This window comes from Silene latifolia, chromosome X, assembly GCF_048544455.1.
Source record: "Silene latifolia isolate original U9 population chromosome X, ASM4854445v1, whole genome shotgun sequence".
NCBI classification, from domain to species: Eukaryota; Viridiplantae; Streptophyta; class Magnoliopsida; order Caryophyllales; family Caryophyllaceae; genus Silene; species Silene latifolia.
This window is the reverse complement of record NC_133537.1, coordinates 2,136,515-2,208,603: the sequence shown is the minus strand read 5'-3', so window position 1 is coordinate 2,208,603 and position 72,089 is coordinate 2,136,515. Positions and strand designations below refer to the sequence as shown.

At 35.4% G+C, this 72,089-nt stretch overlaps 5 protein-coding genes and 1 pseudogene across 6 annotated transcripts; 3 read left to right on the top strand and 3 right to left on the bottom strand.

The window, feature by feature from the left end:
• Positions 1 to 553: 553 nt before the first annotated feature.
• LOC141622618 (glycerophosphodiester phosphodiesterase GDPD1, chloroplastic-like) lies at positions 554 to 2,823 on the bottom strand (annotated as a pseudogene).
• Positions 2,824 to 6,951: 4,128 nt separating this feature from the next.
• Positions 6,952 to 9,449, bottom strand: LOC141622195 (uncharacterized). Its single transcript, XM_074438249.1, has 2 exons — positions 9,312 to 9,449; positions 6,952 to 8,173 (listed from the first exon to the last, which is right to left on the bottom strand). Exon 2 carries the CDS (start codon positions 8,138 to 8,140, stop codon positions 7,106 to 7,108), a length of 1,035 nt encoding a protein of 344 aa, XP_074294350.1. The 5' UTR covers positions 8,141 to 8,173; positions 9,312 to 9,449; the 3' UTR covers positions 6,952 to 7,105.
• Positions 9,450 to 12,764: 3,315 nt separating this feature from the next.
• LOC141622194 (NAC domain-containing protein 83-like) lies at positions 12,765 to 16,092 on the top strand. The gene is made up of 3 exons (XM_074438248.1): positions 12,765 to 13,231; positions 14,538 to 14,800; positions 15,518 to 16,092. Exons 1-3 carry the CDS (start codon positions 13,084 to 13,086, stop codon positions 15,743 to 15,745), a joined length of 639 nt encoding a protein of 212 aa, XP_074294349.1. The 5' UTR covers positions 12,765 to 13,083; the 3' UTR covers positions 15,746 to 16,092.
• Positions 16,093 to 27,932: 11,840 nt separating this feature from the next.
• LOC141622192 (uncharacterized protein At2g33490-like) lies at positions 27,933 to 35,593 on the top strand. Of its 2 annotated transcripts, none has more exons than XM_074438247.1 (11): positions 27,933 to 28,225; positions 28,950 to 29,022; positions 30,820 to 30,920; positions 31,826 to 31,887; positions 31,988 to 32,056; positions 32,223 to 32,251; positions 32,328 to 32,535; positions 32,640 to 32,870; positions 33,411 to 33,464; positions 33,700 to 34,647; positions 35,367 to 35,593. In XM_074438247.1, the coding sequence occupies exons 4-10, from the start codon at positions 31,840 to 31,842 to the stop codon at positions 34,627 to 34,629; spliced, it is 1,569 nt and encodes a 522-aa protein (XP_074294348.1). In that variant the 5' UTR covers positions 27,933 to 28,225; positions 28,950 to 29,022; positions 30,820 to 30,920; positions 31,826 to 31,839; the 3' UTR covers positions 34,630 to 34,647; positions 35,367 to 35,593. The 2 variants fall into 2 exon arrangements, with proteins under 2 accessions (XP_074294348.1, XP_074294347.1); XM_074438246.1 differs by having other exon boundaries at positions 27,937 to 28,225; positions 30,820 to 30,894.
• A 1,270-nt stretch (positions 35,594 to 36,863) lies between these two features.
• Positions 36,864 to 42,073, top strand: LOC141622191 (serine/threonine-protein kinase KIPK2-like). The gene is made up of 4 exons (XM_074438245.1): positions 36,864 to 37,110; positions 37,255 to 37,310; positions 38,349 to 40,713; positions 41,072 to 42,073. Exons 3-4 carry the CDS (start codon positions 38,504 to 38,506, stop codon positions 41,889 to 41,891), a joined length of 3,030 nt encoding a protein of 1,009 aa, XP_074294346.1. The 5' UTR covers positions 36,864 to 37,110; positions 37,255 to 37,310; positions 38,349 to 38,503; the 3' UTR covers positions 41,892 to 42,073.
• Positions 42,074 to 50,966: 8,893 nt separating this feature from the next.
• LOC141622190 (uncharacterized) lies at positions 50,967 to 53,523 on the bottom strand. Its single transcript, XM_074438244.1, has 3 exons — positions 52,830 to 53,523; positions 52,378 to 52,735; positions 50,967 to 51,558 (listed from the first exon to the last, which is right to left on the bottom strand). Exons 1-3 carry the CDS (start codon positions 53,397 to 53,399, stop codon positions 51,449 to 51,451), a joined length of 1,038 nt encoding a protein of 345 aa, XP_074294345.1. The 5' UTR covers positions 53,400 to 53,523; the 3' UTR covers positions 50,967 to 51,448.
• Between the last annotated feature and the right edge of the window lie 18,566 nt (positions 53,524 to 72,089).

Below are 72,089 nucleotides of genomic sequence, written 5' to 3'. Positions count from 1 at the left end.
ATGACCGTACTCGAAAATTGCCCGACCTGAAATACCAACCCAAAGTGACCCAAATCGGTGATGACCCGGCAACTTGACAACCGAAAATGCCCAATCTAAAATATATGGCAAACCCGAAATAACCCGAGTTTGTGGTGATTAGGCCACTAACTTTGTGGTTATGGTGCTAATTAACCAGTATAAATAGAGAAGTGTAGTCATTTGAGAAAAACACATCTTCATATATCTTTACTACCTTCTCTATGATAATTTTGAGCATACCATATGAGTTCCAACTCCTAATAGTTGAGTACACAACTTTTAGGAGTGTTGTGACCTTGGGGGACGACGCCTATATCGATTTGTACCATAGTCGGGGCGATTTCGTTTCTCATTCAGTGGCCTTCATACCACGACACAACAACATATATTCTTTCAATATATCTTCGCCCCTATAGTGACCTATATTTCCAACACTATGTGTACAAAGTTAATTAGGAAACAAAATGATACCCTTAACTTACAATTCCTACAATAATTCTATTGTTAAGAGTTACAAATTCCTACAATATGATCATTCTATTGTTGGATCAACTCCGAGTTCCGTCTGAGAGAACTCCGGCTTTGATGCTATGTGCATTTCCATGTCCGGCCTTCTGGATTGAATTGTCGTCGTTGGCTTTCAATTGCTTGATTTTGCTATCCACAAATGTTGTAATGTCTTTAACAAAATCTACTATCACCGCGTCAATGCCCATCAAATGTTGCAAATATACCGACTCTAGCACATTACTGAAACATCAAAATCGCGCTTCAGTCAGTATATCATGTCACTCCATAACAAGAAATAATTAATCACATGAAAAAGGACGCGTACTTAAGGGTGCCATAAGTGAAGAGCGAAAGCTTGGCTTCTTCTTTAACCTTGCTCACAACTCCGGGATTTCTGAAGATACCCTTAACTTCTGAGACAATGCCTTGTAAACCACCCTCTAAGCAAAGCTTAATGGCTTCCTCCACTGAGTTTCGTCTAATATCATTGTGCGTCTCTGTTCCCCCATTTGTCAAGAAGAAAACCGGGTATGTACCTTGAAGTTTCCGCACTAGTAAGGCCGCCTCTGGGTGGAATGTCGAGAATATGACAGGTCTTTCCTTTGCATTATCGAACACAACCTGCAATATGTACAGCAACAATCAGGACCCGTGGTTAAGGGATGGGCTAGTAGGAGTGCTCGCCCCAGTGGGACGTTGGAAATTGTTACTCCATACAATTACCTGTAATATTGATTGAAGAGTATTGATGAGGTTATCTTGTTGATAGACAATGAAATCGTCAAACTTCAATTCAATGTTGAAACCCAAATTAGGATCAACCTTCTGAAATGTTTCTTGCAAGGTGCAAAGAATGTCGTCAGACTCGACATCCCATTTGTATATTTTGCCATCCTTAGTTTTCCTCAATAATGGTTTTCCCGCGACCTTTCCCGGCTCATTTTGAGGGCCATAACTTAGAAAATCCGAGAGACTTAACTCTGTAACTCTTTTCTCGTGTATAGTACCCTATAATGAATGCAATTAGCATTAGTGTTTGTATGGAAACACGCACAGTACCTTAAGCGCTAATAATTTGTCATATATAATATATAGGAGTATTAAGCTAGTATTGTAAGTTAAAGAAGTTAAGTTTATGTTAATGAACTTACGTTCTCCTCGGTTAAGATGTTCTCGTCATGAAAAATGATCGGGCAACCATCTTTAGTCACCTATAGGCCAGGATCATAATTGACATGTTATGTTATTATGAGTAAGTCTCCAAGACGGTTTGAATTTAAGACGAGAAAATGTCATTTTTATAATAAAAAGTGACAATTTATGATGAAAAATCACATTTTATCTGTCTTAATTTCAAACGAAAAAGGTCAGTCTGAATTCAAACGTTTAGATTTCTACAATTAAAATCATGAAAATGAAATCAAATCCGCGTTTCCAAACACTACCTGAACGTCAAATTCGATGAAATCAACATTAAAAGAAGCAGCAGTGTTGAATGAGAGGATGGTATTCTCCTTGACGGCCTTCATCTTAGGATCAGAAGATTGTAAACTATTCATGCCATTTCCTCTATGTCCTATCACCATAAACTTTGTATCCTTGTACCACCTCTTATTTCCGACCTCCACACCTTCAATCTCAAAACTAACATACTAAATTAGCGATACGTACCCATTTACGTAACATTAATCTACTAACGATTTTGCCAAGAACGAAGCTAGATTCAAATTTAACCTAGGGCTGAAATATCAATCTTACCCCATATTTCTAATCATAGTTATTTTTTAAAGTTATATTGCATTTTTCCTCAAAAAAACTCGCTCGGGTAATGGCCAGGTCGGCTTGTGTTTAGTTCCATGATTCCATCTCTAGATTGTTTGCCAAGGCTAAGGAAAGCCACATATAACGATAATAATATTACCTTAGTACCTTAAATGGGTTACACGACCCACCCACGTAGAGTTAGAATGCATGTTAGATCAACAAATAAATACTAACATTGAAATAAAACAATTATATAATCTGAATTTAATTTGGTGTCAGCTAACATGAATACAACCTTGACGGAAAAATGGTGTACCTTAAATGGCTGAGAAGAAGCTTGATTTCTGGTGGTTCTTTTTCCTTTACATGATCATCTTGCATTGTTTCTTCGTTCCAAACCATTAAAATCCGCTTCTTAATCGAAAAAACCTTATAATCGCTTTCAGTTTTCGGTTTCTCCGAATTAAACCCTTCTGCCAACACTTCTTCTTCATCCACCGGATCCAAATTTAGATCAAACACCGCCATTTATTAAATTTATTTATGCTAATAATAAGATGATTATTGTAGTAAATAATAGAGATTAAATTAAAGCTGTATAATAGTTGAGATTGTATTTGGAATTATGAAGGACGAGGGTGATTACTTATATATACTGGTATGAGGTAATTAAATTCGTAATTAAACTGGAATTGGAAATTTGGAAATTGTAAAACTTGGGGATCAAGGATATTTGAATTACAGAGTAATAGTAATAGTAGAAGTAGAATTATTTGGAAAGCCGGTGATGTTTTCTTTCCTAAATTCGTCTCCGGCGACATGTTGTTGCATTTTTCATCTATTTTTCTCCCGCCAACAAGCATTACCGTTATGAATATTTCCCACTCGTTTTCCTCCACATAAACTAAAATTAATAGGGTTGGTCTAGTGTAGACCGCGGCCCAACTAACATGACCCGGGTAATCGGATTCGATAAGGTTGGCCTGAGACTCGAAAGTGACTTGAAAATGTCTGAACTGAATATGACTTGAAACCCAAATTGACATGACACGATCTAGACTGGACCCGAACCTTGATTGACCCAATATTGACCTAACCCGGCCTAAAATCACCCGTCTCCCGCGTAATTGACCCAAACCAATTTGATTTTACAAGCATTATTATTATTTTTTTCCGATAACTTTTTAATGTGTATACGAGGGTAGAAAGGCGGGCTTCATTTGATACTATTTTCCCGATAATTTTTTACCCCATTTAAGTGGAGTTATATATCATTTATGTTGTCTATAGATATCAAACGAGTTGGGCGGGTCAGAACATACAAGTCGGGTACGGTGGGTTCAAATACGGATTATGGGTCGAGTTATTAGGGGCAAAGTGTGGGTCAACAATTAGTATCATATTCAATGTTTAATTTTTAAATTATTAATTCAAATATGTCATATAATAAATATTAATATTTTTACAAAAATTATTTTAGTTTATCTTTGACTCAACGGGTCGACGTGTTTGTGTCGGGTTTCACTTAAATTAACAGGTCATTTCAGGTTCCTTCCATATCGAACGGGTTACTGCTCGAGATTTTCGAGTTTTAACCCTTGAAAAAATGGATGAGGTCAGGTCGGGTCGAAATTTGACAGGCTTATATCTTAGTCATGTCTTAAACTCATAACTTATCATTTAGTTAAAATAATATGGATACGAATTGTACAAATAACCAACTCTAATTTGTTGTATTCTTCCAAAGTCGATTGTCAATATGTTAAAAGTAATGTACATCTTAATTCTTAAGCCATGAATGAATTAATTACGAGAGTGATTGAGTATTTGGGTGTGGGAAACTTGGAATAGAACGGGGCCAAAGTGGAAGATCTAAGAATTTGGTATTCGCCCAAGTAAAGTTACCCTTAGGCCTACATTTACTAATAACTTCCAATGACCCTACTTCCAAGTCCCATAACACAATTAAACCGTGATGATTGACGCATAAATACGCTATGTTGGGATTATTAGGATCAAGGGTGAGCACTCTTCCATACTGCATGCATTGTTCTCCTAATGTACTCGATCTCGTGTGTACAGGGAGAACAACTTTTCTTTCCAAATTCCACCTTTGGCTTTGGTCTCCTCCTATAAGCCTCCAGATGTATAGTGTTGAGCTTCGGTTTCTCAATTGACACGCCCATAGGAATCCATTAGAGCAACAGAACCCGTCCAAAAGTGTATCTTCCTCGGTTGCCTCAATCGGAGGATCTACATCTCCACATACTCTATCACTAAAAGGATCATACACAACAATATTCCTACCTACTTGAAATTGAAGTCTGTTATTATAGGTTATGACGGGTCGAATACTATAGGTACCACCCTCTGTGTACACCTTGCTTCGTGAAATCCAACTCTTAGTCCATTCACCGGTCTCCGATGAAAAGACATCCACATCAAACACAGGGTCCCAATCTTCCGAAGATCCAAATGCACGAACAACCCTAAACCTGCATTAATACAATAGCCACAACAAAGCATTGTTCGTAAGTTAAACTGCAAATAAAGTTGAAAAACAATAACCAAGTGGTGCTAGTTCAGTGGTAGCCGGGTTAAACCTTGGAGCTTGCAGAAATGCAGGAGTTGAGAGGTCCCGGGTTCGACTACCAGCTAGGGCGATTATCACCTGGCCACTGCAGCCCCCGAAGAGGATGGCTTACATGGGTTATAATTAAATGCCATTTTCTGAACTCGGTGATGCTCAGCTTTTCTGGACCCTTCCAACCAACTTGTAAGCCAATAAGACCTTTTGCGAATTCAGGAGTTGATAATAATTGAGTTCCAATGTTTGCATACAGACTTACAACGGATGGCCATTTTGCAAGAAAGCCGACTCAGAATCTCTATCAATAGTTCGTCAACTAGAACCTCGTTAACACTCATATCGACCATTAGTCCTTGAAAAAAAAATGGGAACTTTCTTTATGAAAATGTAATAAAATCCAATAGACATGAACGCAACATCATACAAGTTTTAACAAACCTTGAGGAAGGAAAGATGCAAGCCGATCACAAGGATAGATTAATCGAGGGTAGACGTTGATTTTCTTATACAAGGAGGAGTTTGGGTGATTCAATGTTTTCTTATCTATTTATATACTGTACTATATATACTCCCTCTTACTCTACAAAACTTTCCGTAATAATAATAACGGTAATATTGGCGGGAAACGAATTTAGGAAACAAAGCTTCACCGGCTTTCCAAATAACTATGACTTTGGAATTCAAATATTATCCTTGTTCACCAAGTTTTATAATATCCAAATTTCCAATTCCAGTTTAATTAGGAATTTAATTACCTCATACCATTATATATAAGTAATCACCCTCGTCCTCCATATTTCCGAATACAATCTCAGCTATTATATAGCTTTAACTTAATCTCTTATTAGTAGCATAAACAAAATTTCAATAAATGGTGATGTTCGATCTAAATTTGCCTCCGGTAGATGAAGAAGAAGTTGCTTTGGAAGAAAGGCTTAATTCGGAGAAGCCGAAAACTGAAATTGATTATAAGATTTTTCCAATCAAGAAACGGATTTTGAAGTTTTGGAAACAAGAAACAATGCAAGATGATCTCGTAAAGGAAAAAGAAGAACAAGAAGCCAAGCTTCTTCTCGGCCTTCCACCCAAGAAGCGCTTCTGCGGAATAAAGAGAGACCGTGATGTCGCTTGTGATGATGCTCTTAACGGTAAGCGTCAGAAAGTTGAAAGTGCTGTTTGTTTCAAACCCAAAACGCCACCACTAACAGAGTTCTCTGTTCAGAAGCGTCAGAAAGCGAAAACTGACGTGGCTAACAAGTCTAAACCGCCGCTCAGTAGAAAGTCTGCTGCTGCTTCCTCTTGCCCGAGAATTAAAAACAGTTGTCGATCTTTTGACCCAAGGACGAAGTTAGTTGGACAGTCCTCGGGCAGTTCCTTTGACGCCTCAAAATTACTTCCCGACTATGTAAAGAATAATCCGGAATTCAAAGGTATGACTGAAGTGAAGTTGGTAATTCAAAAGACGCTTAAAATGGCTGATATTCTTAGCCACCAAGATCGGTTGTCAATCCCTTATAAGAAAATTATGACCAATTTTCTGACTGATTCCGAATTTAACTGGCTTGAAATTCAAAGGCCAGGTAACGGAAAAAGGAAGACTGTGGTTGTGGTTAAGGTCATGGGACCTTGCTCGGACAACATTCACAAAATGTCGCTCAGTCGATGGAACTACAAAGGCAGTGGGTATAAATTCGTTATCACAAGTGGCTGGACTAGTTTCTTGAATGAGAACAACCTGAAATTAAACGACTTCATTCAAGTTGTTACGTTTCGGGTCAACAGTCGACGTTGTTTCGTTATCCTGAAGCCGAACACTTCTTCATCCTCCATGACCACATCGGGCCTTAAGCGTTAAAGAAATCGTGTAGAGTTCCATAACTGTATGTCGTCTTATTGATAAAACTGAACTAAATGTTTTAGTTGTGTAATCTAATTGAATGAATTTAACATTAAGATTTTTTATTTAATGGTCTATGTTATTGTCTAAATCTTTCTTATGTTTGGTTTTGATTGCGAAATTCGCACCTTACAGCGTATCAAAGACACCATATCCCAATCATAGGAGATCCAGAAGAAAAAAAAGACATGATTATTCGTAAAATACTCGAGTCGAACACTGGAAGTCTGAGTAAAATTGTCAACATTCATTTCACATTCTTCGAAACGGACTATGAGTAAAATTGACCAACAATAGACTCGAACAAAGATGGCAAGTGGCAACTAACCAGTAATCATGGTTCCAGCCCCTTCATCGGTCAAGATCTCGAGTAATAGTGAGTGTTGAAGCCTACCATCGATTATGCTTGCAGTTCGGACTCCCTGAGCCAATGACCTTATACAGCAATTCACCTTCGGAATCATCCCACCTGCAATTTTTCCCTCTTCTACCATCTTCTTTACCCCAGCAATGTTGATTTGTTTAACTAAACTACCTGAATCATTCTTATCTTCTAAAATTCCAGAAACATCTGTCAACAATATTAGCTTTTCAGCACCCAATGCAGCTGCCAGCTCACCTGCCACGGTGTCTGCATTGATGTTGTAGGATTGGCCCTTGTCGTCAGCTGCCACGGAGGCGATGACGGGGATGTTATTATTCTCCACCAAGGGACGGAGAATAGAGGGGTCCACATTAGCGACCTCGCCAACGAACCCGAGTTCTGCAGCTCTCGGGGACGGGCGAGCCGTGAATAGACGGCCGTCCATGCCACACATGCCAACCGCAGTGGCCCCTGCCTTGTTTATAAGAGAGACTAGATGTTTGTTAACCTTGCCTACAAGAACCATGGTGACTATCTCCATGGTGGATGCATCGGTGACCCGAAGGCCGTTGAGGAAATTGGGTTTAAGGCCAATCTTATCAAGCCAGAAGTTGATTTCGGGACCACCTCCATGGACAAAAACAGGCCGAATACCCACACAAGAAAGAAGTACAAGATCATTAATAACCGATGCTTGAAGAGACTCAGATTTCATGGCAGCTCCACCGTACTTGACAACTATAGTTTTCCCTCTGAACTTTTGCAGGTATGGGAGAGACTCTGAAAGAATATCAACACGACTCTGAGCGGGGCTAAGATCGTCCAATGAAAGGGATGAAGTTATAGTTGACACCAGCCGAGGTGCACATGTTTTGTTAATACGCGGACGTGCATTGTTGAAAGGTGAACAGCAACTAGGATCGTAGCTTGGGCACTTTAATGACTTGTTCGAGACAGAGAGATTATTGATTCCAAGACTTTTTGCTGCCAACATTTTCTGCCTTGTGTTGTCAGTCTCGGTTTAAGCCTATAAAAACAGAATAGAACTTGACATAATAAACGAACTACATAGAGCACTTGTACAAAACAAAAGTTTTGAAAAGCATATCGCCTCGCTCCCCCCTTTAATAAACAAGAGCGCACACGAAACACATACAACGACGACGACATTGCCCTATTAACTCAAGGGCTCCTTGTAAATGGTGGGATAAGAGTGGTTAGAAACCTAAAACCGCAGAACAGAATAATAAATTGCTATCACTAAGATTAAATTTTGGCAATAATTAACAATTTAAGATGCAGAAAGCTAAAACCCTAGAACATATCTATTGAAATTAAATCAACTACTAATGCCTAATTCAGCAAATACCCAATTGAATAAACATCATTGCTGAAATACGAAAAGTAGGAGAATGGAGACATTATAGGGTAAAATCAGAGGCAAGGGTATCAAAATAACTAAACAATCAAATTAAGATTGAATACGAAAAAAAGTTATACCAGAAATTCAATGAATTACCAAAAACTAAATATAAAAACAGAAATTAAACATAAAAATACATACTCCTCCGTCCTAGTCTTTTGTTTACCTATTCCATTTTTGGTGTCTCATTCATTTGTTTACCTTTTCATATTAAGAATGTTTTTAATGGGTAATTTAATCTTCCACCTCCACAATTATTCATTTGTCACCCATTAACAACCATTGTAAATGACCGGAACGGAGAGAATACAAATAACGAGTGAGATGTGGGATGGTGAGTTACCTAATTTGGCAAAATTAACCATAAAAATACATCAACCACAATCTTGATAACAATCCTAATTTACCTTCTTTACCTTTTTCCCTTGTTAAGCAGTAAATTAACCATCCTAAATTTCAACTAAGCCGCGAGTATTAGCTTTGTTTAGTTGTTAAGATCACCGACTACGCCTAATTTTCGACTCCTACTTCTTCTAAACAGCAATGTTAGTCACAAGCAAAGCAAATGCCAGTTATGAGCAATTTCAATTTCAAAATGAGGGTTTTTACCAAAATCAATCCCCAATAATTACATAAAAAAAAGCTCTAATTCAATCTCCAATTAATTACATACCAAAAGAAACTCAAAATCAACCCTTAATTAATTACAAACAAAAAATAAGTCGAAAATTAGGGTTCTTACCTGCTGAGATTGTTGATGGTCGAAAATAAGGGCGTAGCTTGTAGTCGGTGTTCGAAAGGTGGAACTTCCAAGGGTGTGAACTGTGAAGTGAAATCTGTAAAATAAGCGCGGTAAAATGAGAAAATTAGGGTTCTTAACAACTAGTCTCTCGGATATATCCGTTAAGGTCAAAACGGATCAAATATGTTAAATAAGTCAAAAGAGAAATGCTTGGAAAATAGATATTTGTCTCACCTTTAAAATAAATATTACTTGACTGTCTTAAATGAGAATTTGTGCTGAAGTAAAAAAAAAACGCAAAGTTAAAGTCTTTCTAAGATTTCAATGGGAGTTTCATTAAAGTTTAATCTTCGATTTTTTCTTCTTGTTCAAGGCTGATCTCTACGATTTTGGTATGTAGGTTTTGTGTCGCTGTGCTCATTTGTTTCTTCGAATTATTATTTGTGTTAGCGTTTTCGTTTGTGCTAGTGTTTATTTATTTTTAGGGTCATTATTTTATGTTGTTTGAATTGTGATTATTGTTAGTTGTGTTTCTTTTGGATTACGTATGGAAAGAGGAAGTTGTAGTAAGGGGAAAGGGGTGATGGGGGAGAGTGAGGGCGATGGTGGAGCGGTGTTCGATTGGGATGTTGGTGGGGAGGAGAAGTAGGAGGTTAAGGCGGAGCTTATTATTGTTGGGAAAATATGGGCGTCGAAGATGATTAATGTGCGCGTTGATACGATGTTAAGGTTGTGGAATCCGAAGGGCAAAGTGATAGAAAACGTTTTGGATGTTAGGGAGAAGATGTTTATCTTTTGGTTTGAGGATGAACGGAATAAAATAAGGGTTAGTTATTGAAGGGCAGTCGTGGCATTTTGATAAGTTCACATGGTGTTTCAACGAACCTAAATACATAAGGGAAGATGACGGATACTTCGCTATATCATCTTCCTATCTGGGCACGCATATATGACCTTCCTCTCAAAGTGATAGTGGCCGAGTTTCACCTTTCGTCGGACGGAAACGTTGTCGCCTTTCGGACCCGTATTCGCCTCATAACCCAGGAGTAAACCTTGGGCTCTGATAGCATGTTAGTTTCGTACATGGCTTGGGCCGCGACCATCGAGGAGGAGATAATGTCCACTTTACAAGTTCAAAAATATTCCATCCCAAAATCAATTAATAATGAGTAAAATAGCTTTTTATCTTGTAAAATAAATTACACTTATCTCTTATATGTGATTCTTCACCACAAGCCATCCACGGCCACATAATTGTCAATTTGTCATACATAGTAACACTAGCACATGACTTGGTGGTGTGTTGTTCCTAAACTCATAAGGAGTATGAATTAGAATTAATTTATAATTACTACATTGTCTCATTTAGCCAAAATACCATTAACAAATCAGAAGAAAACAAACCACAAATGCCAAAAAGGGCACACATTGTGACACACATAAAGGTGTTCTAGTCAATGTAGGACTCTTCTCCCCAAACGTTATTATATTTTCTTACTTGTCCTACAAAACAAGGACCATCTCATTCAATACAAATCAATACCAAATTTATTTTGATATATTTAAAACACAAATTCTCATTGAAGACATGACATATCCGTCACAAGTTGAAGACGGATACCATTTTACCTCACAATGTACCCACTTTTTCTCTCTCTGCAACACTATTCATGTGGTCCCCTTTTTCCACTAACCCATTTTGTTACCATTTTATCTCACAAAATATCCGTCACAAATGGTAACCCGTCACAAATAAGAATTTGTGATTTAAAAAATCCACAAATTCACACCCTAAGCCCCCATTCTTTTTCTCAAATTAATTATTACGTTAAATCTCTCTTGTCACCGTCACAATAAGTTTGTGACATTTAACAACCCCTCTTCCATTTACTTTCCTACTTAGGCCCTGTTCTTTTGGACTGAAACTAATTTGATCTGAATCGAATCAACTTATAGAATCCGAATCGAATCGAATCGAACTTATAGAATCTGAACTCAATCAATCAACTTATAGGATCTCGAATCGAATCAATCAACTTATAGGATCTCGAATCAATCGAATCAACTTATAGGATCTGAAGTGAACTTAAATTAAGTGAGGTATATGATCTGAATCAACTTAGGCCCTTTCTTTTGGACCAAATTGTCTCAATCAATCAAATCAACTTAATGGAGCTGAATCAATCAATCAACTTAATGGAATCAATCAATCAATCAATCGATCCAATCAATCAATCAATCAATCAACTAAAATAATAATAAAAAGATTATATTATTATTATTATTATTATTATTATTATTATTATTATTATTATTATTATTATTATTAATAATAAATATTATTATAATATTATTCATTAATAATAATAATATATTAATATAATCTAATAATAATAATCTAATAAGATATATAAAAAATAAATTATTAATATAATAATAAATAAAGTAATAATAATAATATATTAGTAATATAAATGATAACATTATTAATAATAATATAATATATTAATAATAATAATAACTAAAAAATAAATAATAATAATAATAATAATAATAATAATAATAACTTATTAACATAATAATATTAAATATAATAATAATAATAATAATAATAATAAATATGTGATTAATAATATTAATAATGAGTATATTAATAAAATAATAAATATTAAATATTAACTTATTAATATAATAATAATAAATATAATAATAATAATAAATATGTTATGAATAATATTAATAATAAAGATATTAATAAAATAATAAATATAATAAAAATAATAAAAATAATAAATGTATTAAATATAAATATAATAATATAAACAATACGAATTAATTATTAATAAATATAATAGTAATATAATAAATATAATAATAATAATAATAATAATAATAATAATAATAATAGTAAATACATTAATATAAAAATAATAATAAGAATATCAATAAGAATAATAATAGTAATGTTGAAATAAATCGAATCAATCAATCAATCAATCAATCGATCTGAATCGAATCAATCAATCAATTGAGCCAATCAATCAATCAAATCAAGGAGTCAATCAATCAATCAATCGATTAGAATCGAAATTAAGTCCAAAAGAACAGGCCTTATAGGATCTCGAATCGAACTTATAAGATCTCAATCAATCAACTTATAGGATCTCGAATCGAATCAACTTATATGATCCAATCAACTTAAATTAAGTGACTTTAAATCCAAAAGAACAAGGCCTTATAACTTATAAGAGGTCACAAGCTTCATATAAAAATTTGTGTTACACAAAACAGTTTTGAAATATCCTATTATAAAACAAAAAAAACAACTTTTATAGAGTATTAAATATATATTTTTATAAAAATTGATCGTTTTACGATATGAGACAGTCTTATTCAATAATGTGTTATATTTTCTCACTTGTCCTATAAAACAAGGAACCTCTCATTCAATACAAATCAATACCAAATCTCTTCTTCCATTTAAAAATCCACAAATTCACTTCAAATTCTCAAACTTTTGCTCTAGATTCTCCTCTCAAAAACACACCCTAAAAAGTCCATTCTCAACCTTATTTTTCATCCACTTCTTCCTCTTTGAAGAATATGATGCTACTACTCCCATCTTTATTATAAAAATGCTCACATCTTGAGTAACAATTAATGTATTAACCCAAGTGACCTATAACCAAAATTTAAAAACTCCGCTTGGAGTTTTGCTACCCCAAACTTGAAATCCTAGATCCGCCCCTGGTCGACAAATACGAAGGTAGAAATGAAGTTGCCTATAGGGTTTAGGTTTCGTCCAACTGATGAAGAGTTAGTGGTTCACTACTTGAAGCGTAAGGCTATGTCTCTTCCTCTCCCTGCCTCAGTTATTCCTGAACTTCATGCCGTTAACTTTGACCCTTGGTCTTTACCTGGTATGCTCACTTTTTTTTTTACCTCTTCCCAATAATTTTACAATTGTTTTTCTAATATGTAATTCAATGCTAGTTTATTGTAATTCAATGGTTTCATGCCAGTGTATAATTCAATGCTAGTAGTCTGTACAGTCATTGAGTTACTACAAGTGTACTACAGTCTACCTGTAAACGGTTCATTTGATATTCTATAGTGTACCCTCGAGTTTTTCGGTTTTCTATAGTGTACCCTTATATTTTTGAAATTATATGGTGTACCTCTGAACTCTATACATTGGTCTATACCATGGCCTTATTTTATTGTCTTTGATATGTTATTTTCTTAATTGATCTATTAAATCATTTATTTATCATTCCAATTACTCGATAACCTACTCATTTACTTATTAACTCGCCAAATTACCCATTAACGCACCAAATCGTATACGAATCTAAATAAAAATTCATAAAACTCCATTATCATTTCATGAATCATAACTAAGGTTTTTAATAGTAATTTATGCTTACGAAAAGTGATTTGTGATACTTTTCAGTTAGGATGGTGATAGAACACTAACGAGTCAGAATAAAGGTCAAAAAATAATTGTTTGATATTGATAAAGTTAATGGAGAGTTAAAGGATCTCATGATAGAGAAATAAGTAAGAACTTTAGGGGTACAATGTAGAATATAAAAATTGTAAGGGTAGAACATAGAAAACCGAAAAACTCAAGGTACACCGTAGAATATCCCAAACTTAATTTATTGTTACCTATTAACGAATGAATTTTTATTAAAAAAAAGGCCACGACATTTTTTTTAAACCGTCTTATTTTGAAATTTGTATTAAACAATATTTATTGTAAATTGATTGGTGGTTATCTCTACGGGTGAGAGCATTCACATGGGTTTAGATAAAACATATCTTACATTGTGACAGTTCTTTTATATAAAAAAAAAAGTTCATTTATTGCGGTTAATAAATGACTTTTTTTAATACCGTGCACACAGTAATTACTGAAAAACAATGAAAATCCCATGAAATTGAGAAATACAAAATTTAATGTTAGCCAAGTTAACTGGTAAAGTAACGAGGGGTGATGTTCATGATCTAGGTTCAAATCCGTCAACATCATATTCACCGTTGTAGCTTCCTGTACACCAGTACGTGTAAAGTTGCCTTTTTAATTGCACGATGTTGATTAAAATCTAAGTTTAACGACTTTTGAGCTCAACAAATGCTAATGTGATGTAATTGTTGTATAATAAAGACTAATTATAATGTGTGAAGTTAAAGAAATGTTTTTTTTTTTGGAATGGTGCACAGGTGATTTGAAAGAGAAAAGGTATTACTTTATGAAAAGAAAAGGGAACAAATTCAGCAAAGTAATGTCCACTTCTTTTGGATTTTGGAAGGTTAATAATGGTAAGGTCAAGCACATCTTTTCCCCAGGAGCCCAAAACGACGTCGTAGGGATCAGGAAGACTTGGACATTTCACTTAGCTAAGAGTAGTAAAAGCCAAGTTCGTGGGCATTCGTCTAAAACTCGTTGGGTTATGCATGAATTTCAACTCATCGACTTTACTAAGGTAATTCGATCACTCTTTTATGTAATCTTTCTCGTACGATGACAATCTCATCTTAGTTTTTCTCTTCATAGGCATTCCTCTAAAATAGCATATTTTCAATATCCTCGATTGAAAGAAGAGAAATGAACCTGAATATAATGCTGATTCAGCAAGGTTTAACTCTTTCACAATTGATAAAAAGGGATATTTAGTATTGAACCCATTCGTTTATTGTAAAGGACAACGGACAATTTATTTTGTACCAAATCATAAGTATTTCATTGATTCATAATAATAAACACCAAAAAAATAAAAAAAAATAAACATCGACAGTAATTGATAAGAAAAATCCAGATTAATGCTATTTTTGTGCTCAATTGTGTTGTCGGACACTAAAACACGCGTTTTTTCCAAGTGAAAGTGGACGTTGCTTCCAATTTTAAGCACCATGTCTTCAATATACTCCCTCTGTCCCGGTCATTTGTTGTCCTTTTCTATTTTGGGGTGTCTCAGTCATTTGTTGTCCTTTCTATTTTAAGAATGAATTTGATGAGTAATTTGATCATCTCCATTCAATTTGTTCCACATGTCATTTAGTTATTGACATATTCCTCTTTCCTTGGTCTTTGTGCCAAAACGAAAGGACAACAATTGACCGGGACGGAGGGAGTAATTAAATTAAATTAAATCGCAAACAATTAGAAAATTATGAAAGACTAATTGTAACTTGATTTTCAGAATGAAACATATCAAGACGGAGATTGGATTGTATGCCGGATTTTTCAAAGGAAAATGAAGCATAAGAAAAATGAGACGACAGCACAAAAATGCACTAGTCGTGACATCCAAAAAGTGGAAGGTGGTAAAATGGGAGACGAGAGTGCTCCAAATACGTATGATTTTGAGGTGAACAATTTTGGGTTGGGACCTCCACAACCAACCTCGCCTTGCTCAACTACTGACTGATACATGATGGAACTGAAGAATCGCTACTGACTGACTGTTCCGAATCGATTGGGTCCGGGGCACAATTCCAGGAGGAATGAACCCAACACAATCCTTTTTTTTGCTGTTATTCAAGGCTCTGCTTGTTATTGATCTTGATGAGATTCCCTTTGTTGCTAAATTTATCGATTATGATCAAATTAATCAGCTACTGTTCCCTCCTAATTAATTCAACAATCTTACATTCTGTTTTTGTGTTTTTAGTGCCAATTTGTCTCGTACCGGAAATGTCTCGTCTAGTGATTAAAGTAAAGAATTACCGGACAACAGATTGCTTGTTTGAATCTTAATATAAGACCAACTTATTTAATTACAAGTTTGTGACCGGTGAAATTCACGGGTTTATCTATTTTAGTATTTTTATTTTAATCGTATTTGTTGTAATAGAAACAAGAAAAAACAAATAAAAAAACAATAACGCACAGATTTAATACTCTATAAGATCTAATACAGAATGACCTAATAAGGTCCAAGACAGACCTAGCCCAATAACAGATACGGATACCGTTTTAAGTTTCGGACCCCCGCATAGTCGTTCGAAACGGCGACTAACAGAATTAAGGCACAAACTCAACAGTATTGTTAATATTTATTCGAATAATTTGTTGATCTATTTAAAAATATATAGTCTTGATATACATAAAACTTAGTTAGTTATTAATACCTTATCTCTTTGACATCATATTTTTTTTAATCAAATTGTTCAAGTGACAACGTGGTGGCTACTAACTTTGAGAAACGTGATAACGACCCAAATTATTTGCAGTCCCCTCCATCAACCCTCTCATGAAAATATCTTTAATGTCTTTTCATCACGTGCACGTTTCAAATATTGTTTACATCTGGAAAACATTTATTATACCGATCCAAAAATATTAGATACGATTCAAACGGTATCCCTCCATATATTCCGAGTTAAGTTTTCATTTCAATTACTCAATTGTTGCCATATACAAACAAAATTAGTATTAAGGACTAAAATATTTTATTTCCGCTTTGAAAAAAAACACATCAACTTAAAAACATACGGAGTAGAATTTAGAAACCATATTATCTAATATTTACCTGAAGGTCCACTTCGTTTCCTTTTAGTACATGCCTTGTTAATAGTTCATACGAAATGAAAAAGAAAAATATATGTTAACACTAATAGAAAAATACAAATTCAAATAGGTTAATCGGGAAAGCATAATAGTAAAATTACACAATAGTATACATTTAATAAAAAATTTAAAGAAAAATATTATAAGATCTCTATTTTGAGATAAAAAAATCGCCTAATAATGGTTAAAAACTATCAACCACCTAAAAAAAGTGTACAGTATATATTTGATAGAATAAAAATAAGACAAAGAGTAGGAGTTGGAGAAAACTTAAATTAGATGATGAAATGACATAAATGATTAATTATTATCATAATGGTTCAAAAAGTAAATTATGGAATTTTAAAGGTTTTTTTCAATTATTTACAATTTTTTTTGCTATTAATTATGAGGTTAAGTTTTGAATGTGAAATTGAAATTTCTTTTCAGGTATATTAAGAGCAAATGCAATGAGAGTTTTTATTCTTGAGTTTGTCAGTAAGAACTTCAAAAAATAAAGTTCTTCCCATTGTGAATAACATTGGGTTTGTCAAAATAAAAACTTGGTTCATATTTTAGAACCAACTTCTTTGTTAGTTTCCAAACAATTAAATAGATTGATGGAGATAAGATAATTAATAGTGAGTCCTAATTAAGAATTAAGAAAAAGTTCTTCCATTGTGGTGTAAAGTTCTTGTAAAGTTCTTGAACTTAGTAATTAGTAAAAAATGACTTGAGAATAGGAAAAACTTTATGTGAAGTTTTCCATTGCAGTTGCTCTAATATGCTAGTAATGCCACGGGGATTAAATTATTGCCACGTCACAATAAATTTTCGTTATGTCACATTTATTTTGCCATGTCACATTAATTAGGTGTTTTAAGTTACCCTTTTAATTATATTGTATAGATTGAAATTTCTTTTCATGTATATTAATATGGTAGTAATGTCACGTGGATTAAATTATTGCCACGTCACAATAAATTGTTGTCATACCACATTTATTTTGTCATGTCACATAATTAGGTGTTTTAAATCACCCTTTTAATTATATTATATAGAAGATATAGATTATATATATCCATCTATTTAACCCACTAAGTTATTTAAACTACTTTTAATTCTCACATATCAGATCTTATGATCAATGTTATTACATTTAAATCGTCTCATACGAAAGTTTGTGTATAGGGTTTGCACAAAATACTTGATACCTACGAAGTATTTTGTTCTTATTTTACCCTCACTTGAATTTCTGTTTCTTGCAACCAAAAATGACTATTTTATTCTTTGTCGGAACTTGGAAGGTTTCGATCTAAGGTAGGATATACATTACATTTTTTTAGGTTAACGAGGAAATCTGCAACCGCTACCGTTGGTGTGCACTGGATTTGTGGCCAAATTAAGTAGAACAACTATACAAGTCATTTAACCCTGGTTAGACCTGGACACAAGTGCGAACGGTCAACCGATTCAAGAATCTTCAAACCCGCCCAACTCGCTTCCCCAAATAGGTCGGTCTCGGATAGTGAACGATGTAGTCCGGCAAAACCAACCCTTCATGTCTAGCTGGTCGTATTAGGGTCATCACACACCCAGCATGCACACTCCCAAGCCATGACACTTGGTAGTGTTGGCTCTGGCTCACTCCCTACCAACCCGCACCAGCATGCCCGATGTCCAACTCCTACTGCTGATGAGCCCGATGTCCACCTTCTACTGCCGATGAGTAACAAATGGGCACATTATGCTCCCTTCATTTATATAAGTTTTATATATTTGTTTAATATTTGAAGTATATTTTAATTAATTAAATATATGAAATTCATTTGATCGGAAGGATTTAACCCATCACTGAGAAAACATTGAATTTAATAACCTACTCTGTATTTGTACTACGCTAAAAAAGAAGTGAAGTGACCAAGCAAAACCGTCGGTTGGCATCCGAATCTAACCTAACCTGATTAGGTTCGCATGCGGTGCATGGACGCATGTTTTTTCTCCTTCCCAAAATCCCAGCTACTAATGCTAAAAGAGAAAGAGTACATATATTTACATACATAAAATAAGATACAAGGTCGTCGTTATCTAATAATGTTCAATGATGATTTTCTTTTCGGCTTATAAGAGCTAATTTTTGAACTGATAGATTGAACTGAATAGAGCTGAGCTGAAATTAAGCTATAAACAACAAGCCATATTTCGTGTAGTAAACTTATTATACACCGAAAGTTATGACGATCCTATTTAAGCATTTGTGGTATATTATTTCATTCTAAAGTTTCAACTAATCTTATATTCTTATATATCACGCATAATTGTTTTCGGTTAATACGCTATCTTATTGACTTATTTAAGCATTTGTCGCACTGTATCGCGGATGAGAATTGAACCCTTCTATCACTTAAGATAACTCTTGTTCTCAACGCCATTGATAACATATAAAGACTTGTAAATTAAACACTTGCGAGTTAGGATATACTCTGTATAGCTCTACAACTACATGTCTACATGTGTTTAGTATGTACATACATACGTACATATTTACAACATGATATGATTTGACTGAAAATCAAAGCAAAATTAGTGGAAGACGATATGAAAATGTCATGCTTTTAAATAATAATGAACTACTCCACAAAAACTACATCGTACTGGTATTTATTTGGATGAACAAACATAAAATCTCCTTGTTTTGCGACAAGAGTGACCCATTATGTATGTTACATATGAAAAATAATTATGATTGTTTTAAACACAATTTACACAACTTTACATTTTTCACTTTCAAAAGAGATAACTTGTGTAACTTATAAGCAATCTTATTTACTTTCATTATTCTCCATCTCTTTTCATCAGTTACTTGTTTTCTAAACCTAATTTTAGAGAGCACTACTACTGTTGTTTTGCTAAAAGTATAAATTTTTGTGTCTTGTTTATGTATTAATAATGTTGTTTACGATTCAAGTCAATTAAGAACATGCATGCATAATTAGGTTTTTTTTTTGGGGTCTAACGAAACGCATTTACTCGCATTACAATAGAGGGGAGGGGGAATTCGAACATGAGACCTATTATCCACAATACCTCCGTCTTAACCACTAGACATAATTAGATGATAAGGAACAAGGATGATCAAATATATACTCTTTTCATCGAAGTCATTTAAATAAATGACAAATGGTGTATACTAGATCGAGTTTAAATTATTTAAGATAAAAATGTCAATCTCACTAAGGCTCTCTTCTTTCTGGCTGAACTAAATAGAGCTAAACTGAATAAAACTGAAAGAACAAGGCCAGATTCTCTTTGATTGAATAAAATTGAAATGGCCCACTGAACTGGTGACAGAGCCAAAGGTGTTACGTTAGCAGGGACGTTCACCTCCTCGAACAATGAAAATATTGAAAACTTTTAGTCAAAATTTCTGAAACTATTTCGAGTTTATGTTACCATGTTCGCATCCCCTCCCTTTAATTTCTTTAGCCTCTGAACCGTAAATCCTGACTCCATCACTACTCGATACGTTACTTATTATCTAGTGACACTTAATTTGAAAACAATCTATCTATGCGTGCAACGCCGCGTTAATTTGACCTTTGGGACTCGTAAAAGCATTAGAATAATGTCGTCGTTGTTGCAACAGTTGCGTTAAGCGTCTATAGTCTAAAATTGCTAGCTCAGTATCTATCTTGTGCATTCGTTTTCCAAAAAAGGCGAATGATTTTCAAAGTAGTAAAAAGGGAATATTGAAAGTGAAATAATAATTATGAAAAAGGAACTTTGCTCTCAAAAGAGAAGCATCCGAAGAGAAAAAGATGCATATTATCTCAATAGAATTGTATGCTAAAAAGGGACGATTTATACCTTGCGGGTGAAGTACACAAGTAGAATATGCAAATTTAGAATTGTAATCGAATGTGAATAATATGAACATAAATTCGATGTTAAGTAGTTTAAGAAAAGAATATTGTGAGACAATTGCTGCACAACAACTAAAACATACTCCTTCGGTCCCGGTCAATTATTGTCCTTTGATTTTGGCATAATTCAAAGACCAAGAAAAGAGGAGAGAGCCAATTATAAGATGACAAATAGATCAAATTTAGTGTGAAAAATCAAACTGTTCATCAAAGGCAATCATAAATAGAAAGGATAACAATTGACTGAGACACCCAAAAATAAAATAAGACAATAAAAGACCAGAACGGGGCGAGTACTCCGTATGACATTCGACATTCACCTGCAATCATACATATGGAGGCATAGTAGGTTTTTAGATTTCACAAATAATAACAAAATAAAGAGAGAAATGATCGAGTCTATTTTATAAGTCCGAATGAGATTTCGTTTATTAAAAAATCAATGGGTGGATGATTCCTTGGTTCGTGACTCAGTGTAGCTGTAGCGATTTTTTTTTTTTTCATTTCTACCTTTTTTTAGGGTTGACGAGGTCCGAGTCTTGAAGGAATAGCCTCAAGCCATATAATCAATTTCCTAAGATTGCTCTTTGCGAGGTTTGAACTCACCTAAGTTTAACCACCGCCCTTCAACCTTGCACCCTTGCAGAATTATAGGTAGTGGCGGATTTAGGGGGGTTAGCAGGGGGGCTTGCCCCCGCTGAACAATGAAAAGTCCAAAAGTTTTAGTACAATTTTTCAATTTTTTTTCGAGTTTGCCTTATTATATTACTTGTTCGTCTCCGCTGAATTTTTTAGGTCCAGTTTTTTTTAGGTCCAGTTTCTATCCTCCTATTATTTTGAATCTTCACTAGTTTAGACCCCGTGCATTATATGCACGGTATTTAAAGTTTAACATTTTTATAGCATTATTTATATAATATTGATACCTTATGTTTACATTTGTCATCATTGTATTTTGCTTGGATAAATAAAAGCTAAAACTGAAGATTATTTAAGATAATTGAGTAATAAGTTGAAATATATTCTAATGAAAATTTTTTATAGCATAACTAATGAGTTTCAAGTTATATTTTTTTTCAATTTTTTTTGTCACGAAAGTAATAACAACTACCATTTTATACAGGGTCAACTCATATCTAATAATACGATCAATAAAAGATTTAGTAATTTATAATTTTATATAAAAATTTTTTATATTAGTTAAAATAATATAGTTTAGAGTTTAGTGAAAATAATCTAATTTGATGAAAAGATTAATTTTAATGAAAATGTAATAGATGAATTAAATTGTAATGGTTAGTTTTCTTATTTAGTAAATGTACATAATTATCATTAGTTTTCTTTTTTGAGAATATGCCTTTTGGCGGGAAAATAATTGAGTTCATCTATTCATTTAGTAAATAGGGGATTCTGTCCGATTTTGAACTAATACTCACCCCTAATTTTACTTGAGTTTTCATTATGAGTGAAATGGGCCAAGACGCATGAGGCGCCAAACGTTGGGTCCACACCCATCTCAGCCCAAAATATAGCTCAAGATTTAGAGGCCCAATAGAACATTGAAAATATGGACCGGACCAGCTAAGTGATGAAATTCTCCACGTTATTGTTGTTAGATAAAGATTTAACATCATTTTTTGAGATCGGAGCTAAAGGGAACTATGCGAGACCAAGCAACGCCCCCAACATCTTGTTGAGCTAACTTGAACAACTGACTCGACACGTTCGAGAGATTGAAGCGGACTAGTTGCTGTGTTTCGTTGTCGTTTTGCTTGTAGTTTAGCTTCTTTTATTTGGGGTTTCCCCGCTTTGCATCACAAAAAAAAACACTACCTTTATCTTTTAACACTATCTTACATTATTTGCACAATTATTTTCAATGATTAATATTTATATGTCAAATGAAGAGATAATAAGACATAAGGTGAGACGTAAAAATTGAACAGAGAATTCGAACTAGGGCTGTTATTGAGACGAGACAGCTCGCGAGCAACTCGAGCTCGGCTCGGTCAAAGCTCGGCTCGTGTGAGCTCGGCTCGGGCTCTGGCACGGCTCGAGAGCTTAACGAGTCAAGTCGAACAAACGTTGACTCGGCTCGAAAAGCTTGTAAGCGGCTCGAACTTGTGTAATTAGATGAGATATTACTCATATTTTATAAAAATATTTTGTCATGATTATATATTTGTATCACACATATAAAAAATGTCTTATTGATTTTCCAATATGTGTATATAAAACTCTCGAGCCTTGTTATTGAACATATCGAGAGAGAAAAACGACAATTCAACAATTATTTATAGATTCGAGTTGAGCTTGAGTTTGGCTCGAGCTCGCATTAAAGCTCGCAAGCTTGATAACGAGCACAATTTTCTCAAGCTCGGGTAAGCTCGAGATCGGCTCGAACTCGAGTTTTACTTTATGAGCACAAGCCGAGCAAGGCCAAGCTCGGGCTCGGCTCGGCTCGTTAACCCCCTAATTCGAACTCCCATTTTTTGTTAGTAAATGATAAAAAATTTGTCAAGTATTATGCATATTTAAAAATAGATTCAAATTGCTAGCAGGGTAACTAACTCAACTCTGTTTATATTTATGCATAAGCCCTTTAAGCTACGTATCAACATTACACCATAATCCATTAAATTACCAACTATAGTTGGTTATTATCAACCTAAATTTGGCAAAAATAAAATAAATAAAGGCAAACTTCCCTCAAATTGTCAAATGTCACATTTCCTTCCTTGTCACCAATTTTAAACCTTACTAATTTTCAAAAATTACTTTATAATAAATCCCAAATAATTTAATTATAATAATAATAATTATGGGTTGTGCTACTTCAAAGGTAGCATTACAAGGAGCTGCTCCAAGCAAGGATACAATTCAACACAAGTTTTGGCCTCTACGACCTTCAAGTTGTAGTAAAATGGAGGATATTTCGATTAATATGAAAAAGCGCGAAGATGACACAATGTTGATAATAGGACGCGAGTCTAGTTTTTCTGAACAGAACCTTCTTGGACACGATAGTGACAAAAATGAGACGAGCGATCAATGTACGCGACTTAGTGTGTCGAGTAGTCCTATGCCTAAGAAAATTGGCTCAAATGAGTTGGTTTTATCAAGACAAATGGAAATGAAGGAGGAATTGAAAAGAGAAACCCGACAAGAGGCGAAAGACCAAGTGTTACATGACCTTAAAAAGCCAAGAGAAGTAGATGATGTTAAAAGGCTTACGAGTTTTTCTCCGTCACTAAGCTTCAAGGTGTACGTGATTAAACTTAATGGTGACGAAAAAATTGATGGTACTTTTCTAATTCTCGTTTCTTAAATTTATATGGTGTTTTGATGGCACACATTGAAAAAACCGCGTAGGTTTTTTATTATTAACTAGTTTTGGAGCCAGTGAAAATCACGGGATCATTAATAATTTATTATTTTAGGTATTTAATATGTGCATAGTTTATCTGGAGTACTCCCTCCATCTCGAATCTCGATTATTTGTTCAACTTTAATTTAAACAGCTCACGAAAAAAGAGAAAAGGGTAACAAATGAATTTAACGGATTTAATAATATTACAAAAAAAAAAAATATTTTGAGTTACATTAAAACAGAACTCTAATTTAAACCGCTCACGAAAAAAAGAGAAAAGTGTAACAAACTTAAAAACTTTATTTAAACCGCTCACGAAGAAGAGAAAAAAAAAGTGTTTTTTTTATTTTTTATTTTTTGTGGGCATCCGACCGTTATATCTAATCATATTGCCACAACTTGACTCCGTTGCTAGTCTTAAAATCAAATTATAATATGGATATTTTTTTTGATAAGGCGATCAATAATTTACGGTATTAAAATTCACCTTGATCAATGTGTCATTATTGTTAAAATATTAACCAAATTTAAATTTCCAACTTATAATATAACAAAAAGTTAAAATCAAGTAAAAATGAGCAATGACTTCCCAATCTACAAAGTAAAAATCATGTTAAAATTCACTTTACTATTTTGCTTCAATTGAGGTTTTGTTTTAGTATTTTTTTTTGTATACCGTGTAACCCATTCTTCAAAGGAGAATGATCTATTTTCCTATTCATATTTATTTTTGTTGCATATGTGAAATCTTATTACTATTGGTATTTTTATTTACTTTATTTGGCTTTTTACAGACAAAGACCAACTAATATTGTTCCAATAAAATTAAATGTCATCTAATATGAAATAAGAAAGCCGACATTTTCCCCTTGGACTCAAACACTCTCTAGTTTGCTTTATCCTCTTTTTTATTATTGCACGGAAAGACGTAATATTCATAGCCAATATACAATATTGAATAAAAGAACTAAACTTGTATCCGACTCAAACTAAGTGTGACGAATCAGTCATAAATATATATGGATCGCTTACATGTTTTTCGGTCCAAAAGAATACAATATTTTTTGTATGAGACGGTCTTATTGTGTTAACACATAACTCCTTTATTAGCAACAAATGAATAAATTTATTTACAAAATGGACCGTCTTACGTGTGACACCGTCTTATTTTATAATTTGTGAAAAGAATAAGAAAATACAATCATTAAAAGTCTAGTACATGTACCCAAAAATCACTAAAAGACCGTGAAAAGGAAAATTGAAGAATAAAATCATACTTTCCCTAACAAAAAAAAGAATAAAATGGTACTCGTACTATCTAACAATGTGGCATTGATCAATAAATCACTTGCTTGATCTTCATCCGCCTTTGCATTCCTATAATTATAAACCTATTAAGAAAATAACAATAACAACAACATTAACAACAAACTAAGAAAATTAATCATATAGAATAATACGAACACTAATAAGTATCAAATAAAAATAAAGTTCTATAGAGTGATATGTAAATGAGAGGTGGTGATTGTTGAGACTCATGAGAGATTGAGTATGAAGATAAAAATGAATCAATGTTACTATTTATAACCGGCAAACAAACAACTAAATTATTGTTATTAGGTCAAGTGAGGAGGGGAAAGGGTGAAGAAAAACAAAGGGTTTAAATAATTTATAAAAGTAATGACTCCTTTATTGTAGAGTATTTATGTATTTCTTAAATATTATAATTATTATAACAATTAAATTGTAGAGATAAATTGCACATTTGCTTTTTTTTATTACTTTTGTTTTGTTTATGATAGATTACTACACATGCTTGGAGTCTTTTGGTTTTACCTTTATATTGAGTTAACACTTACAAGTTACAAGTGCATAATTGTTTAGTCTCTTGGCCTTTCACCTGCTTCATTTCCAAGTGGTACAAAGTTTCAATTGATTGTAATCAACGTAAAAGATAAGAAATGACTTAGGGCTTTGATTTGTGTTCAGGTGATGACGTGGGTTTTTAAGTGTGCAAGGTGGCATTTTGTAATCCGATGTGGCATTGTCTACGTGGCTTTTAATTGCCATTTTATCTTAGCCTTTTAATAAGGTTTTATAGATTTCTGATTCCAGATTGCCCTACGTTCAATTTGGCAAATTGTTATTCATTATCTTGATTTAGCTTACATGATAAACGACCCTAATTTTGAAATATAAACTTATAAAGTTCCTTGATAATAAATGTGTTATTTTTTTGTTAATTCTTTGGAGGTGGCATCGAGAAGGAACCTAAGTTGGAAAAAATTATGGAAAATGAAGAGCATAAATTAGAACAAAGCAATCTTCAACAATCCCACGACAATGAATCCACATCTTCTAGTCAATCGAGCACGGTACAACCAATGCCTCATACTGTTTATGTATATACCTTAAATATATACATTTCTTTTATTTCCGCGGATAAAAAAGTCGTAAATTTAATCAAATCCTCAAGTTTAAGTATTACAAATGTCTCGAGAGTAAAATGTGTAATCAAGTCCTTTTTGCCTCTTATAGCCTTTGCAACCGGCTATGTTTATGGACTCAATCAAATAGAAACGATATTATGATTTTGAGTAATATATAGTACTCCGTATATACTTGTAAGATCTTATTAACAGAGTTTAATGAATGTGTGTTTTCTTGACAGGGAGGAAGAACCAAACTACTCAAGAAGACAACAATAGGGGATAAGTTTAGAAGAGTTGCACCCAAGAGTAACATTATACCTATCAGACTTATTTTTAAAGCAGGCGGTTTATACAACACTAATAAATTTAAATCGCTCTCTAAAAATGAAACTAAGCTTACTGATGTAAGTAATTGACCTAATCAACATCGATCAATAGAAAAGAAAATTAAAAAAGGCATAAGAGTTGGTTATTGTAATTTTAACTTTGAAGTTCAAAGTCATGTGGAAAGAATTGTATATATTTTGATGAAATGAAATGAGGAATTGTATATTTTGTCTTAGTAACGCATGTTAGAACAAGTCCAATAGTAAGCGGATACCTTCTAGCTTGACAAATCCACATCATATACTAAACTACAATCATTTTAAGCAACTAAACTATTCCAATGGTTTAGCTACCATTTATATTAGCTTGACATGAATCATAAATTCCAATAAATCAAAAATTAAAAATAAATCAAACCTAATTTATGGAACTAATTTTCCTATTGGTTGTTTTGTATAATGGATCAATTTAAGCAACTAGCTTAATGAAGCTAGTTGCTTGAGACAAGCCATCCTAGAAGGTCTTCTCCAATGGTGTAGCAACTACCTTACAATTTTAAGAAATTGCAAGCAAGTCCCTAAGTTGCACCATTGGACTTGCTCTATAATCCGGTTACTCTAAAATGTACTGCTAAAATATTAGAGTAATCAAATCATGATAGTGTAAGGTCCTGTTTTTTTTTTTTTTTTTTGAACTGAAACTGTCTGAAATGAACTAAATTGAGTTGAACTGAACTATATGGATTTGAACTAAATTGGAGTAAAGAGTTAATTTGTGAAGAAAGCAGCTGAACTGAATTGAATTGAACTGAACTGAATATAGTTGAACATAACTGAAATGAACTGAAACAAAACAGGGCCTAAGTTCAAATTAACCTAATGTGAATGACCTCAATTGACATTTTAAACGACCTTGAATAATTTGAATCCAAACCCGATCCATGGGACCTATTCGAAAAATTAAGTGGAAAATTGAATTGAACAAGAAAATAAAAAGTGAGTCAAAGAGCAAACTAAGCAGTCAACAGTCAAACTCGAAAGTCGTATACTCTACTCAATTAAAAATTCACCTGACGCATCACTCCCCTGAAGTCCGGAATTAGGATTTTCCCCAATTTCTTCGATCTATCTACACTCTATCAACAATTACTCATAATTTCTAGGGTTTATAATTTTCTGGGAAAAAAAAATATGAAGTCTTCAATAGGTATGCTCAAGAAATTCTCCTTCCTTAAAAATGATGCCGCTAAAGATCGCCGCGAGTTCAACCGCCCTCCTAAAATCGACGAACTTGCTCTCGCTTCCCAGGTTTATTTTGATTTTTGATTGTAATTGAATGATATTTTGTTTGATTTTGTTGTAATTGATTGATTAATTGCGAGTGCTGCAATGTGGATTGTTGGATTAGGTTATTTTGATTTAGTACATTGTGTGATTTGTAGCTGCTTGATTGAAGCTAGTGATAGTAAGTTGTTGATAATGATCTAGGGTTTGAAGTTGTTGAATTTGATTTTTATTGATTAGTGTTCTTGTTTGATTATGTTGTGATTAATTAACTGCAAATGATGTAATGTGTATTGTGAAGTACGGAGTAATAAATTAGGTTAATTTGATTTAGTACATTGTATGATTTATAGCAGCTTAATTGAAAATGTTAGTAAGTTGTCGATGTTCTAGGATTTGGTGGCTGATGAGATAGGAAATTCATGAATTTGTTTGAAGTAGTGGAAGATGTAGTAGTAGTAGTTCTCGACGCAATTTTCATCTTAGTTCATTCAGAAGCAGCCTCTTTGTGCTGATAACATAGAGGTAAGGTTGCGTAAATCGGTTTCCCCTTGCCCGGCAATTCGTGGGAGCCATTGAGGTACTTGGGTAATATTGTTGTTGTTGTAGACTTGTAATGAAGACACATTTACCTCTCAATACGGTGGTTGTTATATGTAAAACCGTCTTACAAGGGAATTTGTGTTTGCAACGAGGTTGGGAAAGAAATGTGATAAGAGGAATTTATTTGGGTATTATTGTTTGGCAGGAGATGCAGAAAATGCGCGACTGCTATGATAGCTTGCTCTCTGCTGCTGCTGCGACAGCAAACTCTGCATATGGTATGAATTGAACGACTTGATTTGTTTTCATTTTTTCCGTAGCTTTGCAAATTTAGTGTATGCGTACAAATGATAGCTTCTTCTATTGTTAGTGACATGTCCTTTGCCTTCTGGTAGAACTATGTGTCCCTTCTATAGTTTACTTTGTGACTTTTAGTATTAATTGACGCAGCTGTTGCAATAAATACTTTCCAGAAGTATAATGTGGTAGAGAGAAAGTTGAGACTACTGGGAATCTAGCTTTTGAACTCAGATAATCAGACTTCACTGCTCATATATACTAATTGTGTTAGGACGATTTAAACCACTTGGAGAAATGTTTAGAGTTACTTCTGGGAGCAGTTTGAACTATATGATGGATGATGATGGTAGCAATGTCGTGGGTGCTTACAGGAAGAAGTGGTGATGTCTTGGGTGTGTAGTGAGACCGTGATAGAGGGAGGGTGACAGAATTTGTTAACCAAAGGGTCTTGTGGTGAAGCAAAAAAGTGATGCTATTTTGCTGTGTTATTATCCAATCTTCTCTTGAAATTAAGTTTCAATGACGTTTTTGATGTGGGTAGCTTCATATGTGCTTTAAGCTGTAGCTTTTGCATGGTGATCTTTCACCCTTTTGCTGTAATAGGTGTCACCCTCTTTGTATCCCTTCTACATACTTGATTATTCTAAAAAGATGATTAAAGAAGTATTGGATCTAAAGTTGGCAAATGGGTCTTTTAGGTTGGGATTTGGGTTGGGTTAGTTCCGGCTGGGTCATTTAATGTGAGTTACACATATTTATTTGAGCGCGGGTGTTGGGTTTGTTTCAGATTTGCTGTTACTTCTTCAATTTGGGTTGGGAACATTTCAAGTAAATCCAGGGACACAGGCAAAGGCTATGTGGACGTTCTACTATAAACTAAAAAAACACATCAGCTTTTATTAAAATACTGTTTCCAATCTGTGTTTCATTACTGGATGTAGTTGATGCCTAAGTCGTCTATTTATCTTTTTCACAATGTAACCCTATGGAGAGTTACTGCACCATTAAGTGTTATTTTTTAGTTACCTTTATCTCTCCTCTTTATAAGAACCCTGTCTCAAAAAGCTACTATGATACATCTAATATGGGTTTCATAATTACGAAAAAAAGTTATTATATCCACCTGGATGAAAGATCTGCTTTTTTTTGGGATTAGGATCCTCTCCATTTCAAGAAATGGAGAGGCCATTTCCTCTCCCAATCTCTTTTAATAATGATTTCCTCTTTCACCCCCATTTTTCCTTTATTTTTATGCGTAAATTTAAAACCGTTAGATGTTGTTAGAATGTGATCCGGACTGTTGATGGGAAATGGACTCTCCATTTAAAGAAATGGAGAGAAAATGGAGTCATTTTTTTTTGTTCCTGAAGCTTAAGTGATTTATATTTTCAAATGGAGGGATTATGAGGGTAAATTTGACATCATGTTCATATCGATCCGTTTATGTTGGAAAAAAATTTCTTGAAGAGCTTCACTAAAAAAAATTACTTTTTTGCTGAAAGGATTGCTCAAGTAAATATTTCAAGTGGACCTCTATTAAAGTTTAATGTTGGGTAGGTATGCTTTGAAGTAGAGAGATTTGAGCCTTCCTGATCTTGAATGTCAATGGCTCTGTTGTTGATTACGCAGTGTCTCCAGTCTCTCCACCCCCTCGCTTCCAATGCTGCCCATAAATAAAAACCAATATTGGCGATGTTTATTTGTTTTAGCTGAATCTCATTTTCTAAGTTTGTATGTAACTGGTTTCTGACTACTGACTTCAATTGGCATTGCAGAGTTTTCAGAGTCTCTACACGAAATGGGTGGCTGTCTACTGGACAAAGCTGAATTGTACAAGGATGAGGATAGTAGTACGTGTCCCTCATTTTTTAACTCGGTAAAACTTAAGTTGTTGGCAGTAGCTATGTTGCTTAGACTTGATTAGGAGTATCCAATATGTGCCCTTATCCAAGTGCGGGGATTGGCTACTTGCCAAAAAAAAAAAATCTTCATGTTTTGTGCTTAGAACGAAGTGTTTTAAGTGTTACTCTTGTTCGAGCTGAGACAAATACACGAGTTTATATGAGTTGGAATAATAAAGCTAGTGGTATTTGCTTTCTACTTTGCTTGTATTGACTATGGTGTTGACTTTTTTTTATAAGTTGTATGTACTCTATTGCCGAAGTTGTTTCAAACTTTCATATGCTTTTCATCGTAAGGAGAACTATGGTTAACCTGCTTCAGATTACATAATTCCTACTTTTGATGTAGTAGTTTTATTAGCCGTAGAGTTGAAAAAAGAATGGTTTCCGCTGTAAAGTAGATATTCAATTCACACATTTTATATTCAAATTCTGAATTCATTAGTAGATTTCATGAGCTCACATTTGAAGCTACATGGCAAAAATGTTTTGAGTCAGTTCTTGTCAGTCGTGATTTCTGTTAGTCTTGCTGCTTTACTATCCCACGCAAAAATTAACATGAGTGGTCGTTAGGTAATTCTCGAAATGATCACACCCACTGGTCTAAATTAAGGCCTTATTCTTTGCTACTGTAAGTATTACAAGTTAAACTTGTTTTCTTTTTAGGTAAAAGTTGTTTTCTGTGAATTTGTTTCCTTCTATCCAAATAAGATGTTTTTAACATTGTTATTTTAATTGTGAGTTCTTTGGGTTGCTTGACATCTGAATCTGATGATGGAAAGGGGAGTTCTTCCATCTTGAAAAAATAATTTTCTTTTGATTGCTATATATTGTGTTGAATTTGTTGTGGTGGGTGATTAGCTTCTTTATATGTCTGCAGAAAAGGCCTTGTTGATGCTGGGAAACATTCAACTTGAACTTCAGAAACTTGTTGATCTTTATGTAAGTCCTAGTTGCGGTGGCTTTTTGTTTTGTTTATCATCAGTTTATTCTATCTTCATATGAAACCATGATATAATCTTGCTCTTCTGTGTTTTGGCAGCGTTCCCATATTTTCGTCACTATCACGAATCCATCAGAATCTCTTCTCAATCAACTTCAAACTGTGCAGGTTTTCATTACTGCAATTTATTTTCGCAAGCCTCATTTTTTAATTTTTTTTTATTTTTTTTTTATTTTACTGTGGCTTCACAGACTATCATTACCTATTTTCATAAATGCCCATTTACTTGGTATGCAAGATCTTGACTGGATTCTTTTCCCTTTAATTAATATAGGAAATGAAACAGCAGTGTGACGAGAAAAGGTATGAACCTTGGTCTACATAAGGTCTCTTTTTCCACCAATTTTAAGTTGTATTTAAACTAGAAAATGGTATGCAGAACTGTATATGAATACATGCTGGCACAACAGCGAGAAAAAGGACGGTCAAAAGGTGGAAAAGGTGAAAGTTTTTCTATGGATCAGTTGAAGCAAGCCCATACTGAATATGAAGAGGAAGCGACTCTGTGTGTTTTCAGGCTGAAGTCTCTAAAGCAAGGACAGTCTCGATGTCTTTTAACACAAGCAGCTCGTCATCATACAGCTCAGGTCTAGCTGGTGGTTCTTACCTGACTATCAATACCTTCAACAATATGTCGGCTACTAAAATTCTGATTCTTATAACTTTAGTGAATACTTTGTTTGAATTACAGTTAAACTTCTTCAAAAGAGGGGTTAAATCGCTAGAGACAATTGACCCACATGTAAAGCTGATTGCCGAAAAGCAACATATAGACTACCAACTTAGTGGGCTTGATGACAATGATGGAGAAGATGAGGAAGAAAACAGTTATGATTCTAAAGATCAAGGAGAATTAAGCTTTGACTATCGCCCACAAAAGCTGGGAACTGACGCTGGGATGACATCAAGGAACTCAATGGAGGTGAGTATCTGATGTAGCAATCACATTTGAAATGTAATTGATTCATGAGTAAATGCCTTTGTGTTCTTACATGTCACATTTCAGTTTTCAAGTGAACCTATTCAATGATTGAATTTCGAAGGTGTTATTTATCATATACTTCCTACATCGCATTTACATTTTCCACTTTGCATCACAAATAGGGACAATATAAATGAGATGGAGTCATGGAGGGAGTACTTTATACCTCCAATGATCTGGGAAACATCTAGTCTGTACAATTTGAATTTGTGAATTTTTTCCTTATTTTTTTTTCTCTTGGCTTTTATTTCCTCTCAGTCTGTCTCATCTAACAAAGGCTCTTTGTGATGGTTTTGTGTTCTAATCCTATATTATTTTGGAACTAAAGCTACATTATTGAATACTTGCTTTAATTTGATTTGTGGGTTGTTGGCTAGATTAGTACTGAAACTGATGTTTTTCCCTACTGTACATAGGGTTTTTTTGGGGGAAAAACTTCCGCTTATACTATCAAGCAAATTTATCGTGGTTTTGTTTCAGTTGGACCAGGAAGAAGAGTCGGTTCCTAAACCATCAACAATGGAAAATACAGAGGTATCTCACATCTCTGAACTCTGACCTTGAATTTATTTTGTGAATATGCAGTGGAAAATGGGCTTGATCCATCAGGTGATTTATAATATTTAATTAATTTTATTACAACCCTCACATTATACTGTATTAAAAAAAATTACATAAAGGTCACGTACACTGTTACACATTACACCTCATGGCGCCTTGTCATTTTCCTGCAATTAATATATTTTTTTTGAAAATACTCTGAGTGCAGTTCAGATTTGAGAAAGTTCAAGCGGATTCACAGATGCTGGACAGTGAACCAAGGACAAGTAACTACAGCCATTCTGCACCCATCCTTGCCGAAAAGAAGATTGATCCAGCTGAGAGAATAAGACGAATGCGTCCTTCCCTTACCCAGAAGTTTCACACGTATGTACTACCTACTCCTGGTGATGCAAAACCTTCAAGTTCCACAAGAACAAGTTCAGCTCCTCGGTCTAGACCGAAAAGCCTCTCGGACCAAAATATATGGCATTCATCCCCCATCGAAACCAAAATGAATAAGAGAGACTCAAAAGAGGATAACCAATCAGTTGGGAATAGCATCCAAGCCTCCACCCGCCTACCTCCTTTGGCCGATGGACTACCTTCTCGACCGAGTGATGCGGTTGATTCATCCGATCATAAGAAAATAAAAAGACAAGCTTTCTCCGGTCCTTTAAGCAGCAATCCTCGCTCCACAAAATCTAGTGTATCTGCTTTTGGTCCAATATCTGGCCCTATATCTCAACCCTTAATACCTCGACCATCATCTCCTAAAGCGTCATACCGCTCTCCTCCATCGATATCACCGCCCAAGATAAGTGAGCTTCATGAACTTCCTAGGCCACCTGGCAATGTGATCAACAAACCCGGATCCAGTGGATTTACTGCTCCTTTCCCGTCAAGGAACTCTGAATCTGCTGTGAAAAATAGAACCACATCTACTGCCTCTAATACAGCATCTCCCTTGCCAATACCCCCAGTGACCTTTCCGCGGAGTCTCTCTACACCTTCTAGCCACTATAGAAATAAAGCTTTAAGCATCACTAAGGTTTTTGAGTCTTCTCAACCCGATAAAGATGCCGCTTCTCCTCCTCTGACACCTATGTCTTTATCAAATGCTAACGCAGTATTAGCATCTCCTAGAGCTGGGACTTAGTCTCTCGAAACATAAAAGGTATTGTGTCCTGTACTAATTTAAGCTTTCTAGATTCCGTATGTTTCTGCTGGCTAGTTATATGAATCACACTGCGTAAATCTCTTTTTTTTGTTCTAATGCGCTGAGCTCTCCGCCATTCCTGATCTCCTGCATCATTGATTGTTGCATGTGCTTTTAAATGTTTGAAATACTCGTGAAATTGATAAAGTATCCCCCATAAAATTGCAGTGATACAGCAAATATATTACTACATACATGTATTAGCTTGCAGTTCCTTATCATGTTCCTCAATCATTCACCCAAATGCCACCTCATCTCAAACAATAGTTTCCATACCTTGTACCATTCTTCATCTTCTCATATATCCTCGATAATCCTTATCTTATTGTCCAATATAATCTTGTAAATTATCTGTTCCTACTACTTCTGCATCATAATCTTCTGAAGGCATCATGAAGGTCTGTTTGCTCGCGTGCTAGTTAAATATGCCATGTTCGTGTTTAGTATCTTCGAGGATAAGAATCATCTATTCATTTTATAGTTAAGCTTGTATAAGATTGTTGTAGGACACAGACACAGTTATTCTTATCAAGAAATGATGTGCATTGAAGAAAATTGGGTCATTGTATTCTGTTCGTTTTTGTTTTGTTTTGTTTTTTTGGGTTCATTCTATCATAATCACTCTCGGCCACAAAAAAACAGGAGTGCCATAATGACATGGTGTGATTTTATTGCAGGTGGAAGAAGGATCCAATTCGCCGTCATCTCATAATGGGCACAGCTCTGTACATACTTTGTGCCCTTTCTTCTGTAGCTAGCTTATAATGTAAGATTTCAATTTTGTTAATCTGCTTTTATCTTTAACAGAGAATTCATTCTCGGTGTAACTTGTATGTAACGACTAATAACGATATTCTTTTCTTGAAAGCGAATAATTTTATTTTCCTACCACGGTCGAGTTTTACGTTAATGTGACTTGTCATATGTGCTTGTAAGCTGTATTGTAAGTCTTTAGTGAGCACATTGATTTCTGATGAATTTAGTCGTATAGTTTCATGTTCGACTGTTTGGACTCGCATGTAAAAGTATTTTATACAATACTTATAAGTTTGTACAAGATGATATGTAAATGTGCCTTAGTTACTATTGAAAATATATCTCAATATTTATTTTCATTCAAAATCGACCAATATTTACCAAAGCCATAGAAAATATGGATTAAGAGTTAACACCGTTTGATCATCCCGATTAAACGGGAGCAATATGTAGTACGGGAGCAGCAGCAACTTTTTTTCAAAATCGACCAATATTTAAGACTGTTTTAAGTTCTTAACTTAAAAACGGCTCTCACACCCAATTAAAATAGAGGTAAAAATAATAAGAAATTATGAGATATTTAAAGTTACCACGGTTTTAAAGCAAGACCAACTACTTTTGCATTTGATGAATGTCTGTATACCAATGCAAACTTCTAAAATCATGACTAACCAATTTTCTTAGTGCGTTAAATCTTGTTCAATCTTCCCATCTCACCCTTTTAAAAAAAACTTTCTTATCTTAGCAAGTAAAATTAACAAGTCTGAGTCTCTGAGGTCCTTTCTAATTGAGTTTTGATAGGGCTAGATTGGAGATTGAAGGTCCCGATTAGCTAGTCTAGACCGAGTCTTGAACAACCCTAATCGCCAACCTCACAACCCCATCATCAAACTTACCGGAATTTAGCCGTGCAAACTGCAAACCCACCCCCTCACCTTTGTCATATCCTAATACCTATCAATTATCGATTATCTAAAGTCAAAATTAGGAACAATCAAGAGTACTAATAGTTATAGTACAAACACAAATCCACACTAAAAGTACCGCGAATTTTAGGTGAGATCGTCTCATACATAACTACGTAACACTATCCTAAACATATATGAATTCCAATTAGTAAATAGGTCTCACACGTAAAACCATCTCATCTAAATTTTTGAACTAGAAATAACAGTTGCGGATTTTCTCATCCGCGTTTTTGAACTAGAAGTAACAGTTGCGAATTTTAATGCTATATATCCATACCCCCCGATATCCCTACAGATCACATGAATAATCAAAGAAGAACGAGTTAAGAGAGACAGACATAAATGCATTGATAATTGATTCACACCAGTCTGCAAATCACATCAACTGTATGTCCGTTTTCATGTATTCCGTACATTACATTACTTTACCTCACATAATACGTGAGACCCACCAAACACTACTATGCCATCTCTTTTCGGGTTGGTCCCACCTACCTTTATTATTATCTCACCAATTATCATTCATTGAAACTAAAAAATCAAATTCACACTTTTTTCTTGTTTCTTTTTTTTTTTATTGTTCATCAACCTTTATTTTATTCATCATCTAATAATCTCCATCTTTCTCTTTCTCATTAATTCCTGAAAACCCATTTCATTTTACACCAATTTTGAACTACCCTTTTGCACTTTTCAGGTAATTCTTTAAAAATTTTGATATAATTAAAAGGTTAAATGTTTGAATGTTTGTTCAAAATTTTGATGGTTAATTATGGGTTTTTCGGATGTTAGATACTTTACTTGTTATTTATTAATTCTTCTTGTTGTTTGGCGGAGTCAGGATTTACAGTTAGGAGCCGAAAAGTCTCAGTGGAAGCGAACCAGGAATGCCATAAGGTAAACTCGAAAAAAAAAAAAAAATCGAAAATGTAACTAGAATTTTCGAAATTTTCAATTTTCTAGTGGTGGCGAGCGCCCCTGCTAGCCCCTGTAGAATAAGACCGTCTTACAGTGTGAGTGAGGCGGTTTTTTACTGGCTAAACATTGAATTAAGAAATGCAGTCTGCAGATGGGTTTTGTTTTCAAAGTTCTAGCCTTTATTCCCCTTAACTTTTCGAGATAGAGTTTGTGCCTTTTCTGTTTAATTACATTAGTGTTATTCTTTAGGAGTGTAATTTGCTTAATTTGTACTCCATCATTAGTTTTTAAATCCACATTTTGTGTAAGCTGTAATTGAAGACTTGAAGTAGTTCAGAGACTTGAGGAACTGAGTAGTGAGTATGATAGAAAGATATCATTTGTTGAGGAATTTTGCTGATTGTTTGTTGCCATTTGAATTACTTGTTGTTTGGTCGCGTAATCGATGAAACTTGCAGGCCTGAGTAAGCAGATTACTGGGGATTTATGATATATTGATATAGTCCTTTGTGTTATTTCTGAATGTTTCGAAAGTCAGAAAATTTTCGAACAATCAATATGGATCATGGATGCACCAATTTTGGCCGTTTTAAATATTCATTGGCCTTTGAAACTTTGCCTCACATTTCTTTTCACTAGAAGTAAATAAATACTTCGTATAATGTTTTGAAATGTAATAGCTATAGTACTAGTTTAACTCCTTGTTTGAATGGAGACGTTTAACGGGAAAGGAGGGGTGACTGACGATTTGCCTTGTTTAGTTAGCAAGTTGGGTTGGAGGTAATAGAGGAAACCATTTGGTACCCTCCCCTCACCGTCCCTCGTATATGATATTCAAAGTTGGCCTAACTAAGGCATCAGTTTTTGGTTAATGGAAATAAGCTGAAACCGGACAATGTGCCTTTTTAATCGTGGAACTGACTTGACTAAATAGCTCACCATTCCGTGTCAATCCCCCTTTCCTTTTATTCAACTGGCTATTTTGATTCATCCTTTGTGTTTTGTGCATGACATCAGGCTAAATCTTGCGTCACGCAACACTAGGAATATTTTAGTATCATCCACTGCGTCTTAGGGCTATGGAGAAAATGTTGGACAGATTTCTTCCGACTGTGAAAGCTCAGATGGTTCCGTTGGAGTAAGCTGTTATAGACGTAGGAGTTGTTCATACTATGACGCATAAGAGCGTCATTCCCGGTGCTAGCGAAATTGTTGAAATTGGGGAATTAAATCCTGGAGAACGTAAGCCAGAGATAAAAACGGATGAAAATGATAGAAGATATCTTGCCTCAAATACCGGGAACATCAGTTCTGTGGAAGAAGATCTAAACCAGCTTTTTGAGATATTTAATCGTAGATCTTCATCAGTTAGGTCCTCACATGAAAACCAAGCTAGTACTTCAAAGAGGAATTCCTCCAAAAAGCATGTTAGATCAAGTGGCTCTCATTCGTCTGGACATGGAATTTCTGCGCAAGTGAACCTAAAACAGGCATTGCGAGGCTTGTGCCTTTCTCAGGCCTCCGAAATGGCTACCATGAAACGCTCGCTGAAGTCACCTCGTTCTTCTGAAGCTGAAAGGATAATGACCATGTACCGCAATGTTGTTGAAGACGTTAATTCTGATCATGGACAAGATTATAGCAAAGGAGGTGTTCTGGAAATACCCCTTGTGCCTGAACAAAAAACTTTCAACTCTTTTCCGATTGTTCCAAAGAAGTTGCCACCATTGGATTTCTCGCCATCAAATCGAAGTTCTCTCACAGATAAGGCAGTGGGAACTACCACAGTGCACAATGATACTTTTGAGTCGAATAACTCTCCAGCTGCCATTAATAGCATAAGCCAGGTAACTAAGAGTGGCGCGCTAGAAGATGGGAATTCCTGTGCCTCTGTTGACGTTGACTTTGCTAATCAAACCTTTTGGACAAAATCATCTCAGACCGGAAAGCGTGCATTTCCAGCCTCTTCATCTCGTTCTATATCTGCCAAGAGCTCTTCAGATATCCCCGGAAAATTGCCAGCGCAGAAAGTTTTGGTTGCTGCAGCAGTGGAAGCCGGAAGGCGCAAGTCAAAGGTTGATATGATCCATCAGGATCCAAAGGCACGTTCGCCATGTTATTCTGACGATTCCCATGACAAGAGCATTAGCATATTGACAGAGCCATTGCATACTGAGAGGCATGATTCTCTTCTCTCGTCTCGTTCTAGTTATGGTAAGCCCTCGCTAGACCCTGCTAGGACAATGGCAGAACAAAAACTGAAAATTTCTGCCTCGCCTACACGCTCTCCTCGCCGTTTTGATCTCGGTGAGAAAGTGTTCGATCTTAGTAAGGGTAGTCTGGACCCTAGTAAGCTGGTTGGTAAAGAGCCTGAAGTGCCCTTGGGAGAAGTAGAGGTCAAAGACTTGGGCATCGATGCGCAGAAGCATAGTTTGAAGACTGTATCCTCGACCGACTCTCCAAAAGGTACAAAAGTAAGGAGATCAGCTAGAAATGCCCAACATTTTGTCGAACCTCTCATCAAGACTAAGAATCTTGTTAAGGGGAGATCTAAAAAGAAAAAAGCGTTGGATAATAGCTCAAATATTATAAACAGCGAATTCAATAATGACCTGTATTCAAGTCCACACCCAATAGTCTGTCCAAGATGCCAGTGTGTGGTGACGGATGACTGGAAGGAATCCAGTAACGAGTCTTCTTTATCTTACCATGATTCTCCAGTTTCCCTTCAGGAATCTCTGGTATCTCCTCAAGAATCGATGGTGTTCTATGAAGACTCTCCTATATCTCCATTCGCTAGTAGTAGTAGTGGAACTAGTTCTGATGGTTTAAACAAGCCAAAGACTGTTCTTGTTGGATCTGCTAGCAACTCAAGGTCGAGGGATAAAATGGAATTTACGCAGAGCTCAAAAAGCAGCCCTGGTGAATGTAGTAGTAACACAACTGTTAGTCAAAATACTAACTTGAGCCGGCCTAGCTTTTGTGATCGGCCTCACATGTCTAAGGATGTTAGGTGGGAAGCGGTTTGCCAAGTAAGGTCTCAACAACGTGGGACTTTAGGGTTGAAAAACTTCAGTCTACTGAAGAAGCTCGGATGTGGGGACATTGGAACTGTTTACCTTACTGAGCTGATTGGTACTAATTGCCTCTTTGCTATAAAGGTCATGGATAATGAGTTTTTGGCCAGACGGAAAAAGATAAGCAGGGCGCAAACTGAAAAGGAAATATTGAGAATGTTAGACCATCCTTTTCTTCCCACTTTGTATTGCCAGTTCACTTCAGATAATCTATCGTGCTTAGTCATGGAGTATTGTCCCGGGGGTGATCTACATGTTCTCCGGCAAAGACAAGCTGGCAAGTGTTTCTCAGAACAAGCTACCAGGTAATATTTACATTTGTCTTTATGGTTGCTGTTTTCTAGATTCCAGCGTAAATCAACCCTCCAAATTTTCTTTTGCTTCACTCAAACGTGTGTCTCCACTATCCGAGACACATAATCAGAAAGTAATACGGATACCTAGGGTTCAGCAAATTCGGTAATCTAGGATTGAGCTAAGACCAGAGTTTTTCATATTCATCTTAGAACATTATGAGATTGTTGAACCTGTTCAGTGCATCATGCTGGAGATAAGTTCCGCCAAGGCTCTACATTTGGAACTGTATGCCGCTTAGATAGATGCGTAGAACCTTTTTTGTTCATTCTCTGCAATTATATTAATTATACTTTATTTCCTTTTCAGATTCTATGTTGCTGAAGTACTCCTTGCATTAGAGTACCTGCACATGCTTGGAGTTGTCTACCGGGACTTAAAACCCGAAAACATTCTAGTACGAGAAGATGGCCACATTATGCTCTCTGACTTTGATCTGTCACTCCGATGTGCTGTCAGCCCAACACTTCTGGTTTCATCATCAATGTCAGAAGGGTCAAGAAATACATCTCATGATTCCCATTCATGTTCAGATTCTCGGTGTGCTCAACCTCTCTGCTTAGAACCACCCTGTCAAGTCGCATGCTTTACTCCAAGGCACGCGAGGAAGATAAAATCTGATATGGCAGCTGAAATGAGACCGTTACTCCAGCTTGTGGCAGAGCCCACCTCAGCAAGATCCAACTCTTTTGTGGGCACACATGAGTATCTGGCCCCGGAAATCATCAAAGGAGAGGGTCATGGGAGTGCTGTCGATTGGTGGACTTACGGTATCTTTCTTTATGAGCTCCTTTATGGAAGAACGCCCTTCAAAGGAGCTGTAAATGAAGAAACCTTGGCCAATGTGGTATTGGAGAACTTGAAATTCCCAGATAACCCTCTGGTTAGCCTTCAAGCCAGAGACCTAATTGCTGCCCTTTTGGTCAAAGAGCCGGAGAATAGGCTCGGGACAGAAAGAGGTGCTACGGAGATAAAACAGCACCCTTTCTTTGAAGGGCTGAACTGGGCCTTGATTAGGTGTGCTGTTCCACCCGAATTGCCTGAGGCACGGGACTACAGCCTGACAAAACCAACCTCTAATGAAATGAACATGAAGAATCCCGAAAGTTTGGAGTTTGAGGTCTTCTAAGAGGAAAAATCATTCAGTCTGATATTTGTATTTAGGTGAATATAGAGGTTCAGATGTTCTGGTGGAAGCCTTCCTGCCGGCCTTATATTTGTATCTAAGTGAAGGCTCATAGCGTAAATTTTGACAGTCTTCCATTTGTTATACCGAGAGATATTCAGGTAATTTTGAGATGGAACTTACAATTACCTCTTCAGTAAATTTTTGGGTAATTATATGAAGCTTGTATGTAGACTTTGCAAATAGGCCAATCTGTCGATTTGGGTCGGGTCAGCTTGGTTGTCTACTTGTCTTGCACTTCAGGTCAGCTTCTTGTATGTTGATATTGGATCATTTTGAGTTTGAGTCATTTCGAGTACTAATAACTTAAGGCCAGGTCAGTCGGATTTGGTTCGGATTATTGCAAGTCATACAACAAATGGGCTGTTGTTATTTTGTTATGTATATACGTGCTATTTAGGATCACATTTTAGGGATGGGTCTAGTTGGGCATATTTTGATTGGTGCGAATCGAGTCCATTTCGAGTCTTAGGTCAGTTTATATTTAATTCTGAGAACCGCAAGTTATGTTCTCGTACAGCTGCTGTACCTGTATATATGGAGTATTTGATAGCAATGGTAGAATGGTCCCAACTACACCTGAAAACTTAATTTGTGCTCAGTGGTATTCTTAGCGACAGCAAATCTAGTGACAGATTGTCTGACCTTTGAAACTAAAAAGGCCACCAACAGCATTGAAAATAAATCTTCAAGGCTAATCTATCAGATATACGGGTCGGGACACTGGTCAGGCGAATCTTAGATATACGGGTCGGGACACTGGTCAGGCGAATCTTAAGTCTTTAACCATAAATTAGTGGGCCGCTTTTAGGGCTGTTCACTCAGTGGTCCGGACCAAAGACCAGACCGGACCAATGAACACCCCTAGCCGCTTTGGGTTTGGTTGTCTTGGAACGAGCACGAATCAAGAGAAGTACCGGTTCATTGACTCTAAAAGAATGAATTGAGTTGATTAGGGTTTTACGAGTTGGAAAGGTTATGAAAGGTAAAAAAATTTCACACTATAATGGATCGTCTATAACCAGGGTCGAGCAAGTGGTACCTAAACCATTTTGGAAACCCGACTCGGTCTTACACTCAAAAAAACGGTTCGGATATCAGAACAGAAAAGTTATAATTACCAAATTTATAAAATCGGTTTTTTATTTCGGTTTTGGGTCTTTTTTTTTCCTCACTGTATCTCTAAGCTCAATAGCTAACAAAATATATTTTGTAACCTAAAAAAGGACAGACACTTCACACTTGTATCATCTAGCGTGTTCGTATTCGATACTATGTCTATAGATAACATGAAAGCAATAAATTTGGTTAGCACATGACATGCATATGCATTCACTAGTGAGTAGTGACGAGGATATTTTTTAAAAATAAAGTGGGGAGGTCATTTCATTGTGTATGTGACTAAGTAGACAAGTGGACATTACCCGCCGAAGTCATGTTAATCCAACCATATTCTTAGGGGCCCAAAATAGTAGGCAACTATCACAAAATCTCATTGAAGACGGCATGTATCCGTCACTTTGGAGTAACGGATACCATTTCCTTTCACAAATGACCCAAATAGAGGAGAGAGGAAAGCACATGGGGGTGCCTCCACCTTGTTCCCCTATTCGTTTTGTGAGTGGCATTACTCGTCAGTTGCTCCGACCCGTCTTCAGCAAGACTTACTGGGCAACTATTAGTGTTACTAAATACACACCCCCTTTCCTCTACCACTCTAATATTAATTGCTTCAAAACCATTAAAAAATCCTAATTTCACATGGGTGTGTATAGAATCTCAGAGATTCACGGGTAATAATTGACCTACATACTTAGATGCTACGAAAACTCAAGGGTTGAGCAACTTAGGTCCGGGCCGGACTATTTGGTTTGGATTGAAGCCATACTCAGGCCCGTTTACATAATTTACAGTAACATTAAATAATTATGAAATAAAATTATGAAATAGTTGTGTGGCGGTCAATCCGCTCTCCGGCCATATCGTACGAAACCCCGTCTTCCACGAACGCACAACATACATCGAAGTCGATTGCTATTTAGTCTGCGATGAAATTCTAAAAGGAAATGTAACTCCTAGGTTCCTAGCTATACGATCATACAAAAGGCCAACTCGCCGATCTCCTCCCTAAAAGCTCTTGATCGACATACCTTCGAAATTTTGTTTGTCCAAGTTGGGTCTTTCGTCGTTTCACATTACAGCATATTATTGTTACGTAATATGTAATCTTGTAATCTTTTGTGTTAATCTTTACGATAGAACAACCTAACTCTTCCATTCATTATACGATGTATTTATAGTACAAAGGTAATTAGGGGAAATAAACCCTTCATTTCTTTTAGGAAATGAAGAGTATGTTATCTCCAATTTTTGTGTGTTAATGTTAGTGTATAAAACCGATTTTGAAACTCTAACCATCAACTTAAACTTTTAGTTGAGATGGTTTCTTGACATGGTATCAGAGTCGATGTGATCGAGAAGTCAAGTGTTCAAATCTCACCACCCTCAAACCCAAAGGGCATTCGTGTGAAGCGTGTTGGAGTATAAAATCGATTTTAGAACTCTAACTATCAGCCTAGGCATTTTGATTGAATTGGTTTTTTGACATTAAATAATTATCCATAAAATAATAGAAGTGTATGATTTGAACAGATGTACTAATGAGGATCCTCTGTCTCATATGGTGTCCCATATTACTCATGCATCGGTCCGTTTTTCTTAAGACCATTACTTTTGGTCTGAAATAAGACGGGTAACATGTCATCATTTTACAATAAAATGTTGTTATTTTTTGATAACATGTTACCATTATTGTTCACATTATTTTCAGGGTAAAAAATGACACCTCTAATGATAACATTTTGTGAATTAATTGGTTACATTTTCTTAAAAAATGACAATATTTTATCTGCCTCGCAAATAAAACCAAAAGTGTCCGTCTGAAACAAAAATTTGTGCTCATGCATTGACCCATTGCAAATGTACCCGGACAAGTACGATCAAACCTGAACCATCAATTTGAAGACATAAGACCATGTTTATCAGTAGGTTTTGCAGCCCTAGTTAGCCCTAGTTCTTATATTAAAATATTAATTTATTTTCTTTCACCTCCTTCTTAGACCTAGTTCTGATTTTTGAGGTTTATCAAGCCCTTATTTAACCTACCCATAAAACACCACCACGAAATACATAAAAATGAAAATAAATTATTTTTTGATCCAAATTTTTTAAGCAGGGTTGAAAGTAATATTTTATAGCAAGTGTAAAATTTCAGATGTTTTGATTTTTTTATGATATTTTATTTTATTTTTAGAGGTTATTTAATTGAGAAAATAAATAAAATTTAAACGAGTTCCAAAATATATCAAATGTGGTCTCTATTTGTAGATCATGAAAATTTATAAATATTGGTATAATTACAATTTATTTTTAATATATAAAATTTAAAAGATATTCATTTATTGAAGAAAATATATTTTTGCATTTATCTTCTTTACACTTGTCCACATGCCATTTGATGTCCTTGTTTTTACATGGGATGTGTTGTGCGTTCTAATTCTAGGTCTAAGTGTTCCAGATTGGACCGCCTGGAACGACTTTGGCAAACCAGGTCTTCATCCTATTTTCTTTTCCCTTTTTATTTTTTAGTCTTTTTTGTCCTTATTCAAGACCTTGCCCATGTTAAACCTACCTATAAACATAGTCTAACAGCTAGCTAACCCACGATTCAAGCTCTACCCACCACTCACATTATTCCACACTCTCCCCACACTTACTGTTTAATTAGTCCTACTTCACGCGCCGACTTCATTTTTTTTTTTTTTTTTTTTTTTTTTTTTTTTAGTTGATCAAGAGTATCCCATACTGACAGGCGATATAGGGGACAATTTCCTTCAAAAAACTGAAGGCAATTAAACCTCTAATCATTTGTTTAAGAAATGAGAGTCTTTACCACTCATACTATAGCTAATTTTAATACGCCCCAACTTTAGTTCTGAAATTAAATATTTTTCTAGCTAAAGGTTTAATCCGAGACGTCGGACGTGTGTACGGTGGATTGTCGGCTTAACCTTACAATAATTGTGTGTGTGTGTATGGCGTATATATGTTACTACGTGTTGCTCAGATTTCATCGTATCCTTTTGGATATTTTTTGGCTTTCTAATTTTGGATGTTTATGCATTATTATGCACCTCCATCCCATTTGTCTTAAATTATTATGAGATGATGATGTTAACAATTTAGACTATCTACTTGCGGTTTTAAACCCATTTAGAGACGGAGTATTAGATTGGATTGTGCTCTCGAATTTGTAGTGTCAATTGATTACGATATTTTTATTTTAATATTTGATTTTCTCTAAAGACGATAATATAAGTATAATCTTTATTGACGGGGGTATCAACACCCTCGACAAACTGCCACAATTTTCGAGGTTGAATGATCGTCATATTGGGCCTGATCGACTCAAAAAGAACATGTGGTGATCCATAGGTCGGATGACCCTTTTCTCGAGATAGTCGTTTGTCGGCGTGTGGAACATACTAGTGACATTATCTCTATTCCCTTACCTCTTTATGAGTAGAGGCAAATGGTAGGAAGAAGGCATTCATATGCCAAACCTTCACTTTTCTCCACCAAAACCTCTATTAGTTCACATTACTATTATGTACTCCGTATATACTAACTTAGGACGTTGAAGGCCACCCCTTCACCCTTTCACAGAACAAGTACGGTCAGTGCATGTGTATATAATGGTGGAGCCAAGATTTGAACTCAGCGAAAGGTAAACGAGTAATGATATAAGGAAAACTCGTAAAAAGATTGATTGAAGTTTAACCAACAACTTGGAATTTTCATCCTCCAACGGGGATGAGCACGTCTGCTAACCTTCTCGTGGTTGTGCGGTTGTGCCCACTGTGTGTACAACGACTAAATGCAATGATGCTAGCCATCATTCATGATGGCCCGTGTAATTTCAAACTAATATACGCCTCTTTTATTTAGAAAAACCTATAAAGCTATAAATACGTTGTCCGGATTCTCCCAATTACATTCATTACTTATCAATGGACCGGATTGATTCTGGGGACAAAATAAAGGGCCCGGATTAGTTTTGAGCACTTCAATCTCCACCTCAATTTTTATACAATCTTGATAAATCTAAACCGTTAATTTTTTCTTCAAATTATTACTCTATCCTAATTAGAGCGCGTGTTCTGGCTTAGCACAACCCAAGTCCCTTATCGGGTAGGGTCAGTGCCAACATTTTTGTGGCCTGTGCCACTCCAAAAAAAATATATTAAAGCAGGCCAAGTATTGCCCGCCACCGGCCACCAATTCCGGAGCTCGGTCACAACCCGACACTGGAGAAGAGTAGTGACGTGCACATACCCCTACCCCTAGCCGGACCTGTCCCAGCCCAATAGCCACCCCTAAATTTATTCTTAATCAATACTCCGACATTTTACATTTTTCATTTTCCGTACTTATTTAAAGTGTCTTGAACGTTTATTAGTGTCTTAAAAATTTTGCGGTATTGAAAGTGTATACGAAGTGCTCCCTTCATTTCCTATTTTCTTCCCATTTGCTTTATTGTGGTCTTCAAAGTGTACCTTTAACCATATTTTTCGACATCTATATATTACTTTTTTTTTAATCGAAATTTTTTTTTCTTAAAAAATGTCTTGATATTAATCGTAAATATTTTAGTTTTATAAATAAATAATTTTTATTTTCTAACTTATTTACGGTCAAAATTTGAAAACATTAACCTTCGAAAAATAAATGGGAAGAAAATAGAAAAATGGGAAGGTATGTTAATAGCTGTAAGCCTGTAATCCAGCATGCAAGAAGTACATAGAATTACCTAGATGACCGTGCATTAGAAAAAGAAAAGGCAAAAAAAGAAAAAGGTAAAGGAGCTAGATTGAGCTGTTAATTCAGGTAAGACCATATAAACCAGCCAAGAGCATAAAAGATACACTCTGTCCCACCCATTTCAAAGCTGCTGCCTCCTAACCCAAGTCCATTTTCTCATTTTTCATTCACACGCCATCTTTCTTCTTCCATCCTTCTTCACCTTTCTCAACCTGTCTTCCATAAGACGGAATTATCCGTCTTAATAATAAAAAATATCACTTCACATAGACATATAGGATCATTTATTTATTTTTTTTCTAAACCATGATCATATTTAAACCGTCTTAAATTTAAAAATGATATACACGTCTTAACTCTTAAATAAGAATTTGCATTTCCATAAAAGCATAGATTTTAACAAAGAAAAAGAGAAAAAAAAAATCAGAGTAAACTAATAACATGGCATGTGAATATGTAATGCAACCTCTGTTGAGCATGACACGTGTGGATGGCGCGTAGGGCCTCTGCTTGCTTAATTCCCTCTCTCAAGCAATCTCTGCCCTTTCCCAATTCCCGTCATTTATCGGCCACCGATTCTCAGTATTCTGGAGACCCGTTTCAGATTAATCTGGTTCCAAATCGACAAATAACGGAATACCTGAAAATGAAATAGTATAAAAAGTAAAAACACATTTACTTGCAAAATTATTAATATTCATTTTTCATTTATGTTGTCCAACTTATCTCGTAACGTGTTATAGCTAGACTGTTAATACATCTACCAAATATCCATATTAATTGGCGTATGTTAATACATCTACCAAATATCGGGACTATGATTGCTATATGTCTGTTTATAGATTACTTTTATAAGTTGGGTATTTGGAATTTAAATGCTCAACTCGGTCGTAACTTTAATTTTGTAATATAGTTACTAGTGTAGCTCCCGTGCTATAGCACGGTTTTTCTAGATGGAAATGTAAGAAAAATTAACAATTAAACTATTGGTATTTTTCTATTTTCAATTATACAGCATATATTTATTGTGTACAAAATCAGAATATCATTAAAATGAATTAGGGGAGTAGTTAATTAGAGAAATATACTAAGTACTATAAGTAGTAGTTAGCGACGTAGGCGGAAAAAGTTTGAGATTTGTTATTTTTTTTTTAGTAAAAAGGGGATGTTAAGTGATTCTCTAAAATAATAATTATTGCAAATTTTACAACTTTTAATTTATAATTTAATACTAACTTTATTTAATTTTAATGAAAAAATAATAATTATGAATTTAATAAAAAGATTAGAGTTATAATTATTAAAACATATTTATTGAAAAGATAATTTTATGATACTTATTTCCTAATTTAGGTAGATGCTTTTTGGAGGAAAAACTAAGGGAATTTTTATTCTCTTAGTAGTATGGGGGATTTGGTGCAATATACAGGTAGATTGTTTTTCCAATTGGTACGGTGCGTTCCCGAAATCTTGTGGTCTGAGACTTCGTGTAGGGGTGTAACGGTTCAGAATCGGGCCGAGCCGGTTGACCCCGTAAACTAGACAACCTTTTAGGCTTCGTTCTTTTCGGCTGAAAGGAGCTGAACTAAATTACACTAAATGGAACTGAAATAACAGTTAATTTGTGAAAAGATTAGATGAACTAAACTAAATAGTTTTGGGTTGAAATTAAGTTAAAAAGAACATGACCTTACTCAAAAATTAGAGAACGGACTAATTAGGTTGGGATCCGGATCGATCTGCGGCCCTACATGACACAACAATTTTTTTGGGTACATTACATGACATAGCAAGTTGATATGTAGCCAAATAGGTTAAAAATATCAGGCTCAAATAAAGAGAGAAACTCATAAACTGTACCAAATACAACTTTAATTATTATCTCTATTTTTTAAAAGGTTTGGTAGCACTCTTAATCATGATGGTTAATGCTAATCCACTACTTTTGTGGTTCTTGAGATCATGCTTTCGCGCTAACCCATGTACTTAGTTTAGCTGTTGACCACTTCTCTCTGTTCCTCTTTAATTACTTCCTCCATTCAACTCCACTCTACCTATTTTCATTTTTTACACTATTCAAAAGTGCACATTCAATCTCGATTTTCTCTCAATACATAAGTGAAAATATATTTATGTGGGATCTTATTTGATTCGTCTTTACGAGTACATTAAAAATATATAACTTTTATAATTTTTTCAAATACGTAGCTAACGATATTTACCGCGTAAAACATGCGTTGGCGAACGTGAAAAAGCAAAGTGGTAGAGTGGAGTTGAATGGAGGAAGTATTTACCATTTGCCCATTTGACGGCAACCTCGTTCCTTGAGGAGCGGACCGTAATTAAGCACTCGTATGAATTACAGTTATGCACCGCATATTAGGCCCCATTTTTCGCCTACTATTTATGTACTACCATTGTACCTTACTCATATCAGTCCGTTTTTCTTAAGACCATTGCTTTTGGTCTGAAATAAGACGGGTAACATGTCATCATTTTACAATAAAATGTTGTTATTTTTTGATAATATGTTACCATTATTGTTCACATCATTTTCAGGGTAAAAAATGACACCTCTAGTCATAACATTTTGTGAATTAATTGGTTACATTTTCTTAAAAAATGTAACAAGAATTTGTGTACTCATATTGAACTTGTCCATTTTAATGGCCAAAATTCAATTTTTCATATGATATACTCCCTATTATTCATTCATTTGGTATCTCTTTCCTTATTGAAGCTAGTCGGATTTTTGTCCCTCTTTCCTTTTCTGGGAACTTTTGTGTGGTCCAAATTTAATTACATGTGGGATCGAGTGGAATAGAGTGCTTTGTGTGGTCCAAAATCATTTTCTTAATTTTTGTGTAAAATAGAAGGGGGACAAAATGAATGAATAGGAAGAAGTATATCAAACCGGAGTTGATCTAGACGAAATATCGTGATAGTTGATCGGTCACAAGTTAGAATCCCCTCCCTGAATATTGTACTGTCCTAGTTTCTAGATTTGGCAAACGGGTTAATCTGAACGGTTTCGAATTGTTCAGGTTTGCCAGGATTTGCACCAGGTTGGATCGGGCTATATCAGCTAGGTTGTTATCAACTTATTTAGAAAAAAAAAGAGAGAAAATAAACGACAAAGATTTAAAAGACAATATTATTATATCACAAAGAAGAGGGATAATCTACATAAGAACCAATTTTCCCTCGAATTACATCCCATATAATAAATAAAATAAAGATATAAATTCTAATTAACTGAAAAACAAACGACAACACTTTGAAATTTATTATCTGGACCAACTCCATGGATAAAACAAAAGCAGAACCCATGGAGCCAAATTGAATACCCTTATTATCACCACCCAATAATAATGAAACAAACTTGAGTTCTGGTAAGAAACCCAAAAAGACTACCATTTCCTTTTATTTCACTCCTTATTAGTTTATTACTTCTACTATGAGTAACTATCCTATAGTGTTGTTCTACTCTATGCCTGCTAAAACCAAAAAACCCGACTATAGAAAATGTGACCGAAACCAAAAAAACCAAATATATTTCCTAAATCATTCCAAAAAGAAAAGAGAAACACATCGAGTATGAGATTATCCTGCTAAATGATTCAATAAACCCATTCCAAAGGCAATTGAATGTCGTCGTCGTTTGTTTTTGCTGGAACGGAGCTTCGTTTTTGTGTTCCTTTATTGTTTTTAGTCTTCATCATGTTACCATCTGCAAATTATGCATTAACGTTTGGATCAGATGCAAATCCTCAATCAAAATCGTCTTATATAGTCTAACACTTCGTATATACTACGGCTTTTCCTAACATAACATAATATCATGAGATGAAAATCGAATGTACGCAACTTTATTCCAAATAGCCGTAAAGGGCGGAGAATGTTTCCAATCATAACAGGGGAAATGAACCCTTTATCAATATGCTAATTAGCTAATGTTAACAAATCAATAAGGGAAAGAATCCTTAATATTCGATAATTAACCAAATATGTTCATCCCCCCAAATCCGATTCCTTAACCAAAGAAGAGGACCATAGAAATAATACTCTTAACATTAATGGCAAATTCTTATTTAACACCGAGATATATTTATTCTAAATTTGAATTATATTTACTGTGGAATAAATAGACGGACCAATACTTTAATAGATTCCATCAATAACGTCAGCAAAAAAAAAGAAAAGATTCCTGGAACTATCTTTAACAGGTGTAAATGACACGAAATAGTGACCACCCACCTCTCCTCTCCTCTCTTTATCTCTCACATATTCTCACCTCTAATTTATTTCTTTTTATTATTACTCTTTAATTCTAAATTAATTCAAATCAAATTAAATTAAATTAAATTATTGTCAGAAACACAGCTTTACGCAATAACTCCATTAAACATTCCACCGTCAAAACACGTAAAAACAGTAACTGCTGTAACACAGATCGAGATCTAGATATAAATTATACTGTAAACCGTAAAATAACGTAAAGTAACCACAAAACCGTCAAAAATAAAAAGAATAGGAACAGTAACTATACCTGACTTCTTTTTAGGCTCGGTAGTAGTGGTTCGGCGAGGTAAGAATACACCGGTACCAACCGACGCGCTTTGTGGGCCGACAAATATACCCATATAGGGCTGGACTTGCGATTGTGCTTGCGGCTGCGGCTGTTGGGGTTGGGGTTGGGCCTGGGGTTGAGTTTGGGTTTGGGTCTGGCCCGGAAGAGGTGGCCATGCAGATGGAGGTAAGCCCAAAGGACGGTTATTACTACCGTTGGTGGCGGGTTTGGTGTCTTTTGTCTTGGTGTTACTGTTACTGTTGTTCTTTGTGACTGTGACTCTGTTCTGTAGTTGCTGTGGCGGCGGCGGATATTGGACTGGTCCCCACATCATATTCTAAACAAACCACAAAAATAAAGAAATTAATAACCATAACTTAATCAAAGGTAAACAAATGATTTTAAACGAAGTTAAAAAAAAAAATATATACCGGAGGAAAGCGGCGGAATTGCGGGAAGTAATAAAAAGGAGGCGGATAAAGAGGAGGCTGAGGTTGATTCGGCTTCGATAAGGCAGGAGGAGAAGGAAGAGTTTTCGCTTTCGCGGTGTTACTACAGTCAAAGAAACCAGTACCAGTGCTTCTTTCAGTCCTTAACTTCATCTTGGCCACTTCACCAGCCGCTTTATTAAGCAGATCTAACGTCGCGTTTTTGTTGTTGTCGTCATCATCGTTGTCGTTTTTTATATCATTATTTTCTTCCTTTTCCGGCTGTTCTTTCTGCGGAGAACCGGAACTTGAACCAGAATCCGGGTGGTTTAACTCCCAACCGCAGAGGGTCGACTGAGGCGACCCGGATAGGGGCGCCGGTGGTTTGGAGTAGTGGAGGAGTTCGTCGTCGTCGCTGGTGAGCGAAGCAAGATCGGAGTTTGACCCGGAAGTGAGCCCGAACCCGAAACCGGAACCGGAAGTGGTGTCGGATTTGAAGTCCATGAGGATGTCGTCGTCGGTGAGGAACTGAGACGGAAGCCAGAACTCGCCGTCTAGTAACTCGTCTGCCATAGCTCAGTGGGTTGACTAGGTATGAGTTGGTTAGAGAAGATGTTGGATATTTCGGCGGGTTAAGAGGGAGGGAGGGAAGAATTTGAAGTGAATGAGGGTTTGTTTTGGGTTAACAAAGGAAGGGGGTATATATGGAGAGAGAAAGTGAGTGGGAAAGTGGTGGGGGTATTGGTATTGTACACCGTATATGTAGACGAATAGTACGAGAGTGAGATCTACGCGCATAGGAAGTGAGATTTACGCGCTGGATTTAAAGGAAAAGGAGGAAACCCTAGAGGGAGGGAGGGAATTGGGAAGAAAGTAAATGGGAACAAGACCAGTACGTCGTTGACAAATGTTAGTGAGTGGAGTGGAAGGGGGGGAGGAGTGGAGTGGAGGACCACTTCGGGGTCATACGTTTCTTTTCTACTCCCCTTTTAATTTTGCATTTTGCATTCCTTCGTCTTTGTATTTACTTCTCTACCAAGATTTGTGGTACTAGTCCCATTTCTTGAACTTCCTTCTCGTACTACTTTGGTTGGAAAATATCATTAATGGTCCTAGTTGGTCATTGGTGGATTTGGGACTTTGGATTGGGCTAACTCGAGGAACAGTTGATTTAAACGAACCCGATCTTGAATTGGTTAAAAAGGTTTGATCGTATTCTATGACTCTGTTTAGTAAAATTAGCCGAAAAGGTAACTGAAAACTGAAAAGTTGACTGAAAGTGCATGCCCATGTGTCCTTCTCTGTACATCTTATCAAGGATCGATGGCCGTTGACTTCTTCGGCCAGTCTTGATATACCCCATGTGTTGTCCAACATGATCTGTATAGTGTACGGAAGTATGGGTCAAAAGAAGTTGATCGTCATGGTCGTCAACTCTTAAGGCCAATCCAGGTACGTTTCTGGTGTCATATACCCTCGTTCGTATTGTTTACGGATAATGCAATCAGAGAGAATTGTCGGAGGGGTCGGGTCTCCATGATGACCTCCTTCAAAGGGGTACTTTGGTAACCTGTCTAAGTTCCGTCTCTTTCGGTCGACATTATAGCTCAGTTCATATGAGTCGTAATTGCATGCCTCATCACTAATACCCCATATCGAGGCTACTAGATAACACTCTCATTTCATTAGGAGCCTTAACCAGAACTTCTCAAATAAATAAACGCGTTATCATCACGGCATACCGTGGTAGCAATATCAAATCAAACAATCGAACACCACTTTATCAATTATTAACCAACATCAATTACAACTCAACTAGAAAAAAAAAACGTCAGATTACCACTCGTCACTATTCCGCATTATCTTAGTAGTGTTTAAAGCGTAAGTCAAAACTATTAATACAAATGAATAATTGAGTATATCTAAAGTGAAGTCCGACTATAAACTACTCAGCTACTAAGTATTGATCGATCATCTCGTGTTCACCCATTCCCGTACAAGCAACCAAATCCTACAACAACCATTATATCAACATGTACATAACACTGCTCCCCCAATATGACCGATAAATATCATATGGATCACCACATGCCAGCAATTTTAAAAGGATTTGTAGACACACACATAAACCACACAACATCTGAATAAAGGTAAGCCAAACTACGAATTTTATATAACCATCATACAACTCTGACCAACTGACTACACCCGTATAAAAGACTCATTACCATAACCAACTGATAGAAACCAAACTCAATTTTCATTTCCACATCTTATTTCTCATATCTCATATATCATATGTATCATACTCTATTCCGAGTGTGCATACCCCTCTGGGGCATTGTCCCACCAGAGGAGAACCATATAGGCGGATCTGTGATCAAGCAAACCCGGAATCAACTTCCCAAGTTGATTCCCCAAACATATACAAGGCGACTTCCCACACCTACCTGAACAATCTCAATATCCAATCTCATAATGACAGACACAATCAATCAAGATACCAACAATACCATTCTTTTACTGAATAAGACAGTCTCAAGACCGCCAAATATCCAATTGACACAAACATACAATCAACACAATCAAACTATATAATCTATAATTTTCTACTCGAAACCCAATTTCCCCCAATTTGATTAAACTAGAGCATAACTATTAGATTAACTAATCTAAAATTGATAAAAAGGTAACTAAGCTAAATTAAGGGTGTAGAGTGATTATACTTACGGCAAGATTGTTCCATAACGAATCCGAATTGAAGATTGTTAGGGTGCAAACTCATGTCCCACATCGGTAGAATAAAGATGGAAGATCATCTTTATAAGTGTCTACAAAATATAATAGTACGATGCCTTTTGGGAAAGAGTACAAGAGTAAATTCGTGAGGGTTTGTCCCAAAGCGGACAATATCGTACTATTATGGACAGTGGACACCGTCCACAGCAGAGGCCCAACACGTGATATTCACGCTTCCGCACAACAAGTGGTATCAGAGCCCAAGGTTCGACTTGGGCTAGACACGAGGATGCATCAGTAGGTCTAAGACTTGAAATTGTACACTGTAAGGCATGGAACTCCTAGCTCAGGGTGAGTCCTTGAGCAATCCCGGTCCAGGGTTAAATGGATGAAAGGTGTCATAGGTCTTGCGGGGACAAAGACCATTTGTGTACTAGAACTGTTGATCAGGTGGACCCTTATCAGGTTGGGTGCCACAGGTCTGGTGGGTCCTTTCCAGGTTGAATGCCAGAGATCGTTTGTGTTTTAGGACTTCTGAAGTGGCGGACCCGATCCAGGGTATATTGGATGCAGAGGATGTTCGGAATGCATGTGTAGCAAATTCCCAAGAATGGCACATGGACAAGTTCAGGAGCATGTTGGGGTACTCACTTGACCAAGCGGTGACATGTGGTGCAAGACATGGCTCGTGGTAGCGTGGTGTATCGGCTAAGGGGAGGTTATCAAAACTTGTGATGTTTCGGGTGTCTAGAAGTTGGGGCTGTAGAAGTGTGGGAGTACTCCAAAGAGGTCAAAGGTCCGAGTCAAGATGATGGTCCTTGGTTTGAGAGGAGGATTGTTAGGGTGCAAACCCGTGTCCCACATCGGTAGAATAAAGATTGAAGATCATCTTTATAAGTGTCTACAAAATATAATAGTACGAGGCCTTTTGGGAAAGAGCCCAAGAGTAAATCCGTGAGGGCTTGGCCCAAAGCGGACAATATCGTACTATTATGCACAGTGGACACCGGTACAGCAGAGGCCCAACACGTGATATTCACGCTTTCGCACAACAAAGATGATAATTGATTGCTTGGGTTTTCCTTAGATTTTCTTTTGAGAGAATAGAGAAGGTTAAAGAATATGTGTTTAGCGTATAACGACGAAATAGAGTAAGGTCACGAATTAATGAAAAGTATAATCTCAAGACAAAGACCAAAGTCTACCCGATCCTTTGTAAGAAGCTTCGATTGTTGGACCGGCCCCCTGTGCGTCGTCCACTTGGCGCCGAGACAAGGACCCACATTTCCAAATTGTTAATCTTCAATTTCGCGAACCTCAACAACCCTGCCCTGTCGTCTAGCCGTTTGATCGCCCGCCTGTGAAGGTGGGTCGGTCAGACCAACAACCCACTGGCCTTCCACTTAACGTCTTTTCCCAAGCTCATATCTCGTTACACTAAACTCCGACTTAAGACATTTGATACGTAGTTTAACTACCAACGACGCACCTAATTTCGCATTACTTGGACCCTTTTAAATACTGATAGAGTTTCGAAATGTGTTCATGGATATATAGGTAGTGGTGAAATTTTTCGAAACGACATACGTAATTTTATCTCTATTTATTTTTGTGGAATTTGCACTTTTTTTTTTATGACAGGGGTTGAATTCTCCTGCCTCGTTCCCGACTACCACACGGACCATATAGCCACCCCCTTCAAAAAGCTGCGATGGCAAGTGATCATCGCCTCAAATTGGTAGTCGAACACGGGACCTCTCAACTCCTGTACTTCTACAAGTTTCAAGATTTAACCCGTCTACCACTAAACTAACACTACTTGGTTGAATTTGCATTTCAATAAATAAAGACATACTAAGCGACTTGCCCATATGGACAACTCCTCTGCATTAGTTTGGTTTAGGAGGAGCAACTTGTTAGCAATAATATAAGTTCGCTAATAAATTAATCGCTTTGATGATTAGTTCAACAATAAACACAAAAATTCGTTCAACTAGTCACGAAATACTAAGAATGTGAGTGGCTAGATTGTCATTTCAGGAAGGAGCATGATGGTGAAAGGGAATCCAAATAATCCAAAAAAGATGAGTGATTATAAGGGTGCAAGTCACAAAGACTTGTCAACTATGATCAAGACCTTCTCACGTCTGGTGTTTAACGCCTTATCGTGCTCTCATCACCACCTTTTAGGCGGCTAATTACCATGTCTCTTTCTCTGTTTTTCGATCACTACTACCACTTGGTTGCATTATCAATTTAAATTATAGATTAGTCAACCTCTAAATTATTGGAAATATATACTATATCAAGAGTAAACCGTCTATAATTCTAGTGCTTTTTCAACTTGTTATTTAGAGCATAATTTCTAATTTCCAAAATCCACTAAACGACATAGTAACACCCTGCATTAATGCTAGGTGGCTTGAAAGCAAATGTATAAGTAAAAGAGAATAGAGGGCATGGTGCTCGAGTTGTGAGATTGAACCATTTTAAAATCTCGTCATAGTATTAATATCTTAATCTAGAGCTTAAATTGGAAGTATTAATTTTTTATAACTCGTCACACTGTGTATAATTTATGACAGTATTCGGTCCAAAAACCAACACAAGTCTGTTTTTTTTTTGTATTTTGTCCTTACTAATGACCATCCTGAACCAATCGTTAGTTAGCGCAGTGGTAGCATGGGGCTGCGCTTGGTAGGGAGGTCTGCGGATCGATCCCCCACAACTGCGATTGAGAGGGGTTTAAATACCGTAATCCTTGGACACACCCCGAAATTCGGATTAGTCGCCCAATGTGGTTTGGATTACCGGATGGTTTAGACTAAAAAAAAAATGACCATCCTGAAAAATGAAAACAATCCATGAATGTAGACCTAGCAAAACTAACCCGATCCAACTGAACAAATCCGAAAAGGCTGACCTGAAACCCGAAACTGACCCGAGCTACAACCCTCTATTGTAACCCGAATCTCGAGTTGACCAACCCAACCCGAACATGACCAGAGTTTTGTTGACCTGGAACTAACCCGACTCGAAACCACCTAACCCAAAAATGACCCGACAAAACATAACTTTAATTAAACAAAAAAGACTTGAAATAACTAATCTAAAAACACACTTTATATTATTTACTAAACGTAATTTTATCTTGTTATCGTTGACCCGAAAATGACCCGGACCCAAAGTAAGTCGACCTGTTTGACCCGACCAACATATCGAAACAGACTCAAAACCCAAAATGACTCGACCCTACCCGAATTAATCCGAAAATGTAACGCACCTGAACTGACCCGACCCGTTTGCCAGGTCTATGACCAAGAGGTCTCCCATTCTTCTACTAACCAATAAAAACGCTTAACTGTAAAGTTTTTGTCGTCATAGGATTCCATAAAAGGAAATGAACATTGTTTTTTTTTTTTTTTGGTACATAGAAAATGAACAGTGTTAACATAAGTTATTCTGTTCGGCCTTGTTTGGTAAATAATGTGTTCATATTAGTAGAAACAAGTTGCGAAAGAAGATTATAATTTTTGAAGTAGAAAGTAGATTATAATTAGCAAATTTTATTAACAAGTTTGACCAAAATATATTACTGGCTCGTCACTCATGGGCATTTTTTATCGTCCATACCTGCCCATTAGACGTGGTGGGTCAGGCTTGGCCGTTCTCTGCTCATTTCATTTATAATTTATTACCAGGTAAAAGTAGAATTATATAAACCTTCACACACAAAAATGAATTTAGGTGAAACCTCATAATAACAAGGTGAACCACTTAGTTGTCTAAAAAAAAGCAAGTTGAACCACTTTGCAAAAACACTGTGTGGCGTTTTTTTTTTTTTTTTTTTTTTTTTTTTTAATACCGACGATTACTAATTTTGCAAGTAACGACCACTACATGTGATTCCTATGATACGATGCACTACTTTTCAATTTCTTTAAGGCATAGATTTAGGTCACTACTCACAAAGTGGGTTGCTGTGTAGATTTAGCTCAAAACTAAATAAACTAGTTTTGCTTAAGACGGAAATAGCTTAAAACGGATCAAATATCATCCCACATAGAAGATACATATGACAAATCTTTTATCTCCTTCAATGCATTTTAATTTTGTTTTATTCATCCTCACGGATATACTTGATCCATCCTAAACTTAAGACGAACAGTCCTATCTTAAACAAGAATTACTAAATAAAATATCTAGTTCAACTTAACTATTGTGGTCGTTATTAACTGGGGGTATCCTTATGTCGGGAGTCCAGACCCTACTTTAGTGAACACCTTAGATCTATACAAACAATTACAGTTGTATCAAAACAAGTAGTACCACACTTGCTACTGTTACTATGAATTTTGGTTCACATACGTGGTCTTGTATTTCAGTAGAAATCTGATATTTAGATCTACATATAAATGGGTTACTTATGTCAAGCTCGTAATCCATGCCCACCACAAATGTCGCGGTCGATATTCTATTTATGTAGTCTATTTGTTAAAGCAACAAGAGAAAATAATTTTGAAATACCATTTCGTTAATTATACTTTATACTCGGTACAATTACAATTTTAACAGTTATGTGACATGGTTCATCTTAACGTTCGTTATTGAAGATTTTCAAGCTGAATTATGTAAAGAAAATTCCTAATTCTAATTGTAGTGAGGTATTTATAAGGTAACGGTAAAGTTATCGATGTATCATAAATTTGTGGTCGATTAGTATGGAAGTGATCAAGTCCAGCCCTCGCCGCCACTTAGCTCTGAATAAACAGTGCGTCTTACTTCAGACAGACCTTTTTGGTTTGAAATAATAAGACGAGATTTTTTAACCATTTTACAGTTAATTGTGACCACTACTGAAAAACCAGTTACCATAAGCTGTAACACTGCCTATACCATTGTGATTACATTTAACTATAAAATGATCACATATGCCCGTCTGAAAAATAAGACGAAAAGTGTCCGGTAAACATACTATAGCAAAAAGAAGAAGCATCAAAGTAGCTCGTTCCTACTAATAAGCGATAAGTCACTCAATGCCTTGGCTTGAAAGTAAGATCTTAATAAGAGAGAGTATGTACTACAAGCTGTGTGCGCGTCAATAATTGGTAGTAAACGTAAATTATACTCAAGAGATTCCACTTAGATTGAGTATTATTTAATGAAAATGACAGTTGCATGTTTATCGGTTTGTCATCGTCTTTTTGAAACCCATAGTATCATCGTCCGTCTAAAGTTTACGGCACAATCCCACTACAATATTGATTCCCTATTAACTAAGAAAAAGGATAATGATACGGTGCTATCGGGTGGCGTCCAATCTTGACGCCACCGGGTGACATGCAGTAAGTGAGGACTTCAATAATAATGGGTGCATCACTTCCAATAAGTGAGGACCTCAATAATAAGGGGTGCATATGAGAGGGTAGCGCTGAGATTGGGCACCACTCAGTAGCACTGTATCATTATCCACTAACTAATTAAGCTTCCACTCAATGCATTACTCAATTTCTTTTACATACGATGTAGAGTGGTATATAAGGCATTAAGGGGTATCAATACTCGCATATATACTCAACAGCTTTTCTGTGACGATTTTAGATAAATGAAAAAGACAATTGGACCATGTTGCTTTTTGGTTTAAGTTCAGTTTATTGTAGTTCAGCTCAGCTCTCATCATCATGCAATGTTCCATTCAGCTCAATTTAGCTCAATTTAACAGCGATCAGTCGAAAAGAATAGGGTAAGGTAGTGTAATATTGTGTAGTCGCATGATATGTACCTACTCTACGCACCAAGGACACAAAAGCCGCACAACATGTTGCATAGTTTAGCGGACCTAATACGATTTTTTAAAGTATTTTGCCATGCCAATGGTTGTACTGCTACTTCCTATTTCCTGAAACATTGACCGTTTGTCCCCCCATCACAACTATTTTGTTTAGTTTTTTGTTTTCGCTAGATACGTCGAGCAAGAGCTTGCATGCGATTAAACGCCGTCAGGAAAAGTAGTGTGTAAATTTAGGATCGTCAAATGAATTTGAGCGATCAGCTTATGTAAGATAATTTTAGATTTTATAATAGGAAAATTTAGTTTACGGATAATTCACGCGGTACCCCTAAAGTTGGTGATTTTGCACAAAATACCCAAATTTTTGTTCCGGAAAACTTAATGAGCCCATAACTCGTACTTACGAACTCAAAAAGTAATTTTTTTTTTTTTCAAATCGATCATCTTTTTGAGTACTACGATTTGGAAAAAAAGTTTGACGAGTTTGGAACTCGTGGCCAGGAGATATGCTCACTCAAAGTTTGTTCGGACGAAAAAACTTTGACACACAATAACTCCTAGTAGCGGAATCCAAATGCACCATTTTTTTTTCCAAATTGTAGTTCTCGAAAAGATAAGCGATTTGGAAAAAAAATTCGTCACTTTTGGAACATGTAAACACGAGTTATGACTTCTTTAAGATTTACGGATCAAAAATTTGGGTATTCCGTGCAAAATGGCAAACTTTAAGGGTACCGCGTGAATTATCCGTTTAGTTTATGTAGCAAATAGTACTCAAACCTAATTACCTAACAAGGTCAAATGATTGGATGTGAGTCCTGATTGGATACGAGTCTCGATTCTGAGAACCTTTTGAACATGCTATTAGACGGCGCGGTGTGTAACTAACCCTTGGGACAGGGATGAAGCTAAGATAGTATGATAAGAGCTTAACACGGAGTACATGATAAAGGTAGTTGAGTTACAAAAACTGATTTAAGTTGAGAAATGTAGTGTAACGCCTAAAGAGTTTGAGAGAAAACTTGTTCCATATCAGAAAATAAGGAGTTTGTTATATGTTTATAAGATATTTCATCCATCATTTAGTAACGAGGCCTTGTATTTTTGAGCTTGAGTTATGTTACAACGGTGGCAGGTCGGGTTGTTATATATAGGATCTTAATTCTTAAGACACGTTTTTTTTATTTTTAGTTTTTATACTTCCGATGTGATCAAATAGCCCATATTTTTCGACCTAGTCGCCCAACCCGATTTTAACGGATTTGGAGTCACTTATTTGGGCTATTTGAATATTACGGCTTGGATCAAACCCAATCGGCCGCTCCAACCCATAACTACCTTTACCTCTATCCTAATCATTTGTTTATTGGTTTTTTCTGTGTGGATGATATTTTAACGGAAGGTAAATAAATGGACTAATTGAATATTACCCTTGGATCAAGTCCAAACCATGATCACCTCTATCTCCATCCCAATTGTTTGTTTATCGTGTTTTTTTTTTCTTTTTTAAATTTGAGGATGATAGTTTAATTAAAGGTAGTTAATACTGAGTAAATGAGTAATTGGTTTAGAGAGGAAATATATATTAAAGACTAGTTTTCGAACGTGTATCCTTCGAATAAACATTAAAATATTAAATGTCGAAAGATTCAACAAATATTTTGGTGAGAAATTCAAATATAAACCCATTCTTACAATAATTAATGACAATATTATATGAATCATTTTATATTTAAATCAATCAATCAATACTATATATTAATTCCAAAAACCAAGGGACTTTAATGTAATTAAAGAAATCTATACAAATTATTTATACTATATAGTTTTAAATCGATAGCACCGTGTGATGGACCACAAGAATATAGTGATTTTCCTTAAAATTAACATGCCTCACTTATGGAATTAATTAATATCATCATAGAATTATACATTAAATTAAATGTAGTAAAAGGGAATTAATTAATAGCATCATAGAATTATATATTAAATTAAATGTAGTAAAAGGGAATTAATTAATATCATCATAGAATTATACATTAAATTAAATGTAGTAAAAGTAATAGTAGCAGCAACGAGATTAATAAAATTAACGGTATAAATGTGGGAGTAGTGACAGTTATAATAATGCTAGTGAAAGTAACTACGAATTTAGTGAAAGTAACAGTTGTAACAATGAGAAAAAATATGAACAATTAAATAACCAATCAACTCAAGAAAATATTTTATTTATTTAAATATAGGCCGGATAAAATTAACGGGAATAATGAATTTAACAGGAAAAAATAGAGGAATTAGTAAAAGAAACAATAGTAACCACGGAAGTAGTAAACGTAATGATATTAAGAAAAAGAATGTCGTGAAAGTAATAATATTAATAGGGGATAGTGAACGTGTCTCATAATTTGAAAATAAATTTTACATTTCATCATTATATTACAAGATATGCCGTAGAAAATATATTACAAATAGTAAACGTGTGAGTTAGACAACTCCTACATAGTTTATTTCATTGAAAATGAAATTTAACGGTAAATAGAGATAGCCCGGGCGAAGCCGGGCACCAAATCTAGTACTATATATTAAATCCAGAAACCAAGGAACTTCAATGTAATTAAAGAATGTTATACAAATTAATTATACTGTATAGTTTTAAATCACTAGCACCGTGTGATGGACCCAATTAAGGGATCTCAATGCAAATATTATATAGTTTGGGTTAAAATTAAATTATATAGAAGTTTGGTAATTTTCCTAAACATCTGTAAGAGACTAAAACATAGTCAATTTCCTTAAAATAAAATAATTAATTAAGATGGTCAATTTTCTTAAAATAAAATAATTAATTAAGATGATCAATTTTAAGGAGACTAAAAGAAAGAAGATGCTTGGTAATTTTCCTAAATATTTATAGAAGACTAGAAAATGGTCAATATCCTTAAAATAAAATAATTAATTAGTATAAACATGCACATTTATGGTATTAATTATTATCATCATAAAATTATATATTAAATTTAAAATCTGTGCAATTTTATTAAACTTTATACTCTCTCCATTCAACAATTATCACCCCATTTCTCCATTATATGTGAGAGGTATTATATTGAAATGGGGTGATAAAGGTTGAATGGAGGGAGTAGTTTATTAGATGTATAAAGATGTTAATTATTTAACATACAAAAATATAATATAAGTAGGTTATAAATAATTCAAGTTAGATTCCATAATATATATTATTGCGTAATTCTTTCGATTTGATTTAATGCATATATGTAATACATTTATATAAATATATAATCCTCTTAAAATTGCGTGCCTAAGTAGTAAAAGTAATTTTGTCAGTAAAGAAAATAATTGTAGTAACATTGGATATAGTTATATGATAGTAATCACTCACTTAAATAATAAAAGTAACAATATTATCAACGAGATTAGTGAAAGTGGTAGAAACAACAACGGGAGTAGTGAAATAATCAACATTAATGCGGCAATAGTGAAAGTAACAATAATTACGCTGGGAGTAGTGAAATTATCAATATTAATGCGGCAATAGTGACAGTAACAATAATTACGGCGGAAGTAGTGAAAGTAACAATGATTACGGGCAAGTAGTGAAATGTTATTACTATTGTTTTATTAATAAGAGTAAAATATTAATAGCGGGAGTAGTGAATTTGTCTCAAAATTTATTTCATCGTAATTTTAGGATATGTCACAGAAAAATATATTAATGATAAATTTATGGGTTATGCAACTCTAAGTAATTTTATTTAATGAAAAAAAATTTAGTCGTAAGTAGAGATAGCTCGGGCGAAGCCGGGCACCAATACTAGTACTATATATTAAATCCAGAAATCAAGGGACTTCAATGTAATTAAAGAAAGTTATACAAATTAACTATACTATATAGTTTTAAATCACTAGCACCGTGTGATGGACCCGATTAAGGGATCTCAATGCAAATATTATATAGTTTGGGTTAAAATTAAATTATATAGAAGCTTGGTAATTTTCCTAAACATTTGTAAGAGACTAAAACATGGTCAATTTCTTTAAAATAAAATAATTAATTAAGATGGTCAATTTCCTTAAAATAAAATAATTAATCAAGATGATCAATTTCAAGGAGACTAAAAGAAAGAAGATGCATGGTAATTTTCCTAAATATTTATAGAAGACTAGAAGATCGTCAATTTCCTTAAAATAAAATAATTAATTAGTATAAACATGCACACTTATGATATTAATTATTCTCATCATAAAATTATATATTAAATTTAAAATCTATGCAATTTTATTAAATTATATAGTTTATTAGATGTATAGAGATGTTAATTATTTAACATGCAAAAATATAATATAAGTAGGTTATAAATAATTCAAGTTAGATTCCGTAATATATAATATTGCATAATTCTCTCGATTTGATTTAATGCATATATGTAATATATGTAATGTAAATATATAATCCTCTTAAAATTGCATGCCTAAGTAGTAAAAGTAATTTTGTCAGTAAAGAAAAGAATTGTAGTAACACTGGATATAATTATATGATTGTAATCACTCATTTGAATAGTAAAAGTAACAACAATATTATCAGCGAGATTAGTGAAAGTAGTAGAAACAACGGGAGTAGTGAATTAATCAATATTAATGCGGCAATAGTGAAAGTAACAATAAGTACGGCGGGAGTAGTGAAATTATCAATATTAATGCGGTAGTAGTGACAATAACAATAATTACGACGGGAATAGTGAAAGTAACAATGATTACGGACAAGTAGTGAAATGTTATTAGTATTGTTTTATTAATAAGAGTAAAATATTAATAGCGGAAGTAGTAAATTTGTCTCACAATTTATTTTATCGTAATTTTAGGATATGTCATAGAAAAATATATTAATGATAAATTTATGAGTTATACTAATTTTATTTAATGAAAAAAAGAAAATTAATGGTAAGTAGAGGTAGCTCGGACGAAGCCGAGCACCAATACTAGTTATTAGTGTATATTCTTAGAGGCTAGAGCACACATTAAAAATTATTTAAAACACATTAATAAACGGATTAAGGTTAAGTTATTCTTGTCAAATTTTTATAGAAGCAATCGAAAACTTGCCTAAATGGGCTAAATTTGAGAAAGGAAAAAGTGGCACATGACGTTGTTTTGAAAGCATTATTTGAAGTGGGCCAAGTTTTGGACATATGCATCAAGTAGTGAGCTTTAAATTCAGTCCACAGCAGTTGGGCTTCTCATTTATCAATCCACTCACTCACACGTGTTTTACTCCTTTTATCCATTTTTTTTGGTTCAAAAAACATTTCACAAATCTCCCTTCTCCCTTCTCCCTTTACTACCTAAGGGCTTGCCTGGAATCCATGGAATTATTAAGGGAGTAAGTTTTATTGGGCGATCATTACTGGAGAAATTAATTAGTGGGGTAATGAGTTCCTTGATGATATGTTTGGCATAAGAGTAATGATTACTGACTAGATCTTTTACTCCTTAATCATTACCCAGGGGGAGGGTGGGTAATGTATTACCCCTTCACAAGGGTAATAATTCCAGGAGGTGAATAATTACCTACATACCAAACATGGGAAATACACCTCACATATTACTCCCCTATTCATTCCCCTCCTATTACCCTCAATCCAAGCAAGCCCTAAGAGAATAAAACTCTTAGTAGTTTTCCCGCCTAAACATATGCTAGAACTATATATGGAAACAATAACAAAATTATATATTCATTTATCTTTTACCTCCTTTACAAGAAATAATCACTGTCTCTAATTTATTATGCAATCATTCCATAAATATTATTTCTCCATCAGTTATATTCTAAAATTACGCAAATCTGCTTCTTATGCAATCTTTACTTTAATTATTGTTCATCACTTACCCTCTGAAATTACGTAAATCTGCTTCTTGTATTTTTAAAGGACGTAACAGTTTTTAAGTATTTTTTTATTAGAAATAAACAAAAATATTAGTTTAATTATTCGTAAATCGTCTTTTTAAATGCGTGGTGTACTGTTTTCGTTATAAGGTTAATATGCGTTTTAATTAGATTTTACATCACTTAATTGTATTTTAATGTCATAAATTAGTTTCATGCAATGATAGACCATTATAGAGTTATTTTTTTTATAGTAAAGTAAAAATAGTTTAAAACAAAAATAACTTAACTTAAAGTGTCTCTTGATGATAGTAAACTTTCATTTTCTACCTCCTACTAAGATTATATTAGTACATTATAACATTAAACTGTAAGTACAGTTAATTTATGCAATTAATTTAATAGAATATCTCTTTATAAAACAAAACTAAAAATTACTGTGCTGTAGCACGGACTCTACACTAGTTATTATTTTAAACACAAAAGGTTTTTAGTCATGGTCAAAATATCGTTTCAAAACCATGTAAAAATAAATGGGATGATATTATATTGTAAAATGTAAAGAGTAGTATAAAATTTATAAGGGTAATACAACCCTTAACATTTAATATCTTCCAAATTTCCTATATACTAAATGAATAGGAAAAACTCAAAATTTTCTCGCCTAAAATATTTCCCCTATTTTAATATAATCTCTTATTTTCTTACCTATTTCAATATAGTTCCCTATTTAAGATTTGTTTCTAGGTTTTTTGATGATACACGGTTTTCAGGATTTCAGGGCCCCGAAACAAAATTCACCGGAAATATTACGGAAGGTCCCTCGGGTCAGATAAAGCGGTCACACAAAATTTGAGGACCAACCAGTATCAGCCCAAACTTGGATAATTGTGAAAAAGGGATTGATACTTGTATTTTGGGGTTAAAATCGAATTGGGTAACTTCTCAGTAGACCTGAGATACGTGGTAGGAAAACCGAGAGAAAAAGAAACATAGCCAGGTACAACCTCTCGAATAGCTCAAATTGAAGTGTATAATACACGGTTTTCCAGATTCTAGGGTCCCCGAACGAAATTCACCGGAAATCTCACAAAAGGTTCCTCGGGTTAGAAAAAGTAGCCACACAAAATTTGAGTACCAACCGGGGATATTTGAGGCTGCTTGTATTTAATAAACCAGCATGAGCCCAAACTCGAATAATTGTGAAAAAGGGATTGATACTTGTTTTTTGGGGTTAAAATCGAATAGGGTAACTCCTCAAGAGACTTGAATATGTGGTTGAAAAACCGGGAGGAAAAGAAACATGGTCCGCTAAGACCTCTGGAATAGCTCAAATTGAAGTGTATAATACACGGTTTTCCGGATTCTAGGGTCCCGGAACGAAATTCACCGGAAATCTCACGAAAGGTTCCTGGGAAGTGGGGTCAGAGAAAACGGTCACACAAAATTTGAGGACCAACCGGGGATATTTGAGGCTGCTGATATTCTATAAATCAGCATGAGCCGAAACTCGAATAATTGTGAAAAAGGGATTGATACTTGTTTTTTGGGGTTAAAATCGAATAGGGTAACTCCTCAAGAGACCTAGAATATGTGGTTGAAAAACCGGGAGAAAAAGAAATATAGTCCGGTAAGACCTCTGGAATAGCTCAAATTGAAGTGTATAATACACGGCTTTCAGAATTCCAGGTTTCCGGAACAAAATTAACCAGAAATATCATGGAAGGTTCCTTGAGTCATATAAAGCGGCCACACAAAAGTTGAGGACCAACCTGGGACATTTGAGGCTACTGGTATTTTATAAACCAGCATGAGCCGAAACTCGAATAATTGTGAAAATAGGATTGATACTTGTTTTTTGAGGTTTAAATCGAATAGGGTAACTCCTCAAGAGACCTAGAATATGTGGTTGAAAAACCGGCAGAAAAAGAAACATGGTCTGGTATGACCATTGGAATGGCTCAAATTGAACTGTACAATACACGGTTTTCGGGTTTTCAGAGTCCCGAAACAAAATTAACCGGAAATCTTACGGAAGGTCATCACTCGGGTCAGATAAAGCGGCCATACAAAATTTGAGGACCAACCGGGGACATTTGAGGCTGCTGGTATTCTATAAACCAGCATGAGCCGAAACTCGAATAATTGTGAAAACGCGATTGATACTTGTTTTTTGGGTTAAAATTGAATATGGTAACTCCTCAAGAGACCTCGAATATGTGGTTGAAAACCGGGAGAAAAAGAAACATGGTACGACACGACCTCTGGAATGGCTCAAATTGTAATGTATAATACACTATTTTCGTGATTTCAGGGTCCCGAAACAAAATTTACCGGAAATCTTACGGAAGATCCCTCGGGCCAGATAAAGCGGCCACACGAAATTTGAGAACCAACCAGTATCAGCCCAAACTTGGATACTTGTGAAAAAGGGATTGATACTTGAAGTTTAGGGTTAAAATAGAATTGGGTAACTTCTCAAGAGATCTCGAATACGTGGAAGAAAAACCGAGAGAAAAAGAAACATGGTCTGGTACGATCTCTGGAATAGCTCAAATTGAAGTGCATAATACATTTTTTTTGGGATTCCAAAGTCCCAAAACGAAATTCATCGGAAATCTCACGGAAGGTTCTTCGGGTCACATAAAGCGAGCACAAAAAATTTGAGGACCAACCGAGGACATTTGAGGCTACTGGTATTCTATAAATCAGCATGAGCCGAAACTCGAATAATTGTGAAAAAGGGATTGATACTTGTTTTTTGGGGTTAAAATCGAATAGATAAATCCTCAAGAGACCTAGAATATGTGGTTGAAAAACCGGGAGAAAAAGAAACATAGTCCGGTAAGATCTCTGGAATAGCTCAAATTGAAGTGTATACACTTCAATTTAACTATTCGAAGGTCGTACCGGACCCTGTTTTCTTTTCTCCCTATTTTTCAATCACGCGTCCGAGCTCATTTCAGGAATTAACCTATTCGAGTTCAGCCCCAAATAACTAGCTTTAATACATTTTTCACGATTATCTGAGGTTCAACGAATGCTGGTTTATGGCATACCGGCACCCCCAAATGTCTTCCGTTGATACTCAAATTTTGCGTGACCGCTTTATCTGACCCGAGGAACTTTCTATGTGATTTCCGGAGAATTTTTTTCCGGGACCCTGGAATCCTGAAAAACCGTGTATTATACACTTCAATTTGAGCCGTTCGGGAGGTCGTACCGGACCCTGTTTCTTTTTCTCCCTGTTTTTCAATCACACGTCCGAGCTCATTTCAGGAATTATCCTATTCAAGTTCAGCCGCAAATAACTAGATTTAATACATTTTTCACGATTATCCGATGTTCGACGAATGCTGATTTATGGCATACCACCACCCCCAAATGTCTTCCGTTGGTACTCAAACTTTGCATGGCCGCTTTATCTGACCCGAATAATTCTCTATGTGATTTCCGGAGAATTTTGTTCCGGGACCCTAGAATCCCGAAAAACCGTGTATTATATACACTTCCATTTGAGCGGTTCGGAAGGTCGTAACGGACCCTTTTTCTTTTTCTCCCTGTTTTTCAATCACGCGTCCGAGCGTATTTCAGGAATTAACCTATTCGATTTCAGCCTCAAATAACGAGCATTAATACATTTTTCACGATTATCCGAGGTTTTACGAATGCTGGTTTATGGTATACCGGCACCCCCAAATGTCTTCCGTTGCTACTCAAATTTTGTGTGGCCGCTTTATCTGACCCGATGAACTTTCTATGTGATTTCCGGAGAATTTTGTTCCGGGACCTTAGAATCCCGAAAAACCGTGTATAATACACTTCAATTTGAGCCGTTCGGGAGGTCGTACCGGACCCAGTTTCTTTTTCTCCCTGTTTTTCAATCAGGCGTCCGAGCTCATTTCAAGAATTAACCTATTCGAGTTCAGCCCCCAAATAACTAGCTTTAATACATTTTTCACGATTATCCGAAATTCGAGGAATGCTGGTTTATGGCATACCGGCACCCCCAAATATCTTCCGTTGATACTTAAATATTGCGTGGCCGCTTTATCTTACCCGAGGAACTCTCTTTGTGATTTCCGGAGAATTTTGTTCCGGGACCCTGGAATCCCGAAAAATCGTGTATTATACACTTAAAATTGAGCCGTTTGGGAGGTCGTACCGGACCCAATTTCTTTTTCTCCCGGTTTTTCAATCACGCGTCCGAGCCCATTTCAGGAATTAACCTATTCAAGTTCAGCCCCAAATAACTAGCTTTAATACATTTTTCACGATTATCTAAGTTTCGACGAATGCTAGTTTATGGCATATCGGCATTCCTAAATGTCTTCCGTTGGTACTCAAAATTTGCGTGGCCGCTTTTTCTGTCCCGAGAAACTTTCTATGTGATTTCCGGAGAATTTTGTTCCGGGACCCTGGAATCCCGAAAAACCGTGTATTATACATTTCAATTTGAGCCGTTCGGGAGGTCGTACCGGACCCAGTTTTTTTTTCTCCCTGTTTTTCAATCACGCGTCCGAGCTCATTTCAGGAATTAACCTATTCGATTTCAGCCTCAAATAACGAGCATTAATACATTTTTCACGATTATGCGAGGTTCGACGAATGCTGGTTTATGGCATACCGGCAACCCCAAATGTCTTCCGTTGCAACTCAAATTTTTCATGGCCGCTTTATCTGATCCGAGTAACTTTCTATGTGATTTCTGGAGAATTTTGTTCCGGTACACTGGAATCCCCAAAAACCGTGTATTATACACTTCACTTTGAGGCGTTCTGGAGGTCGTACCGGACCCTGCTACTTTTTCTCCCTGTTTTTCAATCACGCA

Bases quoted from the DNA above. Each gene is read 5' to 3' on its own strand.
- LOC141622195 (XM_074438249.1), bottom strand. From the start codon at position 8,140: ATGTTGGCAGCAAAAAGTCTTGGAATCAATAATCTCTCTGTCTCGAAC.
- LOC141622194 (XM_074438248.1), top strand. From the start codon at position 13,084: ATGAAGTTGCCTATAGGGTTTAGGTTTCGTCCAACTGATGAAGAGTTA. The intron at 13,232-14,537 runs GTATGCTCACTT...AATGGTGCACAG, and splicing joins TGACCCTTGGTCTTTACCTG to GTGATTTGAAAGAGAAAAGG. The intron at 14,801-15,517 runs GTAATTCGATCA...CTTGATTTTCAG, and splicing joins AACTCATCGACTTTACTAAG to AATGAAACATATCAAGACGG.
- LOC141622192 (XM_074438246.1), top strand. From the start codon at position 28,109: ATGAAGTCTTCAATAGGTATGCTCAAGAAATTCTCCTTCCTTAAAAAT. The intron at 31,888-31,987 runs GTAAGTCCTAGT...GTGTTTTGGCAG, and splicing joins AGAAACTTGTTGATCTTTAT to CGTTCCCATATTTTCGTCAC. The intron at 32,871-33,410 runs GTGAGTATCTGA...GTTTTGTTTCAG, and splicing joins CATCAAGGAACTCAATGGAG to TTGGACCAGGAAGAAGAGTC.
- LOC141622191 (XM_074438245.1), top strand. From the start codon at position 38,504: ATGACGCATAAGAGCGTCATTCCCGGTGCTAGCGAAATTGTTGAAATT. The intron at 40,714-41,071 runs GTAATATTTACA...TTTCCTTTTCAG, and splicing joins TTCTCAGAACAAGCTACCAG to ATTCTATGTTGCTGAAGTAC.
- LOC141622190 (XM_074438244.1), bottom strand. From the start codon at position 53,399: ATGGCAGACGAGTTACTAGACGGCGAGTTCTGGCTTCCGTCTCAGTTC. The intron at 52,736-52,829 runs GTATATATTTTT...TGGTTTGTTTAG, and splicing joins AATTCCGCCGCTTTCCTCCG to AATATGATGTGGGGACCAGT. The intron at 51,559-52,377 runs GTATAGTTACTG...CATAATTTGCAG, and splicing joins CGAGCCTAAAAAGAAGTCAG to ATGGTAACATGATGAAGACT.